We start from the raw sequence: 72,089 nt of genomic DNA, 5'->3' as shown, positions 1-72,089 counted from the left end.
GAGGTCAGCAAAAGATCTCCTGCTTTTCTTTCATTTTGCTCCTTTCCTCTACAAAGGGGTGTTCAGGAGAAACAGGTCAGACTTCAGATGAGCTTAAAATAAGAATCTCATTTATTTCTTATAAAACAAAAAAAAAAGACTGTGAGAAACAAAATTTTCCTCTGGGTTTCCGCTGGGATCTCTGACGTTTGTTTGGTCCTAACTGATGTCCTGTTTGACAGGATTCTGTTACAGAAAAGTGCTGTTCAACAGTGTGGAAGCTCTGATCATTATCAATACAGTCATTGTAATTTTTATCATTCTCGGTGTGAACAGCCCTTAACTGCCATTGAATGCATGTGGTAAATTGACTGCATTTATAACACTTTTCTAGTCTATTGACCACTCAAACTACATCGATGGCACAGCCAACGGGGGCAACTGGGGGTTCAGTATCTTGCCCAAGGATACGTTTTCCACATCTTCCAATTCCTGCATGAGCTAGAGTCCCTCACCTTCCCATGTGCCACATCAGACCTAACTTCAGAAAAAATATGCGCAGTAATCAACAAAGAGAGAAAGAAAGAAGAATTTTTTTATTCCTGTTTGAACTGTGCCACGAATTAGACATATCCTGAATCCAGCTACATCTCTCGTCTCGCTCAAAATACATCACCAACCCCAACCTGGGTGTCCTTTGTAACATTATCTTAGCTGAGGTCTTTTATCCAGTGACTCCTGGTCCTATTATCAGCTGGGAAGCGAAATAACAAGCAAGACCAGCTGCTTGTGTGACTGCATTCCAGTATGAAAACACACATTTTGGAGCATTGTAGCTTCAGTGGCTAACATTATGACATCACTTACATGATTTCTTGGTGTGTAGTCTTTCTAATTAGGTATCTGTACAGTCTATAAAACTGTTAAACTACTTCAACAGTTTTACATCAAACGGTGACTCTCTAGTCTCATTAAATTATCTTGTAAATTGACAAATATCACAGGTATGATTCATGGCACAATTCAAACAGGATTGAAACATTAGCTCTGTTGTTGAAAATACAGTTGCAGATTTTGTGCATTTTCCTTAACTGATAGAAAACTCTAGCAATTTTTAAAAACACAAAATCCATGTTTTTTTCCCCCTTTAGGAGCTGAAAAAAGTTTACACTCCTCCACCCCACATTTTTAATCAATCATTGACCACAATTGGGGAGGCAACTGATAAAAAAGGATTCAGAATTTTAGTGAAATGCCACCATAAGGGGAGGGACCTTCACCTCTCTTGGCCTGTGTCCTCTCTGAAGCATCACAGACTGGCCCTGGTACACAATCATTGTGCCATGGCTGTTTACTGACTTCATCCAGGAGGATGTGTGGCTGTTCTCATTTTTCATACAGTTACCTCTGCCATGTGGAGGCAGGAGTGCTCAGCAGGTTGACAAGAGCAGCTTTAATGGCAACATTAGCAGTGGGACGAGAACGCTGGATGTCACCGAACCTCATGTCACATAATATGAGGGTGCTAAGAGATTCAGAAACACCTACAGAGAGTAAACCTATAAATATTTACCCATAAATGCATATGCGTCTGGTCTCATGTGATAATAGGTATTTGGCTGCACACATCCTGTGGATACACCGCTGTGCCCCATCATGCCCCGGGGATATTTCACCCACAACCGGGAAGAAAACACTCTCAACAACTAATTTCACACTGTTTCTCTCATTAGTTCATGGAGCAACGCTGGCACCGTGCCACCTGACCTGGTGTTAACCGCCTGTCTATCCTGTTCTAAGCCTCTCCACATTGGTGTCATGGCTCACATCCTCCCCGTAGCAGTAGCTGCTGCAGGGAAGCCTGGGAATGTCTCCCCTGACGATTCAACCCATTAGGATAAATAGGCGCAATAAAACACACGCTTCTCTACAGGCTTATCCCCTATAGCCCCAACCTGCTTGCATACAGCACCGTATTAACTCTGACACCCCTTTATGTGCCAGGCACATTTCCAGCTGTTGTACGGTGCTCATCAACAAGCGCGGACACACAAAGGCGAGCATCTCCTAAAGGAAATCTTGCATTAGAGATCCAGTGGAGTTCAAAGGAAAAACTGATATCCATAATCCTGGCTGTGGTTTAGTGTTGTTGAGGTATTTAGAGAGGAGGGGTTTGCGTTGCAGCGAGCCGTGCATGGGCTTTGTGCTGCAATTTGTTGACTTGTTAATGATACCTCATTTGCCTTTCATCTGAGTCAAATGAGGAGCCTATCTGTGGGATTAGCCAGGGGAGAACTGTGCCTTCAGCTGTGGTTTATAATAAAGGATATTCTTTAATTTCACTGACTGAATCTTAATCTTATAGCTCGAGGGCTTTTTTAACACCAGGTGTATCTGTTACTTGGATCTTATTCTCACAGCAACTGTGATTACTCATATTTTGAAGGTATAATAATAGAACAAATATTAAAACTGGAGAAAGTGAAGATGTGTGTATGGTGACAGTATACTGTACAGCATGTGTCTTTTAACAGTGACAGGAGAGTGAGACGTGCAGCAACACTTGTCATTCATCTTGATGAGCAGTCCCACGTAAACAGAGAGGGTCAAAGCCACTACAGGTGTTAAAGGAGATAACATCAGACACAAAGGATTGATGGTTTAAACATACGATAGTGGGCGGGTTTTGCACAGATCTGTTCTGTTGCCTGTATGGATTCAAAATTGTGGCTTAAAAATCAGTCATTTTTATATTGTGATTTAAAAGATTGTAATTTTCAAATTGCAAAGCCACAATTTAAATGACAACTTAGATAATTAACAGGGTTTTAATAATAAGGCAGTGACAATAACCTCATTACAGCAACACAACTGTCATGCTCAACGCAGGGTTGAGCTTATTACCGTCATCACCGCCAATTTTATTTTGTAAGGCCAATCTCATGTCATTCCACTTTGCAGTGCATTCAAGATCAGCACTGTCACACGCTACAAGTCAGGAACACAGCCTCTGATTGGTCAACAAGTTCAACCCAAGGCTTCATGGGATTACTAGTGGATGACTAACAACATGCTAACAAGAACAACTGTTTTCAACTCAGAAAAATTGATAAATAATCACAGCAGACATTCAATGTTGGATTTTGGACATTGTGGAATAGCCAATGTGGCTATTTGCACCCAGGGTTGAATAGCCAATGTGGCTATTTACACCATGGTGTGTATATAGCCTAGCATGACAGAGAGAAGCATGCAGGTGTCTGCAGCCACAGTCCACATGGCAGAAACAATCCATCATTCTCTCCTAAACCTACCCAAGTAGTTTAGTTGCCTAAACCTGAAAACTGGGGGGAATAAATTACATGTAATTATTAAGGCAACTAAGTCTGAAAATGCAGTTAACACTGACTTCTTATTTCATGCTAGACAAAAGCCATACTCTACCTGGACAGGACTCGAACCTCAATCCTGTGCTTAACCCATTCACCCACTGCAGCCTCTTGTTCACAGTGAATTTGTTACTATTTATAGTGAGACCAGTTGGTCAGTTGTGAAGAACAAGAATGTTGCTATGTCCCTATTCTCACCTGGGTGCAAATAGGCACTTTGTTTTACCACATCCTCAAAAAAGACACTGCAGTTGCACTGGATTAGAAAGCTTCCGAAAGAGATATGATTGCACCAGAGCCAACGTTGTAAAGGCACATAGGTATTGTTACTGTAGGGCAAACACAGTATTGATCTTGAGAAGCTGCAGCATTTATTAACTGACACACTGTAACCTGTACATTTACTGCCAGAGTGACAACTCACTACTAATATTTTCCTCTGCTCTACTAGCAGCAGCGTCACTGTCAGTCTACTATTTGCTCTACCTCACTTCCACACTGCACACAGACGCTACACAATAAAGGTCTACATTCCATTATACATACTTATAAGGTTTAATACTTACGTACTTTGTAGTCTGTTCTTACTCTCTCTGCAGTCGCCATCCAAGCAGCAGCTGCTCACAAAAGCTGAGCAGTTTTTTTTTCACCTCTGACCTCTGGGAAAGGAGGGCATAGACATAGTAGACATAAATTGAGCTCAGACAGCAAAGACACTCAAGTGTTACATTCAGAGTCTGAATCCACTGTTGGTCTTCTTGCTTTGTTGCTTTTTAAATTTCTCCTCACAGTGACTAATTCAACATAGATGCATTAATATAATCTTTAAATGGACACTTCCTCCTAATGACATTAATATGTAATCCAATCCAAAAATTATGAGTATAAACTGACATGCAATACTAAATTAAACAAATGTGAGGAATGACAGAACCCTACTAAAGCAGCTTATTTGTTTAGCGAGATAGTTTCCATTTCTTTCTCTGTCTATTATGCAAGATAAGAAAGCACTCAATCAGTGCTGCCATTTCTGGAATATAATACTTGATGCGTCCAAGAGACATGCTGTAATAGCCTTCACATAATGGAAATACTGTGGGATAAATGTCTTTCAGACTACAGCAGTAATAAGCCTCTTCTAGCTTTCAGTGTCCATAAAACGTTGAATTTTCTCAGTGGTTCCCCTCCTTTAATTTTATATATATGACGTTTAAGATGGGTGCTTATCCAGGCGCTTGTCACCTCCTGCCTGGACTGTCTGCCGCAAATCCCTTCTAACCAAGGGCGCGGCGTGAATAGAAATGTGGGGCCTTGTTGAAACATTACTTGCGTTGCCCATTTGGTAATCCAGCCCTGATCATGTTTATTAACCAGTTATTACCTTGCAAGAACCCCCATGTTCACTCTGAGTCTCTGTTTATATGACTGCTTTCAACATGGACATTTTGAGGCTTTAGTGCACAGTTTCTGTAAGTCTGCTCTCTCTGAAGGAATGACCCACTGTTTGTGTCATTAAAAATAAATTTGGCATGTGAGATGTGTGGACAAAGAACAATTGCCACATTTACTGGTCATGTGAAAAGATTACCATATTTTGGCAGAATATTTCCAGAAATCTTGAGGAGACATTTTTGGTTATGGAATTCCTAAGGACAGTGACTTGTCTCTCATTGTCTCAATATAAGACATGTTAAGAAATGACCTGTATCTCTGGACTGGTTGGCTGCAAAAAATAGCAATAACTAAAAACCTATTACAATGCCACAGGTAATATACAAAACAGTTTTCAGTCCTTGAACCTTTGAGCACTATTGCATTTATGCTGTACACAGGTGATATAAATGTGTGAGTTTAGAAGAGGCTATCATCTCTTCTGTGCTAGTGCAGTAAGATAGCATGCTGTGTAGAGGAAGAAAGAGGAGGATTTATATTTTAGAGCTGTGGGATCCATCTACAGTATCATAAACAGAACCATGTACAAAATGCCGCTCTCCAGCTGTGTCGAACAACTGTAACACAGATTACGATAGACTTGAAGCTGAATTTAATCAGCTTCAGTTTATTTAAAAATGCCTCCTGGAAGCACATTTCCTGAAAATAAACCTGTCCTGGTGAAATAGGCTTGTGTTTACTGATAACGTTGCTTTGTGGAACAGCCCTCTGGTCGTAGGTTTATCACTTTCACTTAAAAATGTTGACAGGCCAGTTTCTTTATTCTCCTGAAATTATCCGAGCTAACGCCACGCTCACGCTGTGATTACCCCCCCCTAGTCACTTATGAAAATGGCTTGACTTTCTCGAGCATTGTTCATGCTTGTTAATGGGGATCAGTCACAGCCTCTGTCAGAAAAAAAGAAAATCAGTTCTTATGAGAAACTGAACTGAACAAACTTGGTGATAAATAAATAAAGTTTGAGATATGGATCTTTAAGTGTTTTTTAATAATAGCTCCTTCCTTGCTGATTCCTTCCTTGCAGCCAGCTGTTTTTTCTGGCGAGCAGTGCTGTGGAACAAAAGCACATATTTTAAACTCTAACAATAAGACCTCAATTATTAACATAAACATGTCACACTCTGTCACGCGGTGTGTGATGGCTTGGCTATTATGTTTTAGAATATTTTTCAACCAAAAAGCAACTGACAGACAATTGCAGGAGGCATCCAGACACACCAAAGATGCAAAATATTTTTAACTAGAACATTTTAAATGAATTTTTGAGTGTGTCTGATGCTCGCTGCCGACTAGTATCCCCATATTACCAGAAGTATTAATAGCAGTAGATGTATCATTGAGGTTGCGTGCGCACGCGTGTGTGTGTGTGTGTGTGTGTGTGTGTGTGTGTGTGTGTGTGTGTGTGTGTGTGTGTGTGTGTGTGTGTGTGTGTGTGTGTGTGCACATGCACACGCTGTTGCACGCATGTGTGTATGTATGCGAGTGTGTGTGTCTCTGTGTATGTGCATGTGTTATCACCTGTGTTTGTATGTCTATGGGAGAGAGTGTACGTCAGTAAAAGTCTCCTTACACATAGAAAGAACAGCTTTTGCTGTGTGTGTATGAGAAGGTGTGTAAGTAAGCAGGACAGAAGAACAATATGGCTGACATTAAAAATGTCAGTAGGCAGCCGTGGATATTAGACTTAGAGCTGGACATTCAATTAAGCCAATCACAATCAGCCTCGTCAATTTCTACCCAGCAACTGTGAGTGGACATGTGTCCACTGTGTAGGCAAGATGGACATTTCATTAACGAATGAATGAATTTAACATTAACCAGCTCAAACTTTGAATTTATTAACAGTTAAAAAAGACTGCAGTCTAAAATGTCCAAGGTGGACACAGAAGGACAGAGACAGAGACAGACAGACAGGCAGGCAGGCAGTGTTTTTAAACTGTTAATAACTTCACACTTTGAGCTGCTTCAGGTGTAATTCTCTCTGTATGAGGTTTGAACTGCAAGAACTCAGGCTGGTTTGAATGTGTACAACTTTGAATTCTGCTGACTTCATTTATTTTGTGTTTGATTGTAGATGGTTCCAGGTGGACTGCTCTGGTCTTCACACTGTCTGTGGGAAACTATGGAGGAGTCTTCAGGTTAGTCCACTTTCTACTGTTCATTCTGATTATACATATGAGTGTAAATACAGCGGTACCGAGCTGGAGACATTTATGCACATTTTAGTTGAAATATATATATATATATATATATATATATATATATATATATATATATATATATATATATATATATATATATATTTTATTTTTTTTATTTATTTTTTTTATTTACAACTGTGAGAATAACTTTTGGCCTGCAACAATGATAAAGAAAAAATTACATCGAAAAAAAGAATTGTTGGTCATTTCCTTCTTTTTTTTGGCAAAGCCACAGGGAGCCATTGGAGAGGGGCAAAACAGCCACGTGACTCTTGAGCTGCAGGTTACAAACCCCTGTTTTACACACCGGTTGTGTGGTTTTAATCCCAACCCAGCAAACTAGGTCCATAGGTCATTATAAAGTTAAAGATAATATTAAAGATAAAATTAAATCAAATCAACAAGGTTTAAAATCCAATCTTGTGAAAGTTTGTTTTTAAAAAAGCAAAATTTACAAGGTCAGTTTCCTTCTTATATCTTGCAAAAATCAATAATTTACGAAAAAAAAAAATGTTTTTTTAATTTACCTTTTCATGTGAATTTAAGGGCCATTTTCTGACAAATTCTGACAGATTTAGCAGGGTCCAGAGTTGATCCACTTTGAAAAGCCAGCTCCACCGTCCCTGGTGTACCCCCATGGACCGTAGCTGGTCCAAATGCAGCTAAATGTGCCAATTCTCAGCCTAAATCAGCCCAAGTCAACACACCCACAACCCTGCCAAATCTGGCAACCATTACTGGGCCAGAGTTGACTGACCTGTAGTGAGCCGCTGCCAGAACACAGCCGAGTGCTCCAGCACTTATTCAGCTGGTTACCTGAGTAGTGTTGTATTTGGTTCCAGGAGACCTTTTGCTGTACCCTTTTGTGCAGCTCAAAAAACACACTTAGTGTGGCTTTGTCAACCTGAAACTTGATCCCTTATTTCAAGGATTCAAGGATCCTTAATAATTCAATAATCCATACACATAATTTAGAATTAACGGCACGTTTCAGACCCCTGTTAGTCGACTCCTAAGCCGTAAAATGTGGTGAATACAATGCATTTTTCACCTGCTGTATATCTGTGATTGGTGCTGACAGTAGTTCTTACGCAGCACTACCTCCCCAGAATCCCATATAAGTGTGTACACACACACACTTTGACACATATGTATATGCTGCAAATCCTCACGTGTGATGATCCATGTGAGGTGCTCTAAAAAACACACAGGCACAAAGATCTGCATCTGGCAGGCAAATATATATATATTTGTTCATGCAAATATACAAATATTACATGCAAATATGCAGCAAAGAAATACATACACATACATGCACGCATGAAATATTTCTTATTTGGTGTAGTAACAGTGGTTTATGGTCATTTCCATATTTTGTCACCATTAAATGTGCAGAAAGAGAACTCAATACATTTCTACAGGAAAAAGAAAAATGTGTGAGGTTTGTTTTTACATAAACAGCAGTGGGGTCTGTTGGATCGCAAACAATGAGGAAGTAAAGCCTGCTCAAACAGCTGGAATATATGAAGCATGAAGCATCATAGTTACTTTATAGTATGTCCATGTATGTTTATTACATGTATTAAACATGTTAAAGGGACAGTTCACTCCGTAATCAAAAATTCATATTTTATCTCTTACATGTAGCACTATTTATCCATCTAGATAGTTTTGGTGTGAGTTGCAGAGTTTGGGAGATATCAGCCTTGGAGATGTCTGCCTTCTCTCCAAAATAACTGAACTAGACGACACTTGGTTTGTGGTGCTCAAAGCAGCGAAAAGATGTTTCTTTCCAGACATCATGACCCCGTTACTCAAGATAATCCACAGACCTTGTTGTGAGCAGTTCCTTGTAGGAACTATTTTATTTCTACCAAACTATACCCACCAACCAAAAACACCATGCAAAAGGAAGAGTTCATCTACACAGGGACATGGAGGATGAAAATATTAATGGCATGCTCCTCATCTGAGGTGTAACCTCTCACCAATGACTAGATGCAGGCTACCATCTGCACCAGGGTGCGGTTGGCTGTAGAACAGGGACTGCAGATAGAAAATAGCTTGAAAGCTAAATATGGTACAAGTTATCTTAGGGACCGTGCACAAACCACATTAGTCTTACTGAGACAAACAAACTAAAACTAAACTAAACTAAAAAAAATAATTCCTACGTGAAACTGGTCCTATCAAGCATTGTGGATTACTTTGGTTTGACTGACTGTTGAGTTTTTTGTGCGCTTTGAGACCTAAAAGCTGAATGCCATTTTGTTCCACCATATTTGATATCTCCAAAACTCTGCAACTCAAACCAAAACCGTCCAGATGGATAAATATCACTACAGGTAAAAGGCAAAAAGACATGTATTTTTGATTTTGGGGTGAACTGTCAAACTTGAATTTACTGATTTCTGATATATTCTAGGCCTGGGTTACTTATCCTCATAATATGTCAATTCTGCCACTAGGAGTCTCTCTCACATTAAAACAATGATGCCATTTTCACAATGGGACAAAATGACACACCTCATAATCCATTTTCAATGGAAGATGAGCAGGCAGGTAGGGAGGCGCAGGCGATCACACAGGCGGAGCGTGATCCCATGAGCGTTGCTTGTCTCACGCACACACCCACTCAAGGCCAGAGTTGAATTTCCTGAACTTTTTCCTTTGCGACGCAACATCGGGACAAGACTGCATATATCAGGTATGGTTCAGGTTAGGGTTTGGGTTAACCGTGGCTCTGGGAAACAGTTGTGCAAGCCGTTTCCGTGGTTACCATACAGATTTTCTGGCATTTTCTTGTGGAGCACGTGTCCGCCCAGCTATTCACATGAGGAGCACAGGGGAGATCCGTGATCCCAGCAGGTACACGGGCCTGGTGTCACCAAGGATCTGAAAAGGACAAAACAAAAGACGTTGTTTGATGACGTCTTGAAGTAGTGTGGGATCATGGGAGTTATTGTTTAGCAACCACTTTTTCTATCTGACACAACTCAGGCAGAAATCATGTTTTATTCATGTTAGCTGACTTCCTTCCTCACGCTCTGACATATCCGTTATATCCCATGTTTTCCCGGAAGTTATAACAACTAGCAGCTAGTGGGAAATGCACCATTACCTTGAGTTTGACAAGGGTTGGAAACATTTGGAATGATATAGTACACAACTCAACAAAATATATAACATGAGTCTAGCGTTTTTGACATTTTAATGTGGAAATGTTATATAGATTTAAGAGGTTGTTTATGTAAATCCTTCTCATCTTTCATCCTAATTTGACCTCTTTCTAATTACATGGGCGGGAGTGCCTCCACTCCTAAATGAACCAAGATTATGTGGAAACAATAATCCTTCAGCAACCTGCAGAAAGATGGACTGGCAACCATGAACAGCATCCCTTCAGGTGGTTTGAATTCCTTCAGAGAGTCATCCAAGCCATCCAATTATACCAGTAATGAAATCAATTTAGTGATTAACAGAGAAGGAGCAGGTGGCGGCCACCACACCCGGCTGAAAACATGAAAACGCCTTCACTGAGTTAATGAACCAGAGGAGGAATTCACTTTAAAAGAGAGCTGTGTATTTATTAAGCTGTCACACACTCTGGGAAACAACGTTTCCAAAAGGCTTCTTCCTGAAGGGCTGAGGTTCTACTCACAACCATTTGCCTGTGAGGAACTCTTTGTTGAAGAAAGGGTTCATCAAGGGTTCTTTCTGAGACTAAGAATCACTTAAGAACCCTTTTTATCCAAAGACCCCCTTTTGGAAATGAGAGATCTTAAAGAATTGTTGAGAATTGTTTTTTGTTCCATAATATAAAAGGGCTATCGGTGGAACCCCCTAGGTGTGTTGTAGATATAAATCTTGAGACATAAAAGGGAACTCAATAGAACCCTTGAGGTGGGTTCTAGATAAAACCCTTGAAATATACAATGGTTTATGATAGAACCCCCAGGTGGGGTTCCAGATGAAACCCTTGGAATACAAAGGGGTTCTCAGTAATAAAAACTAGATAGTAGATAAAAACCTTGGAATGTGAAAGGGTCCTCAGCAGAACCCCCAGGATGAGTTCTAGATAAAACCACTGAGGTATAAAAGGGTTTTTGGTAGAACCCCCTGGGTGCATTCTACATAAAACCCTTAGAATATAGTAAGGTTCTTGGAAGAAACCCCAGGACAGGTTCTAGATAAAACCTCTGAAACATAAAAGGGTTTTTGGAATAACCCTTTGTATTTGGGTTCTAGGTAGAACTCTCTCATAAGGTTCTTAGTGATACTTTCATAAAAGGTTCTACCAAGTCAAAGTATCCTTTAAGGTTCTAGTACACTGCTTTATTTCTCAGAGTGTATAATGTCTGTGAATGGCTCAATGAGTTAATGAGTTAATGATGTCATCATGGAGTTCAAAAGTAATCGCTGCGTCCTGTTGGTCAGCAGCTTTCTGCCAAATTAAAAATTAAGTATTTAGAGCATCAACTGGTAAAACTCCACATATTGACCCTCAAATGTTCCATAAAAAAAAGTCAGAACACACCTATGTATGTATATATATATATATATATATATATATATATATATATATATATATATATATATATATATATATATATATATATATATATATATGTATGCATGCACTTGCAGCTTGCATGTCATGGTGGCACGCAGCACACTTTTTCTCTATTTAAAGCCAAAGTGAAACTCATGAGCACCCTTCACCTCATCAGCACCTCCACCGCAGCATGCTTATCAACACCGCAGAGCCCTGAATCGCCCGTGTGTGACCAGCTGCAACCGTGACGGACTGTGGAGAGATGTGGAGCACAATGACCCCCGAGTGGATAATCATCGGTGTGTGAACGGCGATGGAGCCGCACCAGCTGTGACTTGGGTCCCTGAAGAGAGCGAGGGGCTGTCTCTTTCAGGGCTGTGACCTTAGCGTGGTCAGTACCAGCGCCTGGTGGCACGCTGACAAATTTTTAAAGATACACTACACACACACACACACACAGAAATGCATACACACAAACTCGTAGTGTTGTGTTGAGAGGACACTCACTGACTACATTACCTCCTAAGATACACCGTGTGTGAGTAAAGCCCTCTGAGGCTCGACATTCTTACAAATAAAGGTACTAAGCAGAATCATAGAGGGTTCTTCAGGTTGTCTCCATAGGAGAACACTTTTTGCTTCCTGCATGGTTTCCGCGGGGTTAGGGTTAGGGTTAGGTCATAAATAACATTTAGTCACATCTTAAAATTATTCACTTGTTTATTCATTGGTTCCATCATCGCCTTTTCCTTCCAAGAAATGCTTCGAGAAATGCGTGAACAACCGTATTCATACGTTCCTTTCGCATTGAAAGCGGAGGTCCTTAAAGAGAAAGGGAATGAACTAAGACATATAGGGAGGAACACGCTGGGTACATTAGAATGTGTGAAAATGTGACTAATGAAGTGCATTTGTGTAAAATGTGTGATGAATACAAATAATGTTTCAAGTAAATTTTTGCTAATCGTTTATTTTTTCACTAATCAATGTAGGTCATAAATTTAAATCATAATGGTCATAAAAAGGTCATAAAAAGTCTTTAATTTCACTGACTGAAACTGGGAGAACCTTTTGTAAGAGTTCCACTTAGAACCTTTTCAGAAAGTTCTACCAAGAACCCAACATAAAGGATTATACCAAGGAAACCACTCAGGGGGTTCTATCCAGAAGCTTTTGTTTTATATTCCAAGGGTTTTTATCTAGAACCAACCCAGGGAGGTTCTACTGAGAATCCTTTTATGTTACGGTACAAACAATCCTTGAAGAAGGAATTCTTCAAGAATTTCAACAATGCTTGAAGAACTCTTTCTTCCAGAGAGGTTGCTTTGGATGGGTAGAACCTCAGCTCTTCAGGAAGAACCATTTTGAAACTCTTATTTCTAAGAGAGTAGTTCTGTACAGTTTTGTCATGAGCTTTAAGTGACCATTTGAAAGTGAACACGTGGACTTTTGAGTCTCAGTAGCTACATACTGTACGTTTAAACCTAAAGATTCTTTCTCAGTTAACTGTTATTGTACACTTGCTTCAGTCTATATGACACTATATTTTGGAATATTTGTTTTGAATTACTTGTATATTACTTTAAATCTAAATATCTTTTGTATTTTTTATTGTGATTTCTTGTGGCAAGATATTTTTGAAATCCTTTTCTTGCCTGTTCATATACAGATGGGTGATGAATTAAACATTAGTAATTGTTCTTTTGTTTCTTTGTTCTTTGGTTGCTTGGGCAGCCTGGTCTCACCAAATGGCGTATGAATCACGAGTCATTGTGCGTCTTATCACAGCGCTTGCTTTGCTTTTTGCGCATCATTTTACGCCATTTAGTCTGTAGAGACAGTGTGTCGTTTTAATAGGGCTGGCCCTAACTACGATGTTTTTTTGGGGGGGTGGGGTGGGGGGGGAGTTCAGTCAAATCAGATTTGGCCATACAACGTGAATGTTCAACTATTATTTTTTTGGTTTGTTTTCTTTTTAGTTCAATGTGTTGTGGAGGGTGACATGGGAATGGATTTTCACTCCTGTCCCGTCCTGATCCTGGAAGAATGATTCCCATCCCTTCCTTCCCATTCCTGTAAACAGTCACACATGAACTTACCCACATTTTAATATATAAAATGGACCAATTGTTATTATGATTATCACTCCCGCCAGCTCCTGTTGGTTTTCTTTCCTGTTCCATCCCAGCCCCGTGATTAAGAGTGAAATTGACTGCCATCCCACAGGAATCCCGTGTCCTCTGGGATTCCCGATAAAAGAAAGTAAAAGCGTGCGTCCTCCTTTAGTTCAGGTATCAGGGCACCGCAGAGCTTCTTTCCCCACCTGCCCTACATGGTCCTTCACGTCATGGATTAAGGGTTTATTTCAACCAAAGTTAGCGACAGTGTTTTTGGTGAGTTTTATTTTGTTTCCGTCGCATTTGAATGAAAGTGATGACAGTTTTTTAAAGGGGGTCTGGTTAGTTTGGTGAGAGGAATTAAACAGCTGTTTCTGGTTAAATAAAACCTATCTAACTCTTTAAAAAAAGGGGGGGGGGGTTCTCACTATCGCAATTATTTCCATAATGTTGGAATAACAATCTGCATAACAATAAGACCCTGTTGGTGCCAAAAACAAGCACGAGCAGACAAGTAAGCATCACCTGCCCTGCGCGCATCACGGTGCGCTCTGGTGAAGTGGCTAACACCATGTCACCTGCACTCCGTCTCTATCGGCCTATCATGATGTTGCATGGCTCAGTTAAAAAATAAGAGCTGAAACCTGTTTACCAACCACTCATTTCATCTCGATATTTTTATATACATGCGCTAGCTAATATATTTTATGATTCCCCTAATTAATAATCGCTCATTGAAATGTTCTCCCTGGTCGTTTTTGTAAACTTCCATATCTTTTATCCTGTTTCTGTAATGCACACTAACAAAAAACAAAACACTGCTAATCCAGGAGAATCTTAATTGATTGAGGGGCCTCTGAAATGTCAGGTGACCAGGAGTTTGCAGTTTGTTTGCAGTGTCAAACCAAAAGTTAGTGTTGAGTTATTCCAACTTTAGCAGGTAAGTTAACTAAGATCACTTAGGCTAACCTAACCTAAGTAGTTTTGGTTAACCATCACAGCGACAATGAAGGTCAGCTGACTATTGTGAACACATCCAAAACTCATAAAATGCACCTGACTAAACAATGTTACATGACCTGCAAAAAGCTTAAAATGCGTAAACATGACATGCAAAATGCACATATGTACATTCTGTCTCTTAGATTAAAACAATACAAAAAGGCACAGTTTGATGATGTTCTGGAGTTGCGTGGCATCATGGGAGTCTGTTATCTTCACTTTGAAACAAGCACCGCAGCTAATGAAAATCTGACTAGACTCAGGCAGAAAATGCGCATAAAAGAGGTACTGTGTTAAAATTACAAATTTCAAATTACATTTTGTCACTTGTGTTGACTTCCTTCCTAACTATTTGGTGGATCCAGTGTATCCTGTGCTTTCCCAGAAGGTATAGCAACTAGCAGCTAGCTAACAACGTCTAGCAGGTAATTATGGATTTCTCTGCATTTGAAGATTGTTGGAAACATTTGGGATAATGCAAGTACACAAAGCTGTGTGCTATTTGAAACAACAGTTGAGAGTGTTGACAATGAACCCAAACAGTAAAGTTGCAGGCCAGAAAATCATGCAATGAGCTAAAAGCCCCTACAAACACTGGGTCATTTGGTGTTGACAGTCGACAGATAAAATCAAATCAAATCAAATCAAATCAAATGCCCGTCATTCTCATGAAGATTTTTGTGGGTTTCAGCTGGTCTTCACGTTTGTCCCAGGCTTGAGAGTCACTCAAAAACTATGACGAATTTGCAGTGTACTGCATGATAATTAAAGAATTAACACCCAATGCATCCCACAAAGATGAGTGCACGTTCAAAAGGATGAGTCATCCTTCACCATATTTTCAACTAGTGGGTGAGTGCATGTGTGGTGTCCCCCAAGAGGATGGTACAGGCCTGAACTTGACCCTCGCAGTGAGGGCGTTTGATGGCTCCGCTCTGCTGTGGGGGCATTTTACTGGCATCGTTTGGGTCTGCTTGTCTTTGAGGGAAAGGTCACTGCAAGTCAAAACAAACTTATTCTCTTTCTGTCTCTCTTTTTTCCAGTATCATGAAACATTTATATCCCGGTTAGAGTGGTCGGCCTCCAGGATGACAAAGCCCCCATCCACAGGGCATGAGGACTCGCTGAACAGTTTGTGGGGGTCAGTATATATGGTTCACATCATTTTCATACTCCTCAGTCGCCACAGCTCAACCAGGAGCGCTCCCCTCCACCAGTACCACAGCACCAAATGAGGGAACATCTTCTGGATGGTATTTATCCATCTAGTTCAGTTCTAAAGACTTAGATAACCTATAGTCATGTATCCATATAATTGTCAAGCAAATTTGAAAGGAACTTTTAAAATGTCGCCAAATTGGAGGAGGAAAATTTTGAATTAGGCAAACACACACATGAACTTGTTTGGATGGAATACACCAAATGTGCACACATTCTGTACTCAAGTATATGTACAGATACTTGTGTGATGTACTCAAAGTATAAAAGTAAAGTGTCTAGTTACATCTTTTGTTGTTTTCCTCTTGTTACATCATTGGCAGCTCATTAGATCATTTACATAATCTTTTTTTCATCTTGTCATCATGTTTTCAAATTGTTTTGCCTTGTTATGTCTTTTTCATCATTTTCCTCTTGTTATGTCAGTGGCAGCTTGTTACATCATGTCACATTGTTTTCATATGCTTACGTCTTATTATGTCATTTATGACTTGTTCATCTTTTACTTTTTTGTCTTGTTTTTGTCTTGCTTTGTTGACTTTTCCAACATTTTCGTCAAGTTACAGCTTTTACGTCATTTTCCTCTTAATGCATCATTGGCTGCTTGTTACATCTGTTACAACATTTTTGTCTTGTTCATCTCTTCATCTCTTTTGTCTTGTTATGTCTTTTTGTTGTTTTTTGTCTTGCATTAAAACTGAAGTAACAAATGTAAGCAGTAGAAAGTACAGATATTTATGTTAAATGTAGGAAGTAAAGGTGAAAAATTGTCAGAAAAAGAAAGACTCAAGTAAAGATACCTGAAAAAATATTTGTACTTCCCATCTCTGGAATAAACTATGCACCGCAAAGCGTAGTCTTGTCAGAAGTTTGTGAACTCTGCCTGTCCTACTCTGTAATGTAGCCTTATACCACAAACATGAAACAAAACCAGTCGATTGCCAACCACCAATAAACCTCAAAAAAGAAGAAGAAGAAGAAGAAGAAGAAGAAGAAGAAGAAGAAGAAGAAGAAGAAATAAAACAAACTGGCTTGACCTTCTACAAGAGAAAGAAAAATGTATTTGTGAATTATTTTCAATAATATTTCAATCGGTTTTATTCTTTCATGGGACTTGCGACACCAACAGAAAAGAGCTTCTTCTTCTTCTTTTGGATGAAAAACAACTGATCTGGCATCAAAACTATTTTGCAAGATCTAAGATTTTTTGAATTTTCATCAACCTTTTCTGATGTGATTCTTGAAAATCCACATAAAAATACATTGGTGGAAACACAACTAATGACAAGCAGCACTGAAGCTGTTCTGAAGCTTCATGGTGGCCCATCTCCCTACTAAGACACAATATGTTGCTTTGTCCTTTAATTTCTCATCTCTATTTCCCGTTATTGTTATATTTGGTCTTCCTGTCTATAACCTAGAGCCTCACCTTCATCTTGACTTTGTTGTCTGATGAGTTGGTTCACGTGATCTAATTTTTTCTCCTTCAAACACTTTCATGAACTTTAGACATGTGTAGTTGACTTAAAGTATAGTCAGCCTTATTTTTTCCACTTTTGCAAGTAATAAACTTGCACTAGATTTTCATTTTCATGCAACTTTAATGCTAATTGATTCAGGCAGATGGTACACGGCAGATGGCAGGACAGCAAAACAAAACACACATGTTGATATGGTGATGTCGTGCTGTTTACAAAAACTGTAATAAATCAAAATATTTTTTTCAGATTATTTTGTGTAATAGACCTTTTTCACAGCAGTCATTTTGACATGAAATAGTGGAGTAAACACAGGCGTTACCAAAGATACAAATTAAAGTTCTGTATTCAGGTCAGACAGAGTCAGGGTGCTGCTATTGTGCACGTTGGCTCATTGGAAAGGCTCTGCTACACTAAATGGAACAGGGCCTTAATTAGTATCATTGGTAACATCTATGTTTAACATTAAACACAGCTTTATAGCATTTAACATTAGCTAAGACCACAGGGAAAAGTCAACCAGATATGTTGATTAAAAAATGTACTGTCATTTGTAAGCTTTAATTTTGTAAACTACAAGAGAAAAAAGGAGAAAAAAAACAGTGAAAATGTATCTTCTTGTTCCTAACACAGCCATAGCTGCATTCTGACTCACAGCCAATCAAAACACACAGCATCCATACGACATGCAGCCAATCCTAACGTGTCCATCATCTGCAAGGACCCTGAGCATATCTGCTACCTCTGCCCGCCTCACCTTATTTCACCGTCCTGCTCCTGTCCACTAAAAGGATATCCAGTTTGCTGGCAACCATGTCTGAAACCAAGTGAATGGAGCATAAATCTGCTGCTTTATAACTTAAGTCTCTCTGCTGAAAATCACCTTCCCTCTTGGATTTGAAACAGGTTTATTTGCATACTGAAGTGCTAATCCCCTGCAGTTACTTACCATATGCTGAAGTGCTAGCATGGATATGAACTGAGCTATGATTTTAGTGCTGATCCTTTTGTCACGTACTCAATTTATCTGCAGTTATACATCTGCAGATAACCTATAGATTTAGGATTAGTAAAAGATTTATCTCCATACTGGGTTACTTTGACCCACCTGTTGGGTCATGCCTCATTTTCTCGCCCTTCCATTATTTCCATAAAGTTCTCCTTCGGTCAGAGCTTCACAGAGAGCAGGAGTTCATGCTAGGTTGATGTGAATACATTGCCTGGCTATATTTTTAGGAAGTTGTGGTAACAACATGATGTTGAGCTCATTTCACTGTAGTTAGTGTAGTTCTGATTAGTTTTTTACTAGATGCTGCTATTTAGTTGCTATTTAATGTGTGGTGGTTTCCTGACTTTATTGTTCCCCTGGTTTTACTGTCCTACTGCATATTTTTATCTTAACTTTATTTTTAGGTAAATGCTAGCTGGCTAGCTAACATACAATATCCTAACACACTGGTGTTCCTGATCAGTGGACAAATTGTGGTAAAGTGCCTCACAACTTTCTGGGCCCTGATGGCCCACTGCATACAGCCCTTGTTTTGCCCTTGCCCTTGTTTTTTTTTGCCCCTGCCCCTCAGTCAACCTGGGTCTACCACTGCCCTAACATATCCAACACATCTGTGATGTTGCTGAATTGAGATATCCTATGTTATCCTATGAAAAATAAATGTGAAAATGTTAAGTCATTGTAAAAACTAAGCATGGTTTCGTGTTTCATTCCAGGTAAAGCCTGAGTCCGTAGAAGGCCAGTGGTTGGGTTGAAGTTGGGTTATTTTTTTTACCCAGCAGTTTTTTGGTTTCTCACAACAGTGGAAAGGTCTTTCTCTCCTTTCTGAAACCAAGATAAGCTGTTTACATGCACAGAACATAACCAAGATACTCCACAAACTAATATAACTACAATACTAGCGTGCAAGTAAAGCATTTATATCCTTGAAATTTAATAGCTTCATAGTGTGCTTTCTTCAAAACCCTCGGAATTTCAGCTCCCCTTCTAACAATTATTTTCTATATCAGCAGGCTAAAAGAAAAGTCATGAAAAGTTAACTCTGCCTCCAAGACAGAAATAAGAGGCACAAACTTTACCCTAGAATAGACGTTCACTGTGAAATTCTGCGAATGAAACCAGGGAAGTGGAGGCTGCGGGTTGTTGTCTTTTGTTCAAATGATTGCTTGAAATACCAAAGACAGATTTGGAGCTGGTGTGTGTTGTGCCTTTGTTATTGGTAGATGCCAGTGAAGAAAGCTGAATCTACAGCTCTTCTTCTTGCTGTAAGACACATCTCAGACTGACTTTCATTCCAAGTTTGGCTGCTCCTGCACCTCCGTGTATCACAGCTCCTTCACTGAAGTCGTAGCAAAAAGGGAACGGGATCGAAGCCGGAGCTCCTGGGAGAGACTCTCGAGAACAGTGTGGACTAAGTGAAAATGTGGTAGCACTTGGACTGACGCTTTAAATGCATGTCACACTCCTAAAAAAAAAAAAAATACATAGAGGGGGTTCAGGCCAGGTGAGTGGCTTTAGCTGCAGAGCACACACTTCTCTTAGCAGTTTAGAAAAGCAAATTTCAGTGCAGCTTGCTAGTTGCTAAATGATGCAGCGACACAGCTTTAGGGAGGAGAAACAATTCTGCTGAATGCATTTTAATCCTGTAGCCCTCATTCAGCATGTTTTCGACATTTGTAAAACAGAATGTAGCCTGTAATGATGGCTCGGGGATGGCCCTCTCTGCCTCTGAAGCACTCCTTCATTGCAGTTAGGATGTCAGGGATCAGCTTGATACCACTTGGAAGCTAATGATACTGTTTACCTCTAAGATAAAGGAAAGCTAAAGATGTTTGCCGTGCTGTATGGCACATTCTTCAAGGTCCACGCTTTTAAAGTAAAGTGACAAAATGGAACTGAAGTCAACTGTGAAAATAGAATGAAAATGAAAGCTGCATTTTCTGGGAGCTATGAATATGGAGATTTGTGCCACTGGAGATTGTATTTCATATGCACACATTTTTATCCAAGATTGAATTCTAACACACTGGAGAGTGTACCAGCACTACAACAAGTTTTTATTTCCTAATTGTGGGCACATCTTCATCATTTATGCCCACTGAATATTGCCTTATTGAATAATAATCAACATTTTTATGTTAACAATGGATCAAATTACTATTTATTATGTGAAAAGATTGCTTGTAGAAACAAACCCACAGAGAATTATTACCAACTCTACACTTCCTCTCTGAATATGGTGTTTACATGGAGCATGAAATACCCTGTATACATGATCACAACAGTGTCCCAGTTACTAATCATCTGCCTTTCTTGAGATCTCACCTCAGCCATCAGAGTACACCAGCTACACTCGAAAAAGTGCTGGGTTGTTTCTGTAAACTCCTTGCTGGGTTGCCTATGCTTGGTCATAATTCTGGGTTGTTTGGGGTACTCTAAACACTCTCATGTTGGGTCACAGTGGTTGTAAGGGGTTCATTCACAGATGAACAGCATGTTGGGTTACTTTGACCCACCTGCTGGGTCATTCACTCATTTTCCTGCCCTTCCATTAATTCCAGAAACTTCTCTTCCAGTCAGAGCTTCACAGGGCACACAGACAGCAGGTTGTCATGGTAGGTTTGATATCAGTACTTCATCTGGCTATATTTTTTGTAAGTTGTGGTCATAACATGGCGTTAAGATCATTTCACTGTATTTAGTGTAGTTATGATTAGTGTTTTTGGTCTATGATTTTCAGTAACTAGCTAACTAGCTAATGGCAATTTTTCGCGAGATTCTAGCTAGCTAACTTTAACACAGAGAAATATTACCAACTAGCATCACGCCTGGCATCACCATACTAATTCACACATGTAAAAATTTGAACTGAGAGATCCTGGGAAATTTGGGGATCTTTCAGGCACAGACCAAAATGCCTCTGGACTCAGTTGGATAGATCTACAACCAATCATAGCAACAAAATGAGTGACGTAGTGCAGAGTAATACATGTCCCTTGGGACGGTGCTTGGTCCATTTTCAAGGTTTTTCAAAGAAAAACATTGCGGGCCGGGTCACAAATCTCAGATTACAGCTAAACAATATGCTACAGTATGTTTCTGAAAACATTTGAGACACACTGGCTACCACAGACTGGCAGAACGTCCTCAGTATGGTACTGCAGACACTGAGCCTCCTCAGAAAGTAGCATTGGCCCTGACCCTTCTTGCACACAGACTCTATGTATTTAGCTCAGTCCAGCTTGTTGTCCAGGTGTACCTCCAGGTAGCTGTGTACCTCTTTTGACCTCATTTTCATGGCAAGATCTGCCCTACCCTGCCTCTGATTACCTTACCCTAATTTTCTTACCCGTACTCTACCCAGTCCCACTCCTCATGCCTAAACCTACCAACCAGCAAAGACAAGACAAACAGAGGCAGACTAGGGCTGGTCTTGCCAAGAAAAGTACATGTTGCTCACCACAGTGTCCGACGCATAGTCCTGTAACACAGTGTTCCCCAACCCTGGTCCTCAGGGCTCACTGTCCTGCATGTTTTAGATGTTTCCCTGCTCTGGCACACCTGATTCAAATGATCAGCTCCTCATCAAGCCTCTGCAGATGCCTAACAACAACCTGATGATTTGAATCAGGTGTGTCGGAGCAGGGAAACATTTAAAACATGCAGGGCAGTGGACCCTGAGGACCAGGGTTGGGGAACACCGCTGTAACATACTAATATCAACCAGTCAGCTACTCAGAGCCCGGTCTCACTCTTAAAATGTCACCACCCCTTGGTGACTCATACAGATGTGGATGATACTTGAGTGACATATGACTTACATACATCACATCACTTTCATGTTGTGAGTTGCTGCCTTATGAAGTAATGTTAATGCCTAAACCTAACCATCCTGCGACCCTTTCGCAGCATTAATCATGTGTTAAAAGGCCATTTTATCATGTTAATCACGTTTAAAACATATTTCTGCCTGTGTCAGATGCTACAAATAAAGGGTGCCTTCTGACCGCACTGGTTACAACAGCCAAATGGTTCTTTCTGCCTCAGTATCAGACACCAAATGGCGGTAAGATTTCGCCGGCATGTGATGAGTTGGGATGAGAACATGTTGGTAGTCTACAATCCAGGACACACCAGTGTCTACCTGCATTGCCATCAGCTCCCCAGCAGTGTGAAAGAAACTAACTCTCATAGTACTACCACAGGCTGTTCATAGGCACACTGAAGTTGGAAGATTATGGTGTCTTCCACTCCCATATTAGGCTGGAAGGCAAACTGAAGGAGGACAGGCGATGGTTTTGCCAGGGGCCATAGCTATGACAGGGCCGGCCTCTCCAGGGATGTCATCAGGTGGGAAGTCAAATTGGTGTTCTGTCACTTTTACCTTAATTCTTTAAATTATAGGCTCCTTATGGGAAAGCCATATTCATTTAAATTTAACGTATAATAAAAGAGCAGTCTCTGGTGGCACTAATGTTCATCTAAAGACAACTGTGAAATTGCATTTAAATTAAGTTTACAACTCAGTAATCATTTCCAGTCTTCTCAGGCAGTGGAAGTGAGTGTCGTTTCCAGAAGCCTCAGCACTGAACTGGGTGTGCATGCTGTGCTGGCTGCTTCAGTTTAGTCACTCAGACGTTCAATGTCAGGCTGCCTGAGCCAAAAGAGGATAGAAAAGCATTCGCTGAGCGATTCTCACACAGTAGATCCAAGCAGGGAGTTAAGATTCACATTTCCAAATGCCAAGACGTGATTATTTTTATTGCAAATGACAGCAAGAAAGAACTAGGCTGCAATTTTGTACAGTTTGATGTATTAGGGTTTCAAAATAGTTTTTCCACCTTGAACATGATTAATATTTAATGTCAGTATAAATATGGATGTGTTTGCTGAGCAGTGATCTTTTCAAGCTTGAATTATAGTACATTTAGCAGCATATTGACTGGCCTCTTTTGGGACAGAAAGTCCATAATGGTCATTAATATAAACTTCTACATTCAGTTAAATACTAAAATGATGTAGCAAAAGAATTCTACAGCTCTTTATTTACTTGGAATTGTGTCTATGGGAAGTCATACAGTGTGTGACATCTGCCTCAACAGCCTGATTAGATAAGAAAAGGCGTTAATCAAGAACTGAGCCGACTTCTAAAATAACAGACTTGTTTACTTTTTTGCTTTTCACCCTTGACTGCACGATCATAAAACTTGATTTTCTCTGTGTTGTATCTGTTTCTACACAATCACTACATTCATTCAGGGGTTTAAATCCCACCATGGAAAGAATATTGATGAGGCAAATGATTGTTTGTCGAGAGAGGTTTGGCTCACTGGTACACTTCATAATTAATGTTGCCTGTCACTGTGGATCTGCTAGAAAACATTAACCAGAGACAGCCTGTAGGGGAAGTGTGGTGATTTATATATCCTGCTTTAACAAAACTAACACAGATTAAGGAGTACGCCGCTAATTTTATACATAAATATCAGTTTACATATCACACAGAGTACTGTGAAAACAGTTATGTAATGTCATCTATCTTTGGATGAGCTCTCAAAAGTCTGAGAAAATATCCCTGTTTATGTCATAGCTATGCCAGCAGGGTTAACTTGAGTTTGGGGTTAGCTCGAGTTGGAGATTCAAATTTAGAAGAGAAAAGTATTAAAACTAAGAGGTGAACAGAATGAGTGCATTTACCAGACAGGAAACGTCAGATGAGTTGTTATCGACGTGCATAACAGGATGTTTGGGTTGCCTCGATTCAGATTTTGTCATGTGACATTGTGTATGCTCTAATGTAAGAATATAATGTTAGCATGTCTGCCTGAGTAGCTCGCGAGGCTATTTACAGTAGTAACCTAGTGTTACGTCCAAGGCCAAGAGAATTGTGTGTTAAAACCATTTAGAGTGCATGTAGTTCGGCTCAAGTTTAATCACCGTTCAAAATTCATCCGCTGCCTAACTTTTAATCATAGCAACATCAAAGAGAGATTCAGTCAGGCTGAGTAGATGATGTCATAAACCGAAGGAACTGAGGGACTATTTACATATTCATGAATTCTTGAATACTAAATGAAGGCAAGGTGTAGAGCTTTATGTAAGCCATTTGAACAAGGAATTTTAACTTACTTTGCAAAAAAAAAAAAAAAAAAGACAATTTATTACTTGATGCAGAGCATTTTACATTGACCACAATACAGAAAATTAAAGTCCTGTTTTAAACAATGTTTGCCACCAATTTGTGACTTTTCTGTATGAATTGATGTTGGAAATGTCTTTAAATATATATATATATATATATATATATATATTTATATTTATATAATAAACTTGGTATTTTGAACCTATATATGTGTAATTCTTGTTCCATTTGGTGTTGCTTGAAATGACCAGGGTTTAGCTGAAGTTATACCTTTAAAAAAAAGTTCATTTCCCAGGATTCCTGTCTTCTTATCCCAGGATAGAAATGGTCTCCTTTTCAAGAAAAACATTAATCCCTAGCATCAACCCCTAAATCTACACCTATGTGCAAGAATGGCAACCTTGACAGGTATAGAGTAACTAAAAGGGACAAGGCTTCGCAAATAATGTATTGGCTTTATGGGACTTTATTAAAAATGACTTGTATCACCTTGCTCGCCTTTTGTTTTCCCACCAGCTTTCTCACATTTGCAGTGCTCCTGCCTCTGCAGTTTGCTCAGGTAACTTTCCCCTGGGTGTTTAATGTGATACAGTCTGCTCCTCTCCTCCACCTTATGTGTGTGTTTTTCTGTCTCCTCCATCCACCATCCAGCAGATGATTCGGCAGCGGGATCAGCATTTATTTTGGCTCGCAGTTCTTTTCTTCCCCACTTGTGCATCCCGAGCACATCCCTTCCTCTTAAAGAGAGCAAGCCGAGGAGGAAGTGAAGGAGAGCGATGGTGCCCTGTAGGAGGGAGGAGGGTTGACTGATGATCCATCCCTGCTACACAGTTGGTTGTCAGTGTATAAATGGCCTCAGCCTCACAGCCATTCAATCTAAACTATAGCGAGCAGGCAGGAGCTCGCTCCAACTCTTAATGCTGTGCTGTTTCACATGTCTGCTTTCTCCGGTATCCAGGTGACGGATGTCGACAGAGAGCGTGACACGTCTCCCATCACCTACACCTGGTGATATTAAATTTCCTGTATATTATATGTTCCATTCTCTCTTTGTTTTAAATATGGGTTTGATTATCCAACATCACGCATAATGCAGCAGCTACTGCTTTGTGAAATGTCCTCTTGACTTATTTTGAAGGCTGTGAAGTATTTCACAAAATATGTGACATCACTTGCGTAGCCATCGGTAAGTCAAGACTTGTTCATCTGATGTTTTGTTTCTTTTTGAAAGAAAATACAGTAACAACAACTGATAGGAGCATCCAAGATACCAAGTTGAAGCCACAGACATGTCATGGGTTGAAATTCTATTCAATATACCATCTAAGGTTGAAACAAGTTGTTTTCCCCTGCCTCCTCCTCCCTAAACTCGAGGAAAGGTCAGGAACGCTGCAAAAGTGCAAGACTAGCACAACAGAGTCCTACTCTGTAAATTGATCACTCTGTCAGTTGGCTATCAATGGAAAGTTATCCTTCCTGTTATCCTTACCGCTTCCCGTTATCCTGAAAAGAAAAGCCCACTGTCCTGAAATAACACACTCAGGAGTTCAGTGACTACCTGCCAGACTCCATTAACAAATTGCTTGATTTAACAGTTACAAACATGTACTCCTAAAAGATTATTAATGATTTCTTACGACTCATAAACAGACACTTACTCATTCTGCGAATATTCAGCATTAATCTGAACTCTAATTAATGTGAAACAGTCATACAGTTAACAGTTATTCTGGCCCAGAATGGAAATTTCAAAGGACGCCACAGCTATAGCATTCTTTACAGTATTTCAATATAGAATGTTTCCTTAGGCCTGGGTGATATAGCTAAAAAGTCTATCAAGATAGTGAATTTTTATATCAGTAGATATCAAGAATTAACGATCACATAGCTCTTGACTGATGTTGTTTACTTCCAAGGATAGAAGAATCTGAGGTGATAAAATAAATTTGTTGTCCTGATCTTAGTCAGGAAGGTATTACTGCAGTTTACACACAAAACTGATCTGATTGTGGTCCATCCATCCATATCCGAGGTCAGGTCACGGTGACAGAGGCATTCAACAGTGCTTCCCAGTTCCTCAACCTCAGATGACTCAACGCTACAGGGGAGCTCCCTCCAAATGAGCCTCTCAGTCTCTGATATTTTTGTCCTACTGAAAAATAGTAAAACCGTCACACCTAGCAACTGACCTGTCTTTTATCATCTGCTCTTGTTTTGCACACTGTTGCCACACATCACTCCATGCCCCACATGTCAATGGGGCAACCAAACAACACAAATTGGCTGTTTGCACGTAGCTCATAGCACCTTGGGATATAATGGGCTGCTTATGAGCTGGAGGGGGGCACATGTGGGGTAACATTATCAGGGGAAATGACAGGCTGTAGTCATTTCATGCTTTCATGGTGGGCTGCATTTAATGCATTCAAGTGACACTATCACACATTTTATCAAATTACTTTGTTATTCACCGTAAAAAAAAAATTGAGACGACTTAAATTTTCAAGGCAACACACTGCGATAGATTTTTGAGTTTTGAGCCCAACTCAAATTCTTCAGTTTTGAAATAAACGGTTTTGCTGACCTATAATCTTTAGTTGAGATAATTTACTTTATTCTTTAGATAAACTTGAATCTTTGAGTTTTAGAAACTAAAAAGACTTTCAAAAACTGGTCTTTTTGCCTTTAAAAGCATTCCCTTGTCATTACTGATGACATATATCCCAGTGTCTCTATGGGCATTCACGTCCCCCATTGCAGCGGAATTACTGACATTCAGTTATATTGTCAGCCAGTGCTGGTGACGTTGCCGCCGTGCATGCCTCATTTATTGATGTCGAATCCTCCCTGATAGGCTCAGTGCTTGTCTGCGGATAAGCAGGTTTGAAAGACAGTTTTGTGACAGGAGAGACACAGCGGGAGGGGGGAGGCTTTAGAGTAAAACCAAATGAGAGGAGAAAAAAGGAGGGGACAATAATGAAGAGGAGGGGGTGCATGGGGCTCATTATAACTACAGAAATTGTCCAGGCTTTAAAAAAAATGGATGCATGTGACAGCTGAAATCCAAGGAAAGCGTGCAAGTGTCTCAATTACAGGAGCTTACCACACACAGACAGAGAACTGGGGAAATGTACATGAGTCTGACAGAGACGAGGAAAGCGTACTTCTACATGTACATCCGCCAAATCTCTCTATGTCTCTCTATGTGTCTCTGTGCATTCGAACATGTGCAAAGTGTCACACCATAAAATGTACTTTCAATTTACTCCCCCTCCATTAGATGCTGTTTTTGACAGTTATCCACGCTCTAAAAGGAAACAGTGTATGGATGCCATCGGGTCATGACACCCACTCTAGATTACCCACGGTGACTAGTGTCTTGTCTGTCTGTCACTTCCCAAGCCAGAGCAGACTCTCCTGCATCAGTGGCATGCAGTATGGGGGGGGGGGTTGCCATAGCAACAGCTCATCCCCAGTCTGTGCAATCTGATCTTGTTTATCGAGTTCTCCTTCTCGTCGGAGCAGCTGCATGGAAACAGCCCTTGATGCCTCGCGGGCAAAGGAAAACCGTCAAATCTGAATAGAAAATTGATCACAAAAGGAATAAAAACGTGGCGTCTTAAGGATCTGTAAGAAACTCCAGCCGGGGTGTTAATCAGCAATTCATTTGTCGAGTCGGTGTGGCCCCACACCTATTGTGGGGACGTTCTCATGCAATTCGTCATGCTTAAAGTAGATAACTGCTTTTTTTTCTGTCTTTCAGCGCAGACAGGGTAATTATTTAGCCGAGCACCATTAAGCCACCTAGCAATAGTCACCTCCTCTCCCTTTACCTCAGGCCACTGAAGTCAACCTCCTCTCCACAGTTCTAAGATCAATTCTAATAATATAATAATGAGTGCAATTACAATATCCATGTCATGTCAGGCACCATTAAGTAATATATGATTTCAATCAGGAGAGACTAAGAGTAAAAGAGAAATGGTTTATTGGCACATGCATGATTTATGAAACATGAACAGTCTTTGGCGGTTAGACCCCATTGAGGTGAAACAATATGTATATACTATAGTATATATATATAAATGGGGGTGATGAAGCTGTAGAGAAGAGAACCCCCCCGGGGTCTAGACACTGGTGGTGGTGGTGAAGAGGTGCGAAGCAGAGACTGGTGAGGTGAAGTGGCTCTGGACTCCTGCTGCCTGGACCTGAAGGCTGGAGGAGAGGGCTTCAGGGAGGATCGAGGTGAACATCTTCTGCTACCTGGGTCCAGTGACTGGAGGAGAGAGGGGTGGAGGAGGGTCACGCGATTGACTGAATGACAACTGATGGAGCAAAGACAGAGGCGATTTAAAGTTTGGCAGCAGCAAATTGACTGGCTATCGCGACCGTGGCAAAATCTGATTGGATAGTAAAGACGAAGGTGAACGCCCACAAACAGCTGATTAGAGGGAATAGGAGGAGAGAGGCAGAGTAAAGGAAAGTTGTGAATGAAGGCAGTGAAATAGAAGGTCTTCCTGATTGAACTTACGCTGAGCTTCATTAGCTATAAAATACATGGCCAAAAGTATGAGGACATTCAAACAACATACCCATAGGTGATTCCTGAACACATCACTCTGAAGTCATAGCCATCACTTTTCTTGGAACATTTTACACAAGATCTAGTAACCTGGGTTAAGCTAGTGTTGCCTGTAGATTTTCACCTACGCTGTAGGAAAAATTAGTTGCATATAATCAACAGAAGGATTTCCTTAGGATATTGTATAGAAAACTCTTTGATCTCTAAGTGTCTGCACTTAATTACTTAAGTGTTCCTTCATGCATTGCTTTATGGTGCTTAGTACAGCTGCACTATATGGTAAAAGAGTCATATAACAGTTATTTTGACTGAAATTGCAATATGCAATATGATTAATTGGAATGATCATTTTTGCATCACAATTTTCATTTTTACAAAAAAGCAACTATTAAAATCATGAAGATGTGACAGGGGGTCCCCAATAATGCTAAATATTGTACAGAAATCAAAACATTTTGATTGATTAAGATGCATTAGTAATCGTTCTATAATTGCATGACAGCCCTCTGAAACAGAATCATGAGGTGCCAAGAGATTCTCACACCTACAGAGCATAAATTTGACTTTAGCACAAGCAACTTTGTGGCTAGCTAATGGAACATTAACATAACTCTGTCTCATATATTAACAGCTGACAGCTGTTATCATCAAAATATCATTTTACTTAAACTCACCGTTTTTTGTTGACTCGTATCGTTGTCTGTCACCTTTCTTGCTCTCACAGAAATATTTTCGATTTTTTTCAAGACTTCATCTACGGTTTGTTTTATAGCAAGATTTCTCACATTGATTTCATCAGTTACTTCTTTCCACATCCTCTGCTTCTGCGCATTTGTTACAGCTGTGTTAAATTTACTTTAGATTATGCACTTGTGCATATTTTTCAAGGATAACAACATTCTCATTTTCTGTCCAAATTGCCTCACTTTTTTCCTTTGTTTTCTCTGTTGTTCATTTGGGAGAAGGTAGCTAACACTGCAACAACGCTTTAAAGTAATGTTAAAGGATGAGGATGTGAGTGAAGCATAACCACAGTAACTGGATTGTACATGCTGTATGCAACGCTCCTAAATGAACCCCTTAAATCAAGGAAAGATCATATTTTGTTTAAGGGGCAAACTTAAAATTGAAATTGTTTAAGGGGCAAACTTAAAATTGAAACTTAAGGAAGCTGAGTTTATGCAGCACTGGCTGCAGGGATTTGCTCCTGCGATAAGACCTGCCTCGCAGTCGGCGTCCCTGCTCATCCCAAAGGTGTTTGATGGGGTTGAGGTCAGGTCCTCTGTGCGGACTAGCAAAATGATTTTGCACCACACTGGGAAAACCAAAGTGGAATTGTCGAATTGAAACAGGAGAGGACCTTCCCCAAACTGTCACCTCAAAGTTGGAAGCACATTTTTCTCTTAAAAAGTGGATTACAACAGTTTTTTTTTTTTTATCAGATGTTCATATCCAACTGATTGGCAACAGAAATATTCTGAAGGGAACAAAATGCAGACAGGATCGGGTTTTCTATTAACATAATGAGGAAATTGTAATAAATAAACCGTTACATTGTTAACTGTTAATGTATTTCATTTGTTTTCTAATAAAATATGAAATCTTGCTATTTACAGTAATACCTGTTCAAGGCAACTACTGCATTATTTAACTGTGGTTATGTGAAGGCACTGACTGCACTTACTTAAAGCTGGGGAAGTTGATGTATTTTAGGTTTTTTTTTGGTTTTGTTGTACTTGCTGAAATTCTCTTTACATTCCAACAGCATTCAAAAAACAAATGTTCTGACAAAATCTGTCAGGTCAATAAGGTACATAATGTTACATGCATTTGTTGCATGACTTTTGTCTTGCTTCAGTGACGTTACATGTCACATGACATCACAGGACATATGTAACATAATTACTGTAACCCCAAACATGGTGTTATCCCAAACTTTCCCTACCCAAGTATTTAAACCTACCCAAACTGTGACCATTTGACACCATTAACTGTGTTATAAAGACCTTCTGACAGCGTCATGTACAGCCACTAAAGGGTAACTTATGCTTCAGTATAAGACATCAAGGGGTGATGACAAATTGCCGATATGTGACTGGTTAGCATAAGAATGGTTGACTAGACAGATTGCTAAAGCTATAGTGAGAAAGTTGCACAAAAATTGGCAAAGACAGTGCGACCAAATATCCCCAGTGTTAACATGCTAGCTTGACAGCTGTGCACGCTAACAATAGCCATGTTTGTTGTTTACATTTATTCATGTTTGGTGTTTTCTTACTGGTAAATAAGACATGGGGGGGGTGTGGTTTCAAGGCCTGAAGGGAGGGGTTGGGATTTTTTTACTTGGATACTTCCAAAATCTAGCTCCATCTTGCTGGTTTCTCCAGCGTTACATGTTGAACAGATTAGAGTAGCAGTTATATCAGAACTGGAGAGTATTTCTTCATTAAACGAAGAACAAAGAACAACGGTGAAGGCTTTTGTCAATGGAAAATAAGTTGCTCTTCTCCCGCCCAGTTTTGGTAAGAGTCTGATCTGATTGGTTAAACATAGCCCATGTTAGACAGATCCAATCCAACCATCCAAACAGTTTCTAAGAACGACTTCCCAAATGGTTCTGTGTAACAAACCATCTGGTGTGTCAGGTGAAAGGTTAACCTAACTGATCGGATTCTTGATGCAAACCCCAGATACTCATAAGAAAACCCCGCACCCAGCCATGACTCCAGTACAGCCCATAAATGTAGCGCTTCATTCAATCAAAAATGTTGAATGTGAACATAATCCAGGCAGCAATTACTGTCTTGTCAGCACAGTGTAATGGGGAAAACAGTTTAATGGCATAACTGTAATTTGTGGAGACAAAGTTGAGCTGGAAGGTTACTGGGTTATTGTGACAATTTAATACCACAAATAATAATACTGTACATTAAAGATCTGCCTCACAGCATTTTGTAATCCTATTTGTGTTTATTTTCCTCCTAAATACACATATGTGGATAAATTCATTATACATTCTGCCAAGGTGTCCATATTAAAATCATGTTTTCTATTTTCTAGCTCAGCTCTCCCACAATCCTTTCTCGAGCATATATGTGCCATTTTCTGCTGGTATATATGCTCTCCTGGTTGGGAGTCAGTGGTCTAAAATATGACTATATGCTGTGGCATTAAGATTTCTCTTCATTGGAGATAAAAAATTTAAAAAAAAAGCCCAGGCTATATAGAAAGTGTGTGGACAGGAGTGACTTTTACAAACAATACCACTGTGTATGTTGAACACTGTATGCATGTCCATAAGATTGTCATAACCATAAAGGAAAGGAGCCTTTATGAGAGTCACTCGGCCAGTCGTGTCATTTTTAATGCAAAGTTGAGATGATGTTATCAGAACTTGGCATTAACCAAGCCAGTAATGTCTTTGTTATGACAACTTGACTTTATCAATTACATTAAAATGTCATATGTGGTTAGTAACTCTGTCATGAATATTCTCCTTTGCCTTAAGTAAAGTACATTTTGGACTTGTCATAAAGATGTCATTTCATGTTATAAGGCCAATATGATGAGAGCACAGTAGCAAGGCGAGTTAACTGATGGATTAACAGTGGTTCATGCTGTTATCTGTAAATGGCGTTAGCTAGTTAGCTTGGTTAGCCATGGACCTAGATGCCCAATTAGTTGAGTCAGCACCAGGGTTTCTTTAAAAAAAAAACAACAACTTGGAAATGGGGGGAGGGAAAGGGGGGTAACATGCAGCAAAGGGCTGTAGGCAAGAGGCAAACACAGCCTGGGGAGTACAGCTACCAACTGAGCTAACAAGCCTCAGTGAATAATTTTTAATGATCTCAAGTAAAGTGGTACCATTTGGACTTGTCATATAGATGTCATTAAATGTTATAGGGCCAGTGTGACAACAGAGAACAATACCAAGGTAATTTGGACACCGTGGTCTGTTAATGTCACAGTTGTCATAGCAAAGACAATGTCAACTTTGCATTAAAAAATGACAAAATAATTGACCAAATGACACTCAGTGACAACAGTTATCACATTCATGACAGGTGTCATGACATGCTTATTACAGTGTAATGACAGTCTGATGCACAACCTTTAAAATAATGTGTTACTGTATTGTTATAGTGTTGCCTCTCACCCAGTGCATGCTGGGATAGGCTCAGCACCTTGGAACCCTGGAAAATCTCCAGACAGTAAAGGAATGGATGACCTCATGTGATCCAGTTGAATGTACTGCTCAAGTCATCAATAACCTGTTATTTTCTGAATTTGTTCATCCTTCTTCAAAAACAAAAAAAGCTTTTCAATTTGATTGCAACTGCCATGTCATTGGCTTACATGATTGCTGTAAAAACCTCTATTTTACTAGTTGAATATTTAAACAGGATTTTATGGCATTCAGTGCTGCGCTGTCAGCAGGTCTCCCATTTGAGTGTTCACCTGAACACAAACAAAAAATTAGTTTGTGCAAATGCTGGGACTCTTCCCTTGTAGAGGCACTGAATTCATTATAAGAAAGATAGCGTTTTAATAGAAAATCATAATACAAGTGTCGAGGGCATGGGGAGTTAGCTGAGGTTAATTTCATTCTCCCCTCCTTCTCTGGCAGCAAAACACTATCTCCACTGGCACATTTAAAAGGAGGAGTAATTGAATCATTTGTGTAGCAAAGGCATTTGAAGGCCACAAATTTTAAAACCAAAGAGCATAAAGTGGGAACTTACTCACTAACACAGGGTTTCAATGAGCTGCATTTGAAGGGGATGATAGGAGTTAATTGAGCTCAAGAAACTATGAATGGGCTTTTCTCTATAAAGGAAACGCAGGTTTGCGTGCAACATACAGTACAAGCAACATCTAACGTGATATAATCACCTCAGTCATGATAAAAGCAGTCGCACAGAATCATAGTATTGTGTAGCTTTTTAATCATCAGTGGATGTGACTGTTTTACTATGATAACACAAAGAATATTCTGGTGTTAAATGAAGCAGCACATCTGAGATTCAACCTCACATGATGACAGAAAGTCTTTCTGGCTGCCTTTAGCAGTCAGGAGCCAAATGTACCCAAATGGCACCAAAGTAAAGTTCAAAGTATTGCTGCTGGTCATCATTTTTGACATTCCCAACTTCATATACTAACTTTAAACCTGTGATGCGTTTCTTCAATCACATTTAAGTTGGCCCACTTAAAACTGCTCTTGAAGCTGTTTCAAACATATGCACTTTTTGCAGCAGAGTTAAAGGAATACTTAACATCTCCATCTCTGTAGTTTAAACTGTAGAAAAGCCAAAATACAGTATGTACAAGTAAGTTATCAACGAGTTAGTTTTAGAAGGAGTGGGTTAGCTGTTTCCAGTCTTATGCTAAGCTAGCCAGCTGCTGGCATTAGCTGCATAGTTGCAGTGTTGTACTATGCTGCTTTCACATGCTCCTCAACTGTTCCCATAACCCGAGTTGTGAAGTCGTTCTTCTGGCATTGGTGTGTCTTTCAAGTCAAAATGTGGAAACGACATGGACACCACATAGGGCAGGGTAGGGTTGTTGTTCTTGATGTAGCATCTGGGTGATGGGTTGGCTGAGACTAGCATCCCAGTGAAGAGTCATGTTGCTATTTAAGAATGCTGAAACAGTTTGAAGGTTTATATTTTAATCTTTGTATATTTGATTTCATCCCAAACTTGTTGCTGTACCAGTACATTCCCTAAAAGCACTGAATTTTGCTCTAACTGACTTGTTATCAGGGTTAATATTGCTAATATATAACTCTTCTATCTTCACTAAAAAGGACCAGTATAAATGGTAATTTATTGGATAGGTGGTACGATTTTGGAAGGATGGGATGAGGGTCGTGTGTGGAGCGATGAAAGGGGTCGAAGGGAGGGATGAAGGGGTCGAGTGGAAGGGATTAAGGGGAAGGATCCTTATAACATTATCTTAACTGAAGTATTTATCCAGCGACTCCTGGTCCTTTTGTCAGCCATAAAGAATGCGTAAGACTCGTTTTTGTGTCTCTACATCCTGGTAAAAAAAAACACATACGCATCGTAGCTTCAGTGGCTAACATTAGGTTTTGCAGGGAGAAAATTATCACTTAAGGCGATCTGTGGGTGTGATCACAGTCGGATACACTTCAACAGTTTTGGCTACATGTTAGCAAAAAACCTGATCGAACTGTGAACTTACAAAAAGTTGCCAAAAGTCATTTACTTTCATCCACCATGCTTCTGTGTAGGTATATTTGACATCAACAACCAACAGTTCAGCAAGTTGCACGGCAAAGTTTTGGCTGACTTTCCGAGTTGTTGTTCTGGCTGTTTTCATGAATTTTCCCATTTTTGAGATTACTCCGACAACGCATGAATAAAAACAGGTTATATTCATTTGTTAAGCTAGCTGTTGGTCATCAATACAAATCTCCATAACACTGAGTAATATGCATTTTTACAGTAATTTGTCCACCACTGTTCATATACACCAACACATGAGAGCTGTATTGATCTTCTCATCTAACTCTTGGCAAGCAAGTGAATAAGCCTATTTCTGTACTGTACGTCAGCCAGAACATTTCCACAGTGAGAAAAATGTTCTTTCAGATGAGTTTCTCTGAGTACCAGGGAGCTGCTACAGTATGTTTCCTGAAAGCACTTGTCGTAGACAATAAAGTTTGTCTCAACGTCAGCAATACAGTATGAGGCAACAGCGAAACAAGTGGAACTGCTGAAGTTTGATTCATCTGCAAAAGGAGAGAAAAGACAGCAAGGTTAACTAGACAAACTACAGACCATTCACTGCAGTTTATTGCTGTCAAGAAACAGTCTACCAAAAATCAGCGAGATCAGAGGAACAACTCAGGTTCAGGATGTGAAAACTAAAAGGCCGCCGCGTGAAATAATGATGTGGAGATAAAAAAAGAACTCTGCTTCATCTTAACAACAAAATACATCAGAGGCCTATGAAGCACTACCACATACTTCATTACACCTGACAAAATGAACCGAAACAATGGCGAGCGCTCAGTGTGAGCTCGCTTGATTCCTTCATTTGTGCGCGTGACAATAATTAACAGTGAAAGAAAACATCTCAAAACGCACGAAGAGCAGTGAAGAGGAAAATAACACATATTCCAAAGAGTCTGTGAAGTTGGGCTGGAAATTATGGCTTTGAATATAAAAAGTAATTTGATGACTAAGTTTGAGTGGGAGACGAATAATAAGTAGAAGGAGTATGAGGAGGAAGAGTGTCTCTTTGCAGGTAGACTGGTGAGTTGGCATATTAAACATGCTGCATTTTCAAAAGAAAGTATATACAATCTGTGACTTGTGTTGGGTTTTTGCACTTTTGATTGAAAAAAAAAACAGATTGGTTATGTTAAATGGTGCTTGAAGGGGATTTACAGTCAGGTCAGCATTTCACCTCCATTTCAGCATGTTGAATTGGTGCAAACTGCTGTCAAACAACCAAAAAACAAATTCAAGATGCATTTAAGTGTGCAAATCTTCTATTAACAGTTGTAAACAGAAAATTATATTTGAGATGGCAGTAATTTTATATATGTAAAATCATCATTTATATTGAGTTTTGAATTGGGAGGTGGTTGTCCCGGACCCTAACCCCCAACCAACTAACAACTTCAACTCATGAAAATTATACTAAAATGATTTTTGCCATTTTTTTTTCCATTCTTTTTTTTTTTTTAAGTCTTTTTTTGTTTTGTTTTTTTAAAACAAACATTTATTTTGTATTTTCTTTCTAAATTACACATCTTTTTGAGAAAAAAAAAAAAAAAGCTGTCCGGCATTTTCATGTCACTCACTACCCAGTGTGAGTCCATGAGCAGAGACAGATGATGTTTCAGTTGTGACAAGACCATTTCTGTAGTGACAAAAAAAGAGCACTTTCCTGCCTTTGGGGGAAAGAAACACAATTTTCGCTGAATTATGCACAACTGGTCAGAACTGCGCTACCTAGCTAACTATGTACTGATGAACGTCTTTGAAATAGGCTCAGAATTATAAAACTAAACGAAACTACAACAAACCTACAACCAACTGAGACTTTCTTGACTTGACTTGACTTGACTTGACTTGTTTCAAATTTACAAACAACATATGTGTAATTTGTGGTACAGTTCAAATGGAGTCAAAATTATTTGTCTCTTGACGTCTACTACCATTCATATTTTTTTCCAAATTTCCATGGGGCACACTGGAAGGGTGTGACGGGTGATGCGGTACATCTGCACCACAGTTCTGATCCGTCCTCCACACAGCTGCAAGCCCCACCAGCTTCTTGTGCTTCTACCATAGATAAGCAGGCTTTGTGGCTAAATAGTTTCTTTTCTGTCTGTCTTTATGATTGTGAATCTGCACGGAGACCTTTATTTTGAAAATTAACCCTGCCTTTTCTGTGTCTGACTTCCTGTTCGTTCAATCTGTTCTGTGCTAATTGACGCGCCATCTGTCAAAAATAGACCTGGTGTGTATTCTCCATGGAACAGAGCACCAAGACACTTCTGGGACGCGCCTTAAACTTGCCGCGGCGCTTCTAGTGGAATCACGAGGATTGTCTAGAATGGCCGCAGATTTCTCCAGCTACCACGGCGAGGCCGTTACGAGATGCAGCCGTGCCTGGTGGAAATTGCGGGTTAGACTCTCTATATCAGCTGAAATATAACACTTCTAAAATTGTCACTATTGAAACATGGAATGATTTGTCTAAAAAGAAGTGTTTGTTTCAATGCATATTAAATCTACTGAATCCTTAACTTTTAAATGAGTATGATCATTTTTATGCCCTTTACAAAGAAACTTGTAGTGACAAATTCATGGAGAGGAAAAATATTCTGAAACTGTCTAGAAATAGAAAATGACAATTAACTGTACAATTACTAGAGATGTGTACCTTGGATGTTATACAGTTTACTTACATACAAAGTTCTGGGATAAAGAGATTTCTTTTTTAAGATCTTTACCACTCTGACTTTGAACCAACTCTGTAGAATGACCCATAAACACTCTGTGGCTCGTGCTGGCTTTTTGCCTTTTTGACTGCAAATAAACCTGATTACTTTGGTTGAATGGTGCTCTAAGGGGATTTTACAGTTAGGTCAGCATTTCATCTCAACATCACCTAAAGCAAGTAAACAAGTGCCCCTTTTCTGCCTGGTCTTCCTCTGCATGTCTAAATTCAGCAGGTTTTGGAGGAAATACCAAGAAATCATGATTGAATGGTGTCACGCATATCAAAAAAAAAAAAAAAAAAAAAAAAAAAAGCGAGCACCTCCATTCCGAGCTTCAGCATCCTCCTGTCAGCCGTCGCTGCCTGCACTCAGTTTTGCACGACCTCAAAAGTGCTTTGACAGTTTCCAAGAATGTGCCAACGAATAGCAGACGGGGATGAGATGGTGTCATACACTCAGCATCAACAAGCTGACACTGAGGACTCATCAAAGTGTCACAGCTTTCACAACCGCCGTGTGACAAACCGATGCGGGCTCGTGACAGTGTGTCAGACTTAACACGGCAGCTTTCCAGGAACGGGCCACGAGGCAGAAGGTGAAGTGACCCAGTGATCCTGTTTTTTTTTTTGTTTTGTTTTTTTCTAGGACAGTTCCTGGACAGTTGAGGTTTGAGGCTGTACTACATGGCCCATAAAAATCACCCTGCTGCAGCATTCCAGCATGTCACACTGATACAAGTTCAATGTAGCATTTTATTAGCTCTAATAAATGCCATTTTACTGCACTGTTTGCCTGTGTGTTGCGCTAACGGATAATTTCACGTCTAGGGCAGAGGTTTTTCAATCTCTGAACCCATCAACTTTTGTCTGACGATGATTTAGTCTTTGGGGGAAACAGCCAATGTTCCGGAGTAACGGATAACAGACGCTGGTCCTTATGTCTTCTTACACAGAGAGCATGTAAAGGCTCATTTATGCTCCCTTTACATACAATAATAGACACATATGTTTTAAACAATATAACCATCACTGCCCACATGCTTCCATGTGTTCTTTATGTTGGCATGAATATTAAGCAATACCTCCACAAGAGGGCGCCACTCAGAGTCAACCCTGGGGAAGAGTCAAAAGTTGCCCCGAAGAGGAAGAACTGTCAAAAGTTTCTTTAAAGTTTAAGACAACTGCAAACATGGCAACTCTGGAGGAGGATGTAATGACATCTTAAAACAGAGAGACGGAGGTCGTCTGGCCGCCATTAAATACATCACGACGTGGATTTTTTTCACTGGCTATTTGACAACAAATGTCATTTACGATACTACTGAATTTTTAAAACTTACATTCCAAGTCTCGCTTGAACTACGGGCTATACTGCTACACTGCCCCCTCAACTATCAGTGGTATTGCTCCGTTTGGTCCGTATCCGTAAGCTTTCAGAAAACATGCAGGAGTACGGGCGAAATGAACAGAGAGTATGTTGAGTAGTACTCATTAAAAACACAATAAAAGCAGCAAACGTGTAACACAACAGTGTTGTGTTGTGTCTTGCCAGCCCACCCTTTTACAAAGGTGTCTATTTGGCTCTGTTACTAACTCTGCTGGTGGATCAATGGCAGAACAACAGTGCTCCCCACTGCGTATCTGTACCTTTTATACAGATTGGCAAGGTAGAATAACAGTGTAACAGTCCTGCCTTTAAGAGGCTGTCTAAAAAAGGCAATATATTACAAAGTCTGATTAGTTATTTATGACTTGAGAATGGAGTTGGACTTGAGTTGGACTCCGTTGAACAGAAATTTTAATTTAGACTTCCTGACTTGTCTAAAAGTAAGCAAACACCCACTAAATTGAGCATAATTTGTTAATCAATAAGGTTAAACATTTTCTGAAAAAATATTGTGTGTATTCAGAGCCAACTGAAGCCGTTAATCACATTCTTCAGAAGACTGTAGATCCCCTCCAGGCAACAGAAGGTGAAGCACCTACTGCAATGCCACCAAGATGCAACCAGCAGAGATCACTTGCAGCTCCTAGTGGCCAGTTAAGAAGAGTGAGAAGTCAGCTGTCAACGGTCTTATAAAACAGAGCATTACTGTTACTGCCTCACAGTTGTATGTCTTATGTACGTATGTATATAGTGAAAATATAATGTATGTAGGATTTTAATATGGAACTTAGCACTATGACTTGTAACTTTGAAGGAATTTAATAAAAGGTATTAAGTGTGTTTTTTTTAAACAAAATGGAAGATCTCACTATACATGTGTGATTGCAGTGAATAATTTAAGAGAAATATTCTGTCTTCACTATTTTTACAGAGGAGTACAGAGGACTGAACATTATGATGTTACAGTGGAGTTGACCTTTGACCTTTTGGATATAAAATGTTATTTTATTTTATCTCATAATTTTATGCTGTTTGATATTTGTGTGTCATTTTGTCATAATTTGCTAGTCATGAATGTGTACAAAAAAATAGAATTATCAGTCCAGTAGTATTCGAGATTAGCTCCAGTCAGGTGATCACACACACTCATGCATCATGCACAGCTATTCCTGGTGAGGATATTAACCAACTTGTATTATGCATGCCGCTGAAATGTGTGGCACTTTGCACTGGGCATTATGAACATTACACATTAGCTTACAAAATATGCCAGTGACTCACTAACTAAGTTTTCTTTTCAGACCGAGCTGACTGTCTGGTATTTCTGGTGCCAACTAGTGAGGGCAGACAAAACAATGTCACATGAGGTGCAGCTACTGTCATGACTACTGATTAAATATCCATGAATGTATTTTTAATTTGTTCAGTTCTTAGCAGTAATTAAATGATCAATGATTGGTCATTAACATCCAAACTCCAAACGTGTGCTGCTGCAGCATTTTGTTCTGGTTTTTGCTTCTGTGTCCTGGTTTTCATCGTCCTGCTTATGATCAGATCTTATTGGCTGCAAAAATGCAGATGAAAGGTTTGGATATTCAAATTGTACTCAGTACTCAGCTATTAGGTAAGTAAGTAGATTACATCCTGAATTGCATACTTAAAGAGTACAGACTTGAAAATCTACTCTTAAAAGTACCCCCCCAAAAAACTACATAATTACAGTAATTTGAGTATTTGTAATTAGTTACATCCACCCTTGCTGGTCAGTACTACTCAGACTACAGACTGAAACATTTCCCGACACTAAAATCTTCTCCCCTATCTACAGTGAAACAATGATAATTATTGTGGGATTCCAAAAGAAGAGACAAACAGATTCTGCACCCATGTGCAGATATCTATTTATAGAGATTTCATATTTTAAAAACTGGTTAAACAGACCTTCCAGCAGGGAATCAGGCAGTCACAGTGAGGAACGCAGAAAGAGAAACACGATGCAAACATATTAAGTGAGGTGAAAGGGACGGGAGCGTGCAGGTGTTCTGCTTTGGCCCGCTTACAATCAACACAGTCAGCAGTTGCAGCAGCAGCAGCAGCAGCAGTGCGTGTGACACACAGCTCATGGAGGCAATTTAGGTACTTTAAACCCATTAGCACCCAATTGCTGCAATTTGCATCAAAAAATCGTGCTCCTTCTCAGAGTCATAACACAGTCAAAGTCAAGTCACTTTAAAAAAGAAAATCCGAAAAGAACAAAACCAATGTTTGTCTTTTTGTGTAAAGATAAATGCTGAGGCACACAGAGGCACTTTAGCCCCGTTATCCATGCAAACGCAATTTAAGGCACGTTTAAATTTGAGCCGGTTTAATGAATACGAACACTAAGAGCTTGTACTGAACAGTAGATTGTGCGCAGAGGGACTGAAGGCTACTTTACGATATCAATACCATCATCTAAAGTGCTTTCAGCGCCTGATGTAAATACGTTACCGGCAGCCGTATCAATTGTGGTAGAATGGAATGAGAAAATGGTGCTGCTATTTTTGTGCATTTGCTGCCAGCAATGTGCAGGCACAATCTCTCCTAATTGGTTACCCTGGTGCCGCAAAGGCAGATGTGAATGAGAAAGCACCTAACTCAACAACTGGCTGGCATGACTGACAAGCAATTAAGGACTGAGGACTCATTTTTGGGAGCATCTTTCAGTAAAATGAATGCGATTCGAGATCAAAAACTGCCACGGCAGAGGGATGAATCCTGACAAGTGACAGGTCTGTGGAAATATTTCTTATCTTCTTGACGAGGAGCCTTGGTTTGGTGTGACATTACAGGTTTGGGTCTCTAAGATATGGTCCGATCCTAAAAATTCACAGATATGCAGCAGCAACAGCGGCCAAATTATTGCCATGGGATGAGGAAATGCATTCATCGGGTAACATCTCGACTCCACCACTCTGCAGCATTCTGATGCCATTAAACTACTGCTCGTGCTGAAGACTTGGGAGTGCCCGGGTCTCTGTGGTAACCGGGAGAATGCTAAATCCTGCATTTGAGGAAGAGGGCCACAGTCCAGCTCCTGTTTCTGTGTGGCACAAGACTGCCCTCCGATGGACGGTTGATGAACTGCCGCTAAATCAGATTAATGTACCACAGAATTGTGTCATTTCGAAAGACTAATATTGTTTCCAGTAAAATAAATTGTTGTAGAGTGGCTCCATTTTCAGAGTCGACTTTGTTCTATGAAGATGAAAGCTGTTGTATAAAAGCACGCTGCAGAGGGCTACGGGGACATGTACTATTTTGCCCTGGGCGCCTTACATTGACTGTTACTGCCTCCCCAGTGAGCTCTACCAGTGAAATGCTTTAGGGAATACGTGGCTGAGGTTGTGGGTTGCTGTCTGCCAATCACTGTGGTACTTGAAGGTCTGTCTGGAGGGTTGTACTTGGGGCAAATAGGCTAGACTGGTCCACATATTAAGGGACAAATCCTCTCTGAATAATACAATAAGGAGCTCAAATAAAGAAGTTAGAGGCTTGGTGTCATGCTCGGTTGCATCTCAGCTTTTTTCCTTTCCCTGTATAACCTCTGGAGCAATTAGCCTCCAACATTTTTGGCTTGTGATCCCTTGCAGGGGAGCTTTGCCTGCTGGGACGCCCTGCCACAGGCTGCATTATGTATTCCACTTCAAAAAACAATTGACAGTGTAATCTGAGTACTTCTTCGAAAGGTAAGGATGTTAAGCTTTACACTAATTCAAAAAAAAAGAAAGAAAAGTCAGAAAATGTAAATTACGAAAATGTTTGCTTTCCTGTTCTCATCTCACAACCCATCAGATTTATCTTGGGGACCCTCAATTACAGATTTGAATTCAATGACATGTTACACAGTGGAGGAAGAAGTGCTCAGATCCATACACAAAGCAAAAGTAACAATTAAACAAACTTAAAATACTCCATACTCCAAAATCCTTATGAAAACAGATGTATTATCAACACTTAGTTTAAGATTAGGTAGAAGTACTGCAAAAAATCCCCCTGAAACATTGGTAATGCTGAATCAAGCAGCATTTTACTGTTGGAGCTAGTTTTAACTTTTAAGTTAGCCCAAGGGTTCCCAACCTAGGGGTTGGATAGTGGAAGGATAGTGCCTACTGTACAGGTGGGGGCAGAGTTATGATCTGGGGTTGCTTCAGTTGCTCAGGTCGAGGTTCAGTAACATTATGTGCCCAAAAAATGAGTTCAAGTCACGACCTGAATATACTGAATGAGCAGGTTTTTACATCAATGGATTTTTTTTCTTCCCTGATGACGCAGGTTTATTCCAGCTGATGGAAACATGCCTAATTTGCATGTTCTTCTTTTTTTATTTTCTGCATCATTTCAAAAGTTTGCTTCAAATTAGCTTAACAGTTGGATGGAAACACGGCTATAGTATTGCACTCAGTTGTTCAGATGAAAAGTGACAGAAATAGTTGTGCCAAAAATGTCTGAAGTTTGAGCAGCTCTTGCTTTCTCACCCCAGCACAACTGGCCAGATGTTGTTTTCAGAAATTGTCGGACGCAGCTGTAAAATCCTGACAGTGGAAAGGTGTGGTTGGAGGGGGGTTCCAAAGCAGAACAATTTAACCATCTCAGAGATTTAGAAGTGGAAACACTCTTCATTGGAACCACAAACAACTCACAGACACCTGAAACATGACAAGAAGCACCAAACCAGACAATTATTCTTTGAAAGGACTTGCAAGTCAAAGCTTGGAAACAACTGTTTTAATCTTCAAATGAGCAATCTGTAGTATATTTACTGTAAACCTCCCTCCAAAAAAATGACCATGATGAGTCATCAGAGATCACTGTAACATGTGAAGTTGAAATACTCGCCTCTCCGACAATAACGCTCCAGCTGCAGTGTCCACGCCAGAATAACTTTTTTGTATGTCTGTTCCACATTAATTAGAGTTCAAATTAATGCTGAATGTTCATCGAATGAGCAAATGTCTGTTTATGGGTCATAAGAAATTATTAATATTCTTGTAGAAGTAGGAGATGTTTATAACGGTAAATTAAGCAATATGTTAATGGAGTTTGGCAGAAAGTGAAGCAGGCAGCCACTTAACTTATTTCAGAGCAGTGGACTTTAGTTTTCAGGATAACTCAGCTTTACATTGATAGACCTCTTACAGTTGCAAACAGCTGATCAGCTTACAGTGAAGGACTCGTCGACGCTTGTTATTGTCAGTTGGGCTCATCCTGCAGCCTGCCTGAGCTTCCTTGAGTCTGGAGAGGAGGAGGTGGGAAACATTTCGCTTCAACCATAGACTGTATATTAATTTGGATTTCATCCTATTTAATATAGAGCCTATGGCTACAGCTTGCAATTTGGACTGCTGCTGTACTTGTGTTTGCATGCACAACTGCTACATTTTGCTTCTTTAATAATGCATTATATTTTATAAATTTAAATATTTTATGTATAATCTTAATTTGAAAGTAACATGTAACGGCATCTGTCAAATACATGTAACGGTGTGAAAAATATATATACGTATAAGTGGTGTACAAGTTATTTCCAGCACTGGTGCTGCACTTTTCCTTCATCTATGATGTGACAAAGTTGACTTTTATAGAGCCTAATTTTTCATTGACTCACTCGTGGGCTCTTGTAGTTTCTCCTAATTATACTTTTGGCCGTGCTCCAAACCATAAATGAACCACAGGATGGATGAATCCCAGGTTGGCCACGAGACTGCATCAATTTTTGCTTCATTTTACAGTTTTAGTCAGATCACCCAAGAGAATATATCCATTGATGGATTCAGACTCAGACTGTGACGGCATGCAATCAGTCCTCTCATCTCTGGGGTGCAGTGAAACGACTATAACAGTGAGCATGTATAGCATGGGACCCTTTGTACCTGTCACATCCCATATGTCTGGCAATTCATCTTTCTGTTGATAAGATCATCTTGTCTCATAATTCATTATTTGTCTCCACTGCAGATTTACAGTATCTCTTGCGTGATTACAATAAATAGAATTCAGAGAATCCCTATCATTGCTTCAGGCTCAGTGTCTCCTCTCCACTTTACATGTGATTTGTTCAAAAACAGACAAATGAGCGCCCTGGAGGACCATCCCAGCTCATTGTGCAAAAATGAAACGTATTCCTCATTCCGCTCACAAACTCACAACTCGGCTGGAGAGATTAAATTTCATGCTAAATTAATGACTTTGCACGTAGTGAAGTAATTAATCATTTGTTGGGTCCTTTCTCGGGTTCGCGGTGCGCTCTGGCCTTCTCAGAGACCTCTGCTCAAAAAACATCTTGACATTTTTGTAATTACACCTTTTCTCCCCAGCGCAAAGCAACTCGGCAGCTGTTGACAAACTGAGGGGTCACATTGCCCCGGCACAAATATAATAAGCCTGTGAGTTAATAACCATTTAATCCCACCGGTCACAATAGTGACCATTAAAAACCTTTCTATTTTTCAGGCTATAGATTTACTTTCCAAGAGTTTCCCATTTCTATTTAAATGGTCAACTTGTGTTGAAGCTATTTAAGCAATGCCACCTGTTTAGCTTAACAGTGTTAATATCTTGGGTGCATTTTGAAGTGAGTTTGGAGTCATCAAAGTTGCACAACACAGCGTTATTAACTTGAATGTTATAGGTTAGATATAAGACAGATGTTTCGTAGATACAGCCATGAAAGGGTCCACTACTGATATATTATACTGAGTGTACGTTCCTTGTGGCGTAAAAGAGTTTGACAACACCGGTCAAACAAGGTACATTTACTCAGATACAGAATTTACAGGGAAATATTGTACTTTTTACTTCATTACATGTATTAATATCTGACAAATATGGTTGCCAGCTCAGGGTTGGACAATAAGGATTGCCTGGGGCAAGTAAAATGCCATGTCATGGTAGTAAATTTAGCAACTCACTTGCTCAGTCAAGCAAGTGGCAAAGAAGAATTTAACACGATGGGCGTAATGCAAGAGCCACTCATACGAACAAATTTGTTCTTAAAGGGATAGTTCACCCAGAAATGAAAATTCAGTCATTATCTACTCACCCTCATACTAACTGAAGATCAGGTTTATTTTTTTAGTCCAAAACACTGCTGGAGTTTCACAGGAAAATCGTGCTGCAGAATCTCCCAAATATGATAATATGACCATTCACATATGAATATATGTGAATGGTGATCAGTTTTCAGATGTGAAAAGAAGAAAACAAAAACAAAAAACAGCAGAATAAAAAAAATAAAATGGTTGCCTACTGCTTGTCGGGTGTAATACAAGTGTCCTAAAGCCCCAACATGCCAAGTTGACTAAACAAAAAATGTTATTTACACCATGTTTTTAGCCTGAATATGTGACGGTGTGCAAACGACTTGGACTACACCAGATAAGTAGTATGGAGGCATTTTATGTTTTTTCAGTTCTTTTTTACATTTGAAAACTGGTCACCATTCACCTCCATTGTTTGGGAGATTCTGCATCGCTGTTTTCCTGTGAAACTCCAGCAGTGTTTTGTGGACTAACAAACTAAACCCGACCTCCAATCAATATCAGAGTGAGCAGATCATGACTGGCTTTTCATTTTTGGGTGAACTACCCCTTTAAGTAGTGTGTATATGTGATTTAGCAGAACTTGTCACATTCACCAATTTTCCTTGTATTTTTCATTTTCTTTCATATACAAACGCAATTTACGAGTGATCCAGACCTGTCGTAGGAGTCATGTGCAGTTAGTCTGCTATTAACCAAAGCAAAGTTTTTCACTAATGGCTGTACAGTTCATTAGTTTGAAGACACTTTGAGTTTGAAAAATAAATTACACTTCAAGATTATGTTGACATTATCCTGTTTGTATCACACCAGGCCAACAAAGGAGGACTCAGATGCAGGACTCAATCACAGGGTTTTTAATGAAAAAAGAGAGCAGGCAAAAACAGGAACAAAAAAGCAAGAACTGGTCCAAAAGTAGGAGATCTCTAGAACAGCGTTTCCCAACCCTGGTCCTGGTCAAAGCACACTGCCCTGCATGTTTTAGATGTTTCTCTGCTCCAACACACCTGATTCAAATGATCAGCTCGTCATCAAGCCTCTGCAGAAGCCTGATAACAACCTGATCATTTGAATCAGGTGTGTTGGAGCAGAGAAACATCTAAAACATGCAGGACAGTGTCCTCTGAGGACCAGGGCTGGGAAACGCTGCTCTAGAAAACTGTAGAGCTACAACTCACTCACAAACAAAGAGACGAACTGGCACAGACAAAGGGTGGCACAAGGGAGGAGGGGTAATGAGGGACAGGTGAAACCAATCAGGGTGGGGCAGGCAATCACACAGGAGGGAAACACACAGGGGCAGGAAGTAAAGTGCCTGAAACGAGAGACAAGGGTGAGTACCAAAACAGGAAAACTGACAAAAACTGAAAACAAGGAAAACATGACCTTCAAGGAACCTCAGGATGTGACAGTTTGACTACATTTCAAATTATAATATAACTGTAAATTTACAGCCTCTCATTAATTTAATGATGTATAATTTAGGGCTTGATGATTTTTTCAATGATTAATCTAATGAATCATTTTTGTTTGTTTTTTATGATTCAATAACACTTAATTTACCTAAAATACATGTCAAAAACTTGTCTCACAAATAGTAAAATATTTTATTCAATCATAATCCTGAAATATAGACACATAAAGAATAATGATAATAGTGGCACATTTTAAAGTTAGTCCAATTTCCACCTATTTAATAGACTGTGTGTCAGATGTTTGATTAAAAAAATACTGGACCTCAATTTAAAAGGAGCAGTGATGCATATTAATTTAATCAGTAATCACTGTCAACCCTTCACTGAACCGGAAAAGAAACACGATAAGCCTATAAAAAAAAATCATTATTGAAGATGTGACCAGTGGGGGGTTTTTGGCTTGTGATACCTCAGAAAAAAATCACTGTCCAAAAAACGTATTGGCACCAGTGCAGAAAAAATATTCATTTTGGAAGAAGATGGCGATTGTTTTGTTTGACTCGTTGAAAAGAAATGGTTAAGTGCAAGTTTTTAGCTATAAACTAAATGATGTGATTAACACATTAATGCTGATGTTAATACTGTATTGGCATTTCTTTGCATGTTTAAAAATCTGCATTTCATGGGTTGAAAATGACTTAACACACAATCTGCTGTTTTAAATCAACCCCAAACCTTGCAAGGCCAACAGAGTCAACCATTTAGACATGATCTATGTCATGAAATTGATATTAAAAAACTAATGTTAACACCTAATCAAAGGTGGGCAGCCCACTACAGACGTCCCCTGCTCAGCTTCTTGCACACCTTTCAGAACTTCTAAAAATTATGCAGTGAGTTAAGTTTCACTTTAAAGGCACAGTATTGTGAGTCAATCGTTGCCATCTGGCACAAGATTTAGTTTTGTGCTGTGACTGCAGACTCCTCTTAGATCCAGGTGACATTACAGTTATTAGCATCGACAAGAGAGGAGCCTTTTCAATCAGAAGTCTGGAATACTGATTTTGTTTTCCAGCTGCTCAAACTCCCACCTGGGTCACACGGCGCAGCAAATCAGACACATTCTTTGAGGTGCGGCGCAGAAAACATAAATCTACTATCAATGCAGCTAATTGAAAATCAATACATATGACCCATCAGCGCTTTCCATAGGCACAGACAATTACCTGCCCGACTGTGAGAATGAAAGAGCCCTCCACAAAAGAAAATCACATGTATTCAAACAGGCCTGCTCATTCAGCATGCAAAATTATGCATGCCATAATTAATTTGCCATTAAGGCTGGATTGATGTCGCCTTCATGATGCAGACAACCAAGCCATAATTGCCTCTGGTGTTGCATTCACAGCTTTGCCTCATTACTGAAACAGATGCTAATTTAGCAGAGCGGGTTCAGGTTGACAGGTGTGTGTGAAGTGTGTGCGCGTGCTCCTCCAAGTGGATCGTTCCGCTGTATCGGGCCACATGTAAAGTGTACGGCGGAAGGGAAATGAGGAGTTGAAAATACATCATAATAAGCAACGGCGTGTTCATGAGGCAAAAAAAAAAAAAAAAAAAAAAAATATTTTCCTTTTTGGTGGAGCATCTTTTAATCGTAATGAATGGCACAGGCGGTAATTGGTGTGTGAGGAGAAAGAGGCTTAATAGCTCGGGAAAACAAACCATTCTACTGAATTATTAAGCTGTTTAACTAAATGATTTGCTTAGTTTTTCCTGTTCTTCAGTTGATTAGGGTAATTGTAACCCTCCTATCTTTTCTGGGAAACATTTAATAACTCAAATGATGAAGTGATACTTCAAAAGCTGTTTATTCCTTTGACAATAAACTCCAGTGATATACAAACACAATTCCAGAAAAATTGGGATGTTGCGCAAAACGTGAATAAACACAGAATCTGCAAAAAACTTTTTGGCCTATATTTATACCATATATATATATATATATATATATATATATATACTTGTACTGAATTTGATGCCTGCAACATGTTCTAAAGAAGTTAGGACAAGAGCATGTTTACCACTGTGTTACATGGTATTTTCTTTCGACAGAACTCAGTAAGTGTTTGGGAACTGAGGAGGTTTTCTGTCATTTTACTTGACATACGACTTCAAGTGCTCTGCTGTCCAGGGTTTCTGTTTCTGTTTCCTATTTTGTGCTTCATAATGCAGCACACGTTTTCAAAGGGAGACAGGTCTGGACTGCAGGCAGGTCAGTTGAGGACCTGAACTCTTGTACTACAGAGCCATGCTGTTGTATGCTGTATGATTGTACACATGCCGCCATCCACATTGTCTGGACGGCAGCATATGTCCCTCCAAAACCTGTATGCACCTTTCAGCATTAATAGGGCCTTCACAGATGTGACCAGTTACCCATGATGCCATGGGCACTAACCCCCATACCATCACAGACGCTGGTAACAATCTGAATGGTCCTTTTCCACTTTAGTTCAGAGGACATTGTCCATGATTTCCATGGTGTTTGCTGATGCTTACCTTTTTTTTTGGACGTGTCGTCATCATCGGCGAGAGACTCGCTGTCCTCAACATCATCCACTAATGACTGCAGAGACTTTGGAAACTGTCCGTAAAATTCCATGTAAGTCCATGTAAAACTGAAATAAATGCACAGAGAGCAGCTGTAGACCGCAGCGAGCCGCTGTCCAATCAGTCCTGGCAGGTGTAAACTAGCTAGTTGAATGCCTCGGCAAATTAATCCAAAAACAAATAAAAAACACCACCGCCATCAGTCTGTAACCCTCTTTTCTTTGTAATAAACTGCTACAACTTCTCTTTGTGTACTTATTCTTCACCACAACTTCACTCTTTGGGGTTCACAGCAGGGTCAACAAAACTGTTGCACACATGGCACCACACTCATACCTGTCATGGATGCTCTGTCTGTGAGGTTTAATGGACATGTCCAGATATGTTTGAGCCACCAGAGACCAAGGACAAAGAAAGGATGTTATTTTTCTTCTGTGTCAGGTTGTTGGAACTGAAGTGAGTCAAAGTGAACTGCTGGGCTGATCTGGAGAGTCATGAAGGTAGGTTAGTAACTGTCTGGTAGGGAGGGTGACGGGAGCGAGGAGACGGTGTCATTTATGTGATGATTCATGGGGCTTTTATATTGTTGGGGGACCATGGCTCCGGCACGTCATCAGGCCAAAACAGTTTTTCACTAAGTGTTGAATCTCACCCCATACATGCTTGTGTCCCTTTAATACCCAATCTTTTGTTGCTCCTGTCCCAACTTTTTTGGACCATGCTGCAGACATCAAATTCAGAATGAGTGTATGTTTACAAAAAAACAATAAAGTTTATTAGTTTGAACGTTACATATCTTGTCTTTGTCTTGTTCTCAGTTGAATATAGGGAAAACAAATTGCAATTTTTTTGGAATTAGGTTTGTATATTTAATGGAAACATCTTGAGAGAAACTTGACTTATACAAACAAATAATTGCAAAACTACAAAATATAATTTGTTCAACCTCAGTTCAGTTCGTTCAGTCCGTCTATGTAGCGGCTGTGATCTCAGCACTACACTAAACAGCTGCTGTGTTTTGCCGCCGTATTTTTCACCTCACTTCTTCGCCCGTTTCTTGGGTCTCTGGTTGAAGACGGGCGAGGCCCCCATCAGGGAGTCGGGCGAGTGCGAAGCGTAGCTGCCGTCTGACGCCACGCCCCCAGGAGAGGGCGCCATGGCTCCTCCTGACTCGCTCATGGTGGACATGGGCCCCCCTTCCTCGAACACGTCTCCGCCTAGGACGCTGTGGTGATGGTGGTGGTGGTGGTGATGGCCGGCGGCCTGGCCGTCCTCGCCATCCTGCGGCTCCATCTTCACCTGCGGCCACAGCGGTGAGTTGTTGGCCGCACCCCCTCCTTATAAGAGAGGAGAGAAGGTTTAGTATAGGGAGCCTGAACACTTTAACCCACTCTGTAGAAAACTCGGAGATGAATACAGATTTTCCGTTTGAGCAAGAATGCTGGTCTCACCTGAGGCGTGAGGAGAATGGTCACCATCCAGGCCTGAAGCAAGCCGCTCACCGTGGGCCCCGAGGACCCCCATGGGCAGAGCTTGGTCCCCAGAGGCCAGGTCAGCCTCGGGCTCCTCGCTAACAGGGAAGGAGATGTCAGTCATGGGCTCCTCCTTAATCCTCGGGGGTTTGGAGTCCTCCAGAGCCTTCTCCGGATTCACCAGTCGCTCATACTCCTCCGAGAGATCCTTACTCACCTGGAGGAGCAAAATCTTTTATTAGCCCCATTTCATTGTTAAAAGTTAAACTGAGCCATCTTGATCTAATATTATAATTTAATAACAATCATGATATGTTATATATAATATAAAATGCTCATGATCCACCACACTGTGAAAACAACGCTCTGTAATTTCGACACAAAGGAACAGCTCATCACTTGAGTGTCTTTAGAAGTTATGCTGGCACTGAAGACAGTGAATCTCTCAGTTTGGTTTCTGTCTCACGTCCAAGCAGCTTGCACTCATGTTGCCATACGCTTTCATTGTTCTCACTTTGTACACAGTTCTTTAAGCTTTCTGAGATGACTCAGTATTGCTGTGGTGATGATGGCACGGCACTCGCACTGAAAAACATTTTTCTTTCAAACGCTTCCCCATCTCTGTGCCAAACTGAGTTATTTTCATTATCTTTTCATCTGCTGACTGGTTTTCCAATTAATGTTTTAGCCTTCAAAATGTCGAAATACAGTGAAATATCACCAACATATTTTTCCAGAGCTTGTCATGGCATCTTCAAGGAAACTGGTTAGTGAAGGTGGTAGACTGGAGGTATTTATCTTTCCTGTTTTGTGGAACCAACCCAAAGATATTCAATTCATAATATTGTAGTAAATCCTCTTTTTGAGAAAGATTGGACTAAAACAGTGTTTATAAAACTTTTTACAGTCCCATACTCCTTCAGATGTTCAACGTCCAGCTACAAACCCCGCCCACTCTTATATATTGCAACTAACTCACTTATTTTTTTGTGTATCACTTCATATACCCCTGGGGTTACATGTAGCCCAGTTAGGGAAAAGTGAGACTACAGATTGTTTGTTTTTTGTTTTTTGTTTGCTTGATTAATTACTTAAACAATGAACTGATCATTAAAATTGTTGAGTATTAATTTTCTGAAGTTTCAACCACTCAAATTACTGTAATTATGCCATTTTAGGGTACTCGTACTTTTATGAGTATTTTTTGAGTTAGCAATTTTACTTGTACTTTAAGAAGCAATAGGCTGCACGTGCAAAAATAAGTACTGCAGTCCAGATCGTGAGCTGGAGCCACAGACTGTGTATTAAGTAGGTTGTAATCCTACAACCTATTTTATATGTGTCAATCCAGTTGTTGTTTCCCCCAGTCCCCTCCTCCCCAGACGTGGCAGAGACTGGCAGGCTGCAGGAGCTCCGTGGGAGCGCAGGATGTGCACAACCTCGAAAACTGACAATAACAAGCGACGATGATGGAAGGATGAGTCCCCCACTGTAAATTGATCAGCCGTTTGTAACTGTCAGTTGTCTGTCAATGTAAAGTAAAACCAGAAAACAAAAGCCCACTGCTCTGAAATAACACCCTCTGGATGATGACTGAAGTGGCTGCTTGTCCCAGTGCCAAAATCTAAAAGTTATAAACATCTACTTCTTCTACTACAGTGTTCCCCAACCCTGGTCCTCAGAGCTCACTGTCCTGCATGGTTTAGATGTTTCCCTGCTCCAACACACCTGATTCAAATGATCAGGTTGTTGTCAGGCTTCTGCAGAGGCTTGATGACGAGCTGATCATGTGAATCAGGTGTGTTGGAGCAGGGAAACATCTAAACCATGCAGGACAGTGAGCTCTGAGGACCAGGGTTGAGGAACACTGTTCTACTAGATTATTAATGAATTCTTATGACTTGTAAACAGACACTTAATTATTCAGTGAAAAGTCTGCATTTATTTGAACTCTGATTAATGTTAATCTGACATACAAAACTGTTATTCCAGTCCAGAATGGGAATTTCAAATTTCACCGTTGAAAGGTAACTGTGACCTCTGAGCAGAGCAGTGCAGGAGTTGGGAGTAATTTAGACTGAATATTTGGAAAAACAGAAGCCGCTTGCAATTGAATGCTGTTTTTGATGATGCATTAAACATCAATGCTTAAAAAATAACTAATACTCTGCGTAGATTTTACTTTTACTTCAGTATTTTTTAACATCATTAGTTTTATTTGTACTTGAGTAATAGTTCAGTAATGTAACAGTACTTCAACTATGGTATGAGCTGTATGCCAAAATCTTAGATTATTGATAGCTTGATATCATTTTACAGTAAATATTGTCAAATAGCACATCACTAAGAGTAGTTATGATCCACTCCATCCTCACCTGCAGCATGTAGCTGTGATAGTCCTTGATCCGCACTTGCCAGAAGCGCTGCAGGGCCAGCACGCTGCCAATTCCCACCTCGTGGAACACTTGCTCCATCACATCCGGGAAGGGACTGGCTCCGAGCCGAGCCTCCCGGTCCACCGCCACCCGTAGCAGGCGGGTGAGGCGCAAGTAATGCTCATGGACCAGATCTGTCAGGGTCTCCAACACGCTCTCCTGGGCCGACTCGAAGCCGGCGTGAGCCAAGACGGTGGCAACTGACTGATAAAGGAGCTGCCTGCAGGACGGCCAACTCAGCTCTGTGACAGGCTCGCCTTTACCCCTGAGGATGGAAGAACCAGAGGAGATAAGAGGAGATAAATGATGACTGTTTGCTAAAATGACTTTGATTACATCTGTGAAATGTTGAAGGATATGTAAAAAAACATATAATCATAATATCTACACTTTGAATGACTGATAAGCCTACAATTTAGATGCTTGACTGGATATGGAACAGATTTAATCGCAAGGGAAGGAGTGCAGCATCTAAATTAACTCACTTATAGAAGTCACTTTCAGGGTCACTGTGGCGGAGCTGGAAGGGCTGCCGCGGGGCTTTGCTGTCCACAGGTAGGAGGTCATCTGGCATGACAGGTGGGGTGGGAGGACGCAGGGGCAGGTTGGTATCAGCCTCCTCCAGCCTGCTGCCGCCCTCAGAGGATGCTGAGCTCTGACCCTGAGCCTGGGCTTGGGCCGCTGCCAACAGACCACGGAGACGGCGGGCGTGCTGACACAGCTGCACCGTGTGGATTGTGAGACTGCAGGGCTCAGAGGGGATGTCCAGCATTGTGGTGGGTCGGGGACGCTGGGCCGAGGGCTGGTGCAGGGGAGGGTCCTGCATCTCCACTGAGCGAAACTCGCGCTGGAGCAAGTCGAAGGAGCTGCGACTGGGAGGAGCCCCAGCTGGGCCGGGGATCTCTCCCCAGTAACGCATCATGATGAGTTGTCAAAGACACAAGCTGGACTCGTACTGAGTGAAAAATGAAAAGGTGGAGAGAAGTTGGAATGATCATCACAATCAAAGATGAAGTGGGTATAAACAACAGGGATGGGATTTTTTTCCAATATCTGGTGTGTGACTTTTTTGCCAATATTTTCCACTACCAACATCAATATATGCACATATTTTTTAGACCCAATTGCAGAGAAAACCAGCCTCTCTTGAAGCGGAATTAACATATTATTACACCTACCCATATTGTGATGGCCAAAATAGGAAAACTGCTGACAGTTTTTTTTTCCACTGGTGTCGTTTCTCTTTGTTCAATGACTCCTAAGATGAGCAATTAAATGTATAGATTTAAAAGAATGTAATTTGGCTTCTCCTCACATGACCAATCCTGAGTAATCATTGGAATCAGCAACTTTGCTATCTGTTTCAGACACTTACAAAAACCTCCACACCGCAGACACACTCATGTCACATGCAAATAAATAAGGCATCATCTTATCGGCCGGTCATACTGGCAGAAATGTGTATTTTGGGCCAATACTGATATTTCACTATGAGGCCTTTATCAGCTGATACCGACGACATGTCGATATTATCATGCATCCATAAAAAACAGCATCAGATTTTTAAAGGAAAATTGAGTAGTACTGACTACTGAAGTTTACAACCTTCTTTGGCTAATTTAAAAGGTTAGGTTTTTGGAGATACAGTATAAGGGAAAAATCAGACCAAATATTAGTCAGTAATTGCAAAATGTATTACCAGCTGTATGGTGGCAAGTGCAATATGATACAATGGGCTGCACAATATGGTATTTTAACTGAAATTGTGATTACAATAGGTTATGCAATATGATTTATAGGAATGATCATTTTTGCATAACAATCTTCATTTTTACTGAAAATAAATAAATAAATAAAATTGTGATACTGTGACATTGTTGGATTTTGCACCAAACAAAGGAACAAGGTTTTAAGGCCAGGATATCTCTGTAGCACTACATTACCTCATTATAATGCTGTTTTCTCACACATTTTCCCTTTTCAAAAACTGTGACGTTTCTACTTCTGCGATAATGAATTTTTGATAATATTGCTATTAACTGTGCGGTTCTACTGGCAAGTGTGCACAACTCACAGACAGTCCACACTCGCTACAACCATGGACTGGTCATGTGATTATATCGGCATACATCCTGTCAACCACTAACATGTTATAAAGAAAACATAAGCAATTATGACTGCACTGCACTGCCTTTATGTATGCCGACATATGCACTATAATATAACACAGTAGAAATCAAGTAATACGATTTTAATGGTTTAAAAGTATCAGAAAGGCAATGATGGATTGTTGATGCATGTCGAACTGTGGGGTAAATGGCACTGATTCGCGTAGACAAACGTGTAAAACCTGGACTCCAGAGCCTATTTGCCGAATAACAAGACAACACAGACTGTCAGGTGTCTGACTGGAGTTTGGTGCTGCAGGATCAGACAAGACAGAACAGATAATCAGACACTTCATTCATGGAGAAGCAACGGAGAAGCTACAGGTAAGCTAGCAAATTGCGTAGCATGCATTTTTAGCTAGATGCTAAAATATCTAGAAGTAAAAAAAAATCATCTTTGACTCACATTACACAGAGATGGATGAAACGTCTGTTAATAGTTGGAATCCATAACGTTTGTATCTCTGAAGGAAGTTACACAGGAAGTAGCTGCGCTTTCTTGTCCTTGTCGCAAAAAACCTCGGGTGAACACCTAAACTACATAGTTCCGCCATTTTAAAAGTATTCGTTTCGACCGTGATTAAATTATAAATTATCTTAAAATATCGTGTACACGTGTGTAAAATGTTTTTAAATTATTTTCTATTGGTCATATTTTATTATAAGCAGTTTGTGTGAGTTTAATAAAGCCTTAGAAAACCCGGGCAGAATTGACGGTCACACCAAAACATCATGGCCGCCTCCCCGCCGTCAGACGTGTGCGTGAAAAATACGGATGAAGAAATGAATCCTGCGATGGAAACGGACGAGTGCTCGGCCACGGAGAATGGAAGTGACCCCGAAAAGAAAGATGCACCTGAAACAGAAGCAGAAACAGACGACACTTTTAAGAAACCGGCTCTTTTCGCGGCACCTTCTCTCAGCGCTAAACGCAGCAGCGTCGCTGTTCCGTCCAAACCACCAGCGAGCGAAACAAGAACTGTGACAGAAAGTAACAAACCTGAAGCTGTTGACACTGCTAGAGAGGGTTCTCATTTGTCGGGCAGTGTAAATGAAAACAAAACCACCGAAAAGGGCAAAGACGATGACAAAAAAGGCAGTAAAGACAAGAATGTGGCTCCTGTCAAAACAAAACCAGAAGGTAAACCCAGGGTGCTCCCTGCTAAAGGGCCCCCGCCTGGTAAATTCCCCCCTCTCCCATATACAGAGCCGCCCTGGGGTGGCAAGGCTCCAGATATCCCCTATTCTCTGGAAATCCTGAAAAACGGCACCATAGTGGACACGGTGCCCCTCGCACAGAGAAGTTACTTCGTGGTTGGACGTTTACCTGTGTGTGACGTCTCTCTGGAGCACCCGTCCATCTCCAGGTACCACGCAGTGATCCAGTACCGGACACAGGCCGGAGAGGGGGAGTCTGTGGGAGAGGAGGCAGGCTTCTACGTCCATGACCTGGGCAGCACACACGGCACTGTGGTGAACAAGAACAAGATTCCCCCCAAGACCTACATCAGACTGCGTGTGGGACATGTCCTAAAGTTTGGAGGGAGCACGAGGCTTTTTATCCTGCAGGTAAATCATGATGTGGATCCCTCTTTTACCAGCACTAAATACACTGTGGATACAGTATATGAAAGGGATAGTTCACCCAAAACTGAAAATTCAGTCGTTATCTACTCATCCTCCTGCCAACTGAAGGTCAGGTTTAGGTTTTTAGTCAACATGACACTGGAGTTTCACAGAAAAAGAAGCATTGCAGACAAATGTAAAAAAAAAAATATATAAAATGCCTCCATACTGCTCGTCTGGTGTAACCCAAGTCTCCTAAAGCCCCAGTATGCCAAGTTGTCTTGAAAGATGTCATTTACACCATGTTTTTCTCCTGACTCTTAACTGTAGAGCTTTATCTTGGGGCCACGTTATCATGCACACAGTGTGTGTGGTGTAACTGTGTGTGTGTGTAAGTGAACAGCATATCAAGGCTGTAGGAAAATTTAAACTGAAATTAAACATTTTATTGTGATAGCCTCTTTTAAACTTATTAATCACGTCATAAAAAACATTGACTTGTCCATAATGAAAGTAATAATTTCTTGTGTAACTGCCCAGAAGCACAACATGGTGCAAAAGATTGGCAATTGAAAACAGTTTAATATAACCAGCAGACAGCAGCACATCTGATTACACTGAGAGGCTGCTCATTTTGAAAACCTTACTGTATTTGAGGGCCTACATGGCTGCTTCTTTAGTCTGTATAAACAAAGTTTGTCCTAACTGTGACAGATATTTTTTATCATTGAAGTCATTGTCAGTGTTTTCAGTGTTGACTGAAAGTTTTCCTCTTGGAGTCTTTGTGAAACAAAACAAAAAATTGCAAACATTACCAGGGGCCTGACCAGACCAAACCAGTGTTTGTATTCAAACTGGGAGGTGGCTCCCCCTGGTGGGGCACAGAGGCATTGCACAAGAATGTGGCGCAAAACCTAAACTTGACTTGTCACGCACAGGTCTAACTAAGAACATTATTAATTTGTGCTCTGCACGGCAGTAACTGCTGAGATGGAGTCAATAATAATGTCATTTGTCCCCTGTGTGCTTTTTTTCTGCTATGATAAGTAAGCATGCCGGTTGTTAATAAAGCTTATCAGTCTGATTTATTTGGGAACAATAAGAAACCTCTAATGCCAGCAAAACTATGAAGATGTATTGAGACAACAGAATGATGTGTAAAGGATTTGAGTGACAGATTTTTGACAGGGAAACAAGGAAAACAAAGGATGCTCATTGAGTAAACACCATAGTCCAAAATATGACAGAGCTGTTCTCACTCTCAAGTTCACTGTCAGTGTTACAGGAGAGCCGAAACAGTAACATGCAAAGAAACAGTGTTCATGTTCTTTATCATGTTATTTCAGTAAACTTTAACCTGACTGATTAATTTTAGCTCCATATTTAGGATTGTGCCTGACATCTTTTATAGTTCTATATCATATGAATATGGCTGCAACTACGGATTATATTTGTAGTCGATTAATCGGTCGATTATTTCCTCAGTTAATCAAGTAACAGTTGTTTGTTTTAAAATGTCAGAAAACGGTGCTCCAGAGGGAGCTGTTGTTGAATGTTTGACTGAACTTGGTGGTTAAGTTGCATCATGGGTAATGTAGACAGCAGGTTTTGAGAAGAAAGAAGAATGCATGGGATGGATTTTTATCTTTTTGTAGAAACTGTGCAACAATAAATTGGTGGAATAATCTTTTTAATCTCTGAACACCCTGCTCAAGAAAAACACAATTAGTGGATGTTTAGCAGTAAAACTTTCCCCCGTCCTCCTCCCACAGGGTCCAGAGTTTGACGAGGAAGAGGAGTCTGAGCTGACGGTGACAGAGCTGAGGGAGAGAGCCCGAAAACAGAAGGCGGAGCTGGAGAGGAGGATGATGGGAGACGGTTCTGATGATGACAATGACGACGACGATGAGGAGAAGGAGGAAGGCGAAAGCAACAAGGGCCAGAGCAAACTGTCAAACGAGGACTCGGGCTGTTCGTGGGGAATGGGTGAGCCTGTCTGCTGCTTGTAGGATTAAGCCACAACATGTTAGGTGTCGTCTGTGTTGACATATTGCCGTGTTGGTGTCAACTCTCCCTGAAGACGAGTAACTGAAGAAGCACATTAATCCCTCTGTTCTCTCCTTTCTTTACATTCCATCTGTCGCAAATCCCCCCGCAGCTGAGGAGGCCGCTCCAGAGGAAGACGAGAACGAGGAAAACCCTTTTTCAACAGAGTTCCACGAGGACCAGGAAGCTGCCTACCTGAAAGACCCGAAGAAGGCTTTGCAGGGCTTCTACGACAGGGAAGGTGAGAAGACTTCTTGTTAATCCACAGATGTCTGCCTCTTCTGCTCTTGTGCTTCTTGTGTTTGTTTAACTTTGTCATTATTTGTCTTAGGAGAAGAGCTGGAGTTTGAGTATGAAGATAAAAGTCACGGCAGCTGGCTCTGCAGAATAAAGTAAGCGATGTGAAACCCCTCGTTTATCATTGTAAAGTTTACAAAATATATTTTCTTTGCCTCATGTGGACAGAGTCACACTGATTTATGTTGATGTTTCTGTCAGGCTTCCAGTGGACGACGCCTTGGGCCGGCAGCTGGTTGCCGAGGTGACCCACACAGGGAAGAAGAAAGAAGCAGCCATCCAGTGCTGCCTGGAGGCCTGTCGAATGCTGGAGGCCAGAGGGCTGCTGCGCCAGGAAGCAGGTTGGAATTAGAACCCAAGTGATACGGGAGTTTTTAGATCGATACTGACTTTAGAACGGAAAAATGTACCGGAGGCCAGTATGGGGATTTTTGAGCTGGAATAAATATAGACTTTTTCTATGTAGATTGTGCACTGATTTTGCACCAATATGACCACACAAAGGAAAGCTGATATCTTAAACCAGGGGTCTGCAACATTTGCTCTCAAAAGAGCCAAAAAGAAGAAAAAATCAGCCACAAATGTTAAATTCTCTTATTTTCCTTGGAGACTTGAATTTTGGGGAGGGGTTTGCTGCAGGTTACTGACCCCTGTCTTAAACAAACAACTTTATTAAATAATGTTACATATATGTGTGTGTGTGTGTGTGTGTGTGTGTGTATATATATATGTATATATATATATATATATATATATATATATATATATATATATATATATATATATATATATATATATATATATATATATATATATATAGATTTAACATGTTAAATAATGAACACATTCTATACCAACCAACTGTAGAAAAGATCACTGAAAAATACAATAAATATCTAAATAAACATAATTTCATTTCAGTATCTGTCAGTCGCTGAGTATTTTAATACTGTCAGTCAGTTAGAGGCAGGTTGTAAAAAAAGAAGCAGCTTCTCAGTATTTATATCTGTGACAGTGCTCCTCTTGACCTCATAAAGTTAGCCCCGACAGCTAAATCTAAAGGACCACAAGCATTGTTTTCTGTAAACAGGTTTTCATATCGGTAAACGCTGACATGTCCAGACCAGTATATCTGCCAATCGATATAGCAGTTGAACTTAAGAGGGAATGTCTGAAAGTAGAATTGTGAACAACCATCTGGAAACCTCACAGCTTGTACTTGTGTTAAAATGATAGTTTTTCATCTAATATATGTTATTTCTAGTGTCACGTAAGCGCAAGAAGAAGAACTGGGAGGATGACGACTACTACGACAGCGATGACGACACCTTCCTGGATCGAACCGGCACCGTGGAGAAGAAGAGGCAGGAGAGGATGAAAAAGGCGGGAAAGATTGAGGAGCGGCCGGAGACCTACGAATCACTGGTAAAAATCTGCTACCGTTTATACACGTGACGGCGGAAAATCACTCTTTCCTGATTCAGTACATCTTTAATCATCACCTTATGAATATTCACTGTTGCCTTATGTGTTCAGCCAGCAGTGTTTCTCCTGGGTTGACTGCTTGGGGGGAGAAATTTAACATTATAAAACATTTGGACCTGAAGAAAGAATGAAAGAAAGGAGTCATATTTTATGTTATTTGTCATTGAACAGTTTTCTTCACCAACAAAGTTGTGTATATTCATTATTTCAAAGACATCTTTCTCCTTTTTGTCTTATACTAACTGTGAGTTCCAGTTCTCTCTGAATGAAAGTGAAAGTTAAAAGGTCCAGTCCCAATATTTTAACACTCGTACTAATTCATTTCTAGCATAATTAGTAAAGCAAAAGCTGATTACATGGCAACTTGCCCCGTTAAACATTCTCATTCTACCACCACACCAAATTCCATTCTCAATTTCACACGTAAAGTTTCTTTGCTTACATGTCAGGGTAGACTGGTCGAAGAATATTCCATGTGAACCGCTCTCGACATTAACATATAATACATCCACCACCCGCTATTTTACAAAGAAAATATGTCTCTTTTAAGCTGCTTCACTTTTTACTCCCCTTCTTTCCCTTTTTCAAAACAGTGGGAAAGAACAACAACAGGAACAAATGCCAGGAGTCATGAAAACAAAATAGTGACTGGTAGCTGCTTGCCAAATTAATCAGAGCACACAAGAGCCAGATTGCCTCCTAAGTTACCATATGACTGGTTGGTGACAATCAATGTAGCATTTAAAAGGCTAATTTTAAAGGGAAGTCCAGCACAGTGCGCACTTTAAAATGAAACGAGACTCTGGCGTGATTCTCTAGCTTCATGTGATTGTTCTGAAAATTCACAAAGTTGGCTCAGTTAATAAAGCCTGACATCTAAAGATGAGCAAGTGTTACTGTCTACATCCACGCAACTGGTTCTGAGGCCTGTAACAGGGGTAAAGTTTCCCATTCTCACCATCTTAGTTTGGCCTGTTAGCATGTTAACATTTGCAGATTAGCACTAAACCCAAAATACATCAATAATCTGATGATTATGTTCTCAATGAATCGATTATTTGTTTGGGCCATAAAATGTCAAAAAATGGTGAAAAATGTTGGTCACTGTTTTCAAAAGCGCAAGATGACGTCTGTAGAAGACTGAAGAAACCAGAAATATGTACATTTGAGAAGCTGAAATCATAGAATTTGAACATTTTTATATATAAAAAAAATAATTATGGCTCAAAATGATTAATAAAAAACAGACAAATGAAACATTTGGCCTGATGATGGCACTACATGGAAACTTAAGTGATCGTCAAAGTTATTACAGTTCATCCCGAGGGGGACATTAATGTCTGCAGAAGATTTCATGGCAATCTGTTCAGTAGTTTTTGAGACATTCCACTCAAAACCACAAATGTGAACCACATAACAATGATGGTGGTGCTGGTGGAAACACCAGGGTTTCACCAAACCAAAAAGAATTCCCCCTCCGGAGACGATGGAGGTCTGTACCAAATTACACGGCAATCCACCAGTAAATGATGAGGTGTTTCAGTCTGGTCCAAAGTGGTGACTTGCCCAAAAACCGACATTGGCGTGCATCCACTAGAACACTGCACCGTGAAACCACAGTCTCGTAAACCACATACAAGGTGCTTGTGTCTCTTCTCTGTCAAAACAATGTTAACACGCTTTAGACGTGTGTTGAGACGCTCTCTGTAAGGTGAGTAGAGTTGACCTGCGTGCTGAAAATAATACAAGAATCAGCTTCACTTGGCTTTAGAGACAGTTCTGTACTGTAAGGTGTATTTATGTAAACTGCACTATAGTGCTGAGCCTCCTGTATGTTTCTGTGATAGCATTCATGTGTTTGATTTTCATGTAGGTGGCCAAACTGTCAGCGGTGGAGAAGGAGCTGGCAGAGACTCAGAAAAAGCTCAGTGCTGACAGAGGAGGTGAGTCATGATCGCCCGGGTGTTCACTGTTCTCTACACAGATGCCACACTACCTACAGATGCATGTTCTCTTCATGTTACTCTGTTTCATCACTCCTCCTCTCAGACTCCTCCGGCTCCTCCACTGAGGACCCGCTGGACGCCTTCATGACCGCGGTGCGAAGCGAGGCGGCGATGGACGGCGTGGAGCGCAGGAAGCTTCACGTGCACGTAGCCGATTTACGCAAAGACGCTCAGAGGCTCCGCAAGCTGGTCGAGCTGACGCGGCCCGCCCAGATGCCCTCACTGCTGCCGAGGTTAGACACAGTGTACATTCAGGGTTTCATACAGATTGTTCTTGAATGTCATGGAAACCCAAAATCCTTAAATATCAGCATATTTCCATACAGATTATGTTAAAGCGATAGTTTTGATTATTGTAAGTGGGATTATTTGAGGCACTTACCCATAATCAGTGTATTACCTGTGGTAGATGGCCGTTGTCACACCCCCAGTTTGGAAAAGCAGCAGGAACACCGCTGTAGGAAGTCAAGAACTTTACTGCTGTGGACAGCGTCAGCAGCAAAATGTATTTAGTTGCCTTAAAAATGACCACTTTAAAAATGTCAGTGCTATTTTTACAGTGTTTCAGCGCTTTATCTTGTGATCAGTTAGCCTTTCCTGATTAGAAACCGCTGTTATATCTGCAAAGTATCGCTCTGTGCAAAGCCAGCACAGACCAGACCAAAGTCACACAACAACACAAACTAACTAACAAATCAAGGCAGTATTAGACAAGCAACTCCTGTGTTATGTGGGGTAAAATTACTGCTTTTGCCAAAGGAGTTTGTTGTGCTTGGACGGAGCAATATTTAGCTCATGTAATGGCGACTTCCCATCATAAAAGGATGTCTGGTGGCAAGGTAGAGTGCTGAAAACTTCAACTGATACTGATTTGTTTATTTTAGGCGGGCTTTCTGTAAGGTGACTAAAAGACGTTTGGCTGCTGACCCTGTTCACAGCAGTACGTTGTTTAGCTTCCTACGCTGATGCTCCTGCTGCTTCTCCAAACTGTGGGGGCGTGTGAATCGTCTGTTTTATTAATGGAGGAAAGCAGAAGCACTTGAAGTTAAAAGGAAAACTCATCATTCATTTTTTAATAAAGTACATTTTTTTCAAATTGTCAGTTTTCTTTATTAATATCAAAATACATAGTGCTTTTGTCATGGGATTATCATACCTTGAGCGTTTGGTCTCAACCCCACTGACTCTGGAGAAGTTCCTCATTCAGCTGATAATTTGAACTATCCCTTTAAGTACACGATGGTGTTTTATAGCTTCTTTGAAACATTCTCTGCATTGAAACTTTTTAAAATATTTTTTTGCAACATCTGTTAAGCCCAGTGTCTACACTTTGTGATGTGTGTCGGTGTGATAGTAGAAGTTCAGAGCCAGAGAAGCCTAAAAAGACCTTACCGCTGTTTGGAGCCATGAAGGGAGGAAGCAAATTCAAGCTGAAGACTGGTACCATCGGGGTACGTGCTGTTTCTCTTTTTTTTATTAACTCATCTGACTCCTTCATGCCTCTGAAAACATTCCATTTCTTATCTGTATTTTGTAGAAGTTGCCTCCTAAGCGCCCCAACTTGCCTGCGGAGCTCTTCAACATGAAAACTCTTCCACCTGACGGAGAGGAGGAGGAGGAAGAGGAAGAAGAAGAGGAGGCAGCGACAGAGAAAAATGAGGATAATGATGATAAAGACTGTGCAGCTATTACAGAGATGAATGTCGACTGTGAAGAGTCCACTGCAGCCACGTCTCAGGGGAGCTCTTCTTCAGGGCAGCGGAGACGGAAACCGGCACAGTCACCAGAGCCAGAAGGTAAAGAGACTGAACTGAAGAACTGGAGGAAAGTTTTTATCAAGACATTAAGAATCAATAACAGGAAAAAAATATGACCTCTGTATTGAAGTTTTCAGAATTCTTCTTAATATGTAAAGAAGTTTTAATATGATTTTCTTATACCACTGGGTGGCAGTAGATCTGTTATATAAACTAAAAGCTGCTGTCTGTGTATCATTTATAGGTAAAGTTATGTAAAGAAAATACAATCACAGTCTCGTTATTTTTATTTTATTTAGTATTTTTAGTGTATTCTTTTTCTACATGTATTTTTGTTGGTAAAGTTATCCAGAAAAGTTTTACATTTTCGGTGCAGCAGTCAGTTTGTATCAGTCCCTGTGACTCACATCTGCTGTCAGACTGAAAACGCTACAGTTTTTACAAACCAAGTCACTGACTATAAATGGAATGCTCCTGAATTTTAAACGTACATAATAAGCAAACTTATATTTTTGTTTGTATATTCATATTAGAGGAAAGCAGCCACACACAGAGGAGAGGTGAAGAGTCTGCTGAGGCAGTGGAGCAGGTTCCTCAGCGCAGGAGCAACAAGGCCGTGGTCCCGTCCAGTCCAGGTCGGTCTTTTATTGTCTCCATGTCAGTCTGTGCTCTTTCCAGTACTGGTTATTGTGTGTTGGTGTTGGTGGTGCACCACAGGCGCTATAAACGCTATATTAAGAATATTTTCACCACTTTACCTTTGCCACCAGACTCCTTCATTAAAAACAGGTATTTTAACTCTCAGAACATTTAGTGGTTGATCCATCGCTGCCTCGTTCTTTTAGTTTGTTTGTGGTTTTGTGTAGCGTCAGTGTTTTAAACGGTTAGATCAGACATCTGCAATTAAAATGACTACATCACAGCTGTTAGCTTGTTTACATTTGTACAGTTAGCGTCCCAGGCGCTAATCTGGCATTTTTAGTGTGCAGGTTGCAGCTCAGATGTTTGTGTTGTTTCCTGGAGACTTTGAAAACTTTATGATGGGACTTTATACAGAACAGACAAGTACAAAATTAATTTTTAAAAACCTGAATGTGACTATTATCTTTCAGTAATAAATGCAAATCTAAATGTCCCTCTGGAAGTTAGTCAAATCCTCTCCAGGTTTTATTACACCAACCAATCTGACTGATCTTCTAGAAGTGAATCAGAGTGTAATCAAGGGTAGAACCAATATCACAGACACCCATTACAGTTCTTTTATTCCTGCTGGTTCAGTCTTTGGTTCCAGCGACAGGCCTACAGGGCGACATATCGCAAAAGGAAACTTCTAACTGTTCCCTTTTACTGCCATCTCAGCCTCACAAGTTCACAAAGCTGATGACACAGTCATATCCGGTGTTTCAGCTATCCTGGTCCTTGGTTTGTCTTTCCACTCTCCCAAAACTCTTTGGTTTAGTTAAGTATCCTTAATTCACAACATAAATGTCCCAGAGCGTGCAGCACGTGATGCTGAGTCGAGTAAAGAAAATCTTGGTCTGGGACAGCCCTACTTCTATCCTCTCAGATCAGCACCTGTAACACTACATCTACTAGCCAGATTCTTTTAAATGTCCCGTGGGTTTGGTCTGTAAAATCAGTCAAATGGTGAAAAATGTTCAGAAAACAGGAAATATTCATATTTAAGAAGGTGGATTTGGAGAATTTAGATTTTTTTTTCCCTTTAAAAAACAATCAAACCAATTAATCAATAATCAAAATAATTGACAGTTTATTTAATAATCATTTAATCATTGCAGGTCCACATTGAATAATTTTTAATAAATTAGAATAAAGTTCTTTTACAAACTGTCCTGAAAGAAACATGTTTTACATCATCCTTGACTTGAGGTGGACTGTGATACGGATTTGTCTGGTCTGACCTGTGTGCTTCTCTTCCTTCACCATTTCTCTTGTGCTGCTTTCATGTTTTGTTACATTTGAAAGTTGTATGTTTAACTGCATGTGCTGTCGTCTTAATCAGGAGATGTAGGGACCTTCCTGACCAAATAAATCAATTAATTAGTCTCTAATATACTGAACCTGCGTCTCAATAGAGTCCAAAGCGGAAAGCGACAGAGAGCCAGCAGCAGAGCCCGGCCCCAAAAAGCATGTGAAGAAGAAGGTGATGGGCCCCAGCAGGGTAGGCCCTCACACACACACACACACACACACACACACACACACACACACACACACACACACACACACACACACACACACACACACACACACACACACACACACACACACACACACACAAAAGAACAAACATCAGATGTAAAAAAGTGTGACCACGTTGAATTTCCTCCTGATCGGTCTCCACAGCCTCCAGTGCAGCTCTCAGGACAGTATCCAGAGGACGATCCTGATTACTGTGTGTGGATGCCTCCTGCAGGTAAAACACCTGACCTCATCTTACTATTACTGACCAGTTGATCGAGTCCTCAAGCTGATTAAGCAAGCAGTTTAACCTTAAACCTGTTGCTTTTTGTTCATAAGTTCTTTGTCTAAATCTTCAGAACTTTGCCTGAACACAGTTCCTAACACAGTCTATGTAGCAGCGAGTAGATCTGTAGGATGACTTGTTGACACTGATGGGCCTGTTATCACAGGAATGAAGGGGGGGGGCATGATTAGAGGAAGTAAACAGGCTTTCATGGTCCATTTGTGAGGCCAAAATTACAGCGACATTTTCATTGTTCAGTCAGGAATGCAGATCAAAGTCACTTAAAAATGATAAGATAAGCCTGAATGAAAATAAACTGCCAGGCCGAGCTCAGATTCAGGGTCAGAGCTAATTACACTACGTCTTTGTGGGACTGATTGGGTTGACAGTTGCAAAAAAGTCACTGCGTTTGGGAAAATGTTTTTAAGCTTGAATTTGAATGCACTCCTCGAGAAATGCTTGGTTTTCAGCATAATTCATCCACACAATTGCTCATGAACCAAATATGTGAACAGAAATAATCCTGTTGTCATATTTGTCACTAAGCGTTTACGTTTTTAGTTGCTGTTTTCAAACATGAATGCAGTCTAACTTCATTCTGTGGTGAAATGTCAGGGAGGATTCTCAGCCATCCAGGTCATGGTATTTGTTAGGAGCTGTCGTAGGCGGCTGGACTTTGCTTGAGGTTCAGAAAGGTGTGAAGCTATGAAACAATAAATAGCACCAAGGAATTTGCATTGTAATTATAGTAATACTTTAGATGTATTGATAAAGGCTTAGAGAATCTGGAAATCTTTGGTTTAGGTACCTTGAAAGTGTTTGAATTTTCCTCCTAAAAGCTGAACCCTGAAGGAGTCCCAGAGAGTCTGTAGGTGGATGAGTATCATGTTTTGTTTGAATGTAAAAATCCAATCGTTGTCGAGTAAAGAAGGAAGCACCTGCCCAAATTCTGTTAGTCATCTGTCTATGTTTAAACTTATATCTGTTGTGGTTGTTAGTCATTGTGTTGTTGCTTTGTTTTATGTTTGTACTCCATACCACGATGTGTGTCTAGAGCAGTGTTTCCCAGCCCTGGTCCTGCATGTTTTAGATGTTTCTCTGCTCCAACACACCTGATTCAAATGATCAGGTTGTTATCAGGCTTCTGCAGAGGCTTGATGACGAGCTGATCATTTGAATCAGGTGTGTTGGAGCAGAGAAACACCTAAAACATGCAGGACAGTGTGCTCTGAGGACCAGGGTTGGGAAACGCTGGTCTAGAGTCACAAAATCTGAAATAAAACTGGCAGAAAAGTGGGGGACATGGACGTTATTCAGGACTCAAACGACAACAAAGACTACAGAATGGACATATGATTTAGTTGATGAAACAGAGAAAAATTTAACTCCCAAATTCTCCATAAAAACTAAAAAAGTGGCAGAAAAAAAATGAAATCTTCTACTTTATGGTCTGCATACTTACAAGACCTGTACTTTACTCCCAGTCATCAAAGTAAAAATACTTTTGACAGCCTCATTTTTATCCGTGGATCCTTTTTAAGTTCTAAATCTGTCTGTTCTTCACTCACAGGTCAGACTGGAGACGGTCGCACAGCCCTGAACGACAAGTACGGCTACTGAGTTCATGCGTCTCCACTCCAGCAGCTTTTTATACTGCAGATAATACCTGCACCACAAAGCCCTGTGACCATTAACCCGCTCCAGCCAACCCCCCCCCCCCCCCCCCCCCCTGGTGTGTGAGTGTGTGTGTGTGTTGTGCAGTTCAGCCTGGAAACATAGGAGCCTGTAACAGAGCAGGCAAAGAGAACTACACTGCTGCACCTTTTTATTTATCTTCTGGGGATATTTGCATTCTCAGACTGTCATAAACAAAAAAGCAAACCATTCCAATTCACATTAAATAAACTGGTGAGCTTTAGGGAATCGCCCCCCTCCCACACACCTCCTCAGAGGAGGCACTGGGCAGTCAGCCCGCTGGCACTTCTCACCCGGGACGATAATAGAGACGGGTAGCACTTGAATTTTGTCCTTTTATTTGAATTCTATATCATCCAAGCAGAAAACAGAAAGGGAGCGAGCGGGAGCGCTAACTGATCTGAGTTTCTTCTCTTTGGCTGCTCCTCCTCATCATTAAATCCACCTGACATCCAATCTGTAACCCCCCCCTCCCCTAATTTGGCTCCAGTCGATCGCTGGCATAACCTTTTTATTTTTTTATTTTTTTTCTTCCAAAGGAGTGTGTGTAGCAAGAAGGGAGAAAGAGGGAGAGCATTGAAGCAGCTTTTCTGACCATCTGGACACTTGGATGGCTTACTGGATGAAACGCAAGCTGATAATGACTCAAGCTAAATGGAGTGTGTGTGTGTCGGTGTAGTCGCAGACGCACACACACACACACACACACTCAGCCCAACCTTCTCAAAGTTCTCTTTTTAACAAGATTGTCTTTATGAGCGAGTCCGCGACTGGTGTGTGTTTGCCTAGAGCAGGATTCCTCACTCTGTGAAATCCCACTCAGTGCTGTTCTGTTGGTTTACCGCCACACTTTCCACCCTCTTTCCTGTCGTCTTTTCTCAAAAACACAAAGTCAACTGTATTTTGTTATATAAATGTATAATAAAATTGTCTGTACAGAACTCCTGAGTTGCTCTAAGCTTTTTTTTTTATATACCCTCTTCCATTTGCTCTCCCCTCTTATTTTCCAGCCGTCTGTCCTCGGGAGTTCGGGGCCGTCTTCACGCCCAGCCCCTGGTTTTGACGTCAGAGTTTCTTTCATGCTTCTCTCTCGCACACAAAGAGCGTTTCTCAGGGTATGATCTGGCACAAAGAGGCTCGTGGTCTTGGCTGGAGATCTTTTGCTGTGATGTTCTGTGCTGCGACCCACTAATCAGTGATGGAAAGCATCCCCCCCCACCCCACCCCAACAAACACATGAGAAGAGTCCTCTGTCCTTCCACCTGGCAGGCGTTTCTCGTACGCACCGTAGAAGATGTTCCAATGATAAGACACGAGCCTGTGCAGCTTCAAAGATGCAACATTGGAAGGGAGATTTAATGAATACATTCTGTGAGAAAGCCATGCCTCTGTTCTTTAATACATGGTAGGTAAAAACGGAGCTTCAGGGAGCGCCAAATACCTCGTAAAGCATCTTGTGACATAACAGATGTGGAAAATATTAAAAAAGAGACAACATGAACTGTCTTAGTGGCAACAACAAGCCACCAGAACAGCTTGAGTGCTCCTTGGCAAAGCAAGGTACTGCGATGATGGTGATGAAGTGGACGTCTTACACATCAGTCACATTATTGCTGCCGTCAAATGAGGTCGTGTTTACCGTGTTCACAGTATGAACGCCCCGCTCTTGTGGTCACAAACTTCAAAGCGGAAATTTTCTGAAAACCTAGAAAAGCGAAGCAATATACAGCTGCGGACGGGGTCAACAGCAAAACATATTTTAGCCACCTAAAAAATCTGTCAGTATAAGTGTAGGCTATATTAAGAGTATTTTCACTGCTTTACCTCGCTGTCAGACAGCCTTCTTCAATGGGAAACTGTCGTAATGTCAGCCAAATATCACTCTCTCCAAACCAACCAAATTGCATTGGGAAAATCCACAATTTTGCCTCGCAGAGCATGGGAGTTGCTGGTCTACAGCTGTGTCAGTGTGTTAGTTTGCTGGTGTTATTGTGTGACAATAACAAACCTTTTGTTACAGAAGTCACACAATAACACAACCTGACTGACTGAGGCTGTGGAAGACCAGTGAGTGCG

The 72,089-nt window shown here is 40.5% G+C and overlaps 2 protein-coding genes across 3 annotated transcripts; one reads left to right on the top strand and one right to left on the bottom strand.

Annotated features, from left to right (window-relative positions):
* Positions 1 to 51,588: 51,588 nt before the first annotated feature.
* On the bottom strand, positions 51,589 to 57,240 carry supt7l (SPT7 like, STAGA complex subunit gamma). Of its 2 annotated transcripts, none has more exons than XM_084742233.1 (5): positions 57,080 to 57,240; positions 54,991 to 55,460; positions 54,446 to 54,770; positions 52,050 to 52,287; positions 51,589 to 51,935 (listed from the first exon to the last, which is right to left on the bottom strand). In XM_084742233.1, the coding sequence occupies exons 2-5, from the start codon at positions 55,425 to 55,427 to the stop codon at positions 51,637 to 51,639; spliced, it is 1,299 nt and encodes a 432-aa protein (XP_084598359.1). In that variant the 5' UTR covers positions 55,428 to 55,460; positions 57,080 to 57,240; the 3' UTR covers positions 51,589 to 51,636. The 2 variants fall into 2 exon arrangements, with proteins under 2 accessions (XP_084598359.1, XP_084598360.1); XM_084742234.1 differs by lacking the exon at positions 57,080 to 57,240 and adding an exon at positions 55,684 to 55,972.
* Positions 57,241 to 57,380: 140 nt separating this feature from the next.
* slc4a1ap (solute carrier family 4 member 1 adaptor protein) lies at positions 57,381 to 70,954 on the top strand. Its single transcript, XM_084742235.1, has 14 exons — positions 57,381 to 58,242; positions 60,012 to 60,225; positions 60,398 to 60,526; positions 60,617 to 60,677; positions 60,784 to 60,923; positions 61,847 to 62,007; positions 63,941 to 64,010; positions 64,117 to 64,306; positions 65,428 to 65,524; positions 65,611 to 65,869; positions 66,364 to 66,465; positions 67,927 to 68,012; positions 68,198 to 68,267; positions 69,889 to 70,954. The coding sequence occupies exons 1-14, from the start codon at positions 57,406 to 57,408 to the stop codon at positions 69,936 to 69,938; spliced, it is 2,466 nt and encodes an 821-aa protein (XP_084598361.1). The 5' UTR covers positions 57,381 to 57,405; the 3' UTR covers positions 69,939 to 70,954.
* The last annotated feature ends 1,135 nt before the right edge of the window (positions 70,955 to 72,089 follow it).

Source organism: Lutjanus erythropterus, chromosome 18 (genome assembly GCF_056507025.1).
Source record: "Lutjanus erythropterus isolate fLutEry1 chromosome 18, fLutEry1.hap2, whole genome shotgun sequence".
Taxonomy (NCBI): Eukaryota; Metazoa; Chordata; class Actinopteri; order Lutjaniformes; family Lutjanidae; genus Lutjanus; species Lutjanus erythropterus.
The sequence above is the reverse complement of the archived record's forward strand: the minus strand, read 5'-3'. Positions and strand labels throughout refer to the sequence as shown.

Excerpts from the sequence above, each read along its gene's own strand:
- supt7l (XM_084742233.1), bottom strand. The coding sequence starts at position 55,427 with ATGATGCGTTACTGGGGAGAGATCCCCGGCCCAGCTGGGGCTCCTCCC. Across the intron at positions 54,771-54,990 it reads CCTGAAAGTGACTTCTATAA|GGGTAAAGGCGAGCCTGTCA; the intron begins GTGAGTTAATTT and ends TTCCATCCTCAG. Across the intron at positions 52,288-54,445 it reads ATCACAGCTACATGCTGCAG|GTGAGTAAGGATCTCTCGGA; the intron begins GTGAGGATGGAG and ends TTGCTCCTCCAG.
- slc4a1ap (XM_084742235.1), top strand. The coding sequence starts at position 57,406 with ATGGCCGCCTCCCCGCCGTCAGACGTGTGCGTGAAAAATACGGATGAA. Across the intron at positions 64,011-64,116 it reads GCTCAGTGCTGACAGAGGAG|ACTCCTCCGGCTCCTCCACT; the intron begins GTGAGTCATGAT and ends TCCTCCTCTCAG. Across the intron at positions 68,268-69,888 it reads TGTGTGGATGCCTCCTGCAG|GTCAGACTGGAGACGGTCGC; the intron begins GTAAAACACCTG and ends CTTCACTCACAG.